This window comes from Chiloscyllium punctatum, unplaced genomic scaffold (genome assembly GCF_047496795.1).
Source record: "Chiloscyllium punctatum isolate Juve2018m unplaced genomic scaffold, sChiPun1.3 scaffold_175, whole genome shotgun sequence".
Lineage (NCBI taxonomy): Eukaryota > Metazoa > Chordata > Chondrichthyes > Orectolobiformes > Hemiscylliidae > Chiloscyllium > Chiloscyllium punctatum.
Genome location: NW_027309909.1, coordinates 501,265 through 573,353, shown reverse-complemented (window position 1 = coordinate 573,353; position 72,089 = coordinate 501,265). Strand labels below are relative to the sequence as shown.

At 47.1% G+C, this 72,089-nt stretch overlaps 1 long non-coding RNA gene across 1 annotated transcript; it reads left to right on the top strand.

The window, feature by feature from the left end:
- The first annotated feature begins 17,749 nt into the window (after window positions 1-17,749).
- LOC140471866 (uncharacterized) lies at window positions 17,750-42,721 on the top strand. Its single transcript, XR_011957234.1, has 3 exons — window positions 17,750-17,812; window positions 26,136-26,242; window positions 42,625-42,721. It is a non-coding gene; the product is annotated as an uncharacterized lncRNA (long non-coding RNA).
- The last annotated feature ends 29,368 nt before the right edge of the window (window positions 42,722-72,089 follow it).

Genomic DNA, 72,089 nt, shown 5'->3' with positions numbered 1-72,089 from the left:
AGGGGGCGAGAGAGATGTAGGGAGGGGGCGTGAGGGAGAGGGAGGGCATGGGCGAGTGAGACGGGGGTGAGAGAGAAAGAGAGAGAGATGAGGCGACAGACGGAGGGGGAGGGGTTGAGAGGGAAAAGAGGGAGGGGGCGAGAGAGAGAGTGGAGGTGAGAGGAAGGGGTGGAGACAGAGAGGGAGGGGTGTGAGAGAGAGATGGGGGCGAGAGAGAGGGAGGGGGACGAGTGAGAGAGGACGGGTTGCGAAAGAGAGAAAGGAAGGGGCGAGAGACAGAGGGAGGGGGGCGAGAGAGAGAGGGAGGTTGCAAGAGAGCGAGAGCGAGGGAGCGAGAGATGGAGGGGGAGGGGGCGAGAGAGAGAGAGGGAGGTGCCGAGAGAGAGAGGGAGGGGTTGAGAGAGAGAGGGATGGGGCGAGAGAGAGAAAGGGAGGGGGCGAGAGAGAGAGAGGGAGGGAGGCAAGAGAGAGAGAGAGGGTCGAGATAGAGAGTGGAGGTGAGAGAGAGAGAGGGAGAGTTGCGAGAGAGAGCGATAGGGAGGGGAATGAGAGAGGGGGCGAGAGAGAGATGGAGGGGGGCGAGACAGAGAGGGAGGGGGCAAGAGAGTGGGAGAGGGAGGGGGCGAGATAGACGGGGAGGGGCAGGCGAGAGAAAGGGAGGGGGCGAGAGAGAGAGGGAGGTGTGTGAGAGAGAGAGGGGGGTGAGCGAGAGAGGGAGGGAGGCGTGCGAGAGAGAGGGGGATGGGCGAGAGAGAGGGACGGGGCGAGAGTGAGAGAGAGTGAGGTGAGAGAGAGAGGGAGGGGGTCGAGAGAGAGAGGGAGGATGCGAGAGAGAGAGGGAGGGTGCGAGAAAGAGAGAGGGAGGGGTGAAAGAGAGAGAGGGTGAGGTGTTGAGAGAAAGAGAAAGGGGGCGAGGGAGAGTGAGTGGGTGGCGAGAGAGAGATGAGGGGTGGGGGGGCGAGAGAGAGACAGTGAGAGAGGGGTTAGAGAGAGAGGGAGGGGCGAGAGAGAGGGGGAGGGGATGAGGGAGAGAGGGAGGTGTTGAGAGAAAGAGAAAGGGGGCGACAGAGAGTGGGAGAGGGGCGAGAGAGAGATGGATATGGGCGAGAGACAGAGAAGGGAGGGGTTGAGGGAGAGAGGGAGGTGTTCAGAGAAAGAGAAAGGGGACGAGAGAGAGATGGAGAGGGGCGAGAGAGACAGGGAGAGGGTCGAGAGACAGAGAAGGGAGGGGTTGAGGGAGAGGGAGTGGGTGAGAGATAGAGGGGGAGGGGGCAAGAAAGAGAGGGAGAGGGCGAGAGAGAGAAGGGGAGGGGATGCGAGAGGGAGAGGGAGGGGCTGAGAGAGAGAGAGAGAGAGGGAGGGGGCGAGAGAGAGAGAGAGAGGGAGGGTGCGAGAGAGAGAGGGAGGGGGGCAAGAGAGAGAGGGAGGGAAGCGGGAGAGAGAGAGGGAGGGGACGAGAGAGGTGTGGGAGGGGTGAGAGAGAAAGGTGGGGTGAGAGAGAGAGAGTGGGGGCGAGAATGAGAGAGGGAGGGGGCGAGAGAGTGGGGGAGTGGGCGAGAGAGAGGGGGAGGTGTTGAGAGAAAGAGAAAGGGGGCGAGAGAGTGGGAGAGGGGCGAGAGAGAGAGGGAGATGGGCGAGTGACAGAGAAGGGAGGTGTTGAGAGAGAGAGGGAATATGTGAGAGAGAGAGGAGGAGGGGGCGAGAGAGAAAGAGGGAGGGGATGAGAGAGAGGGAGGGGTCAAGAAAGAGAGGGAGGGGGCGAGAGTGAGAGAGGGATGGGGTGCGTGAGGGAGAGGGAGGGGGCGAGAGAGGGAGAGAGGGAGGGGGCGAGAGAGTGGGAGAGGGGCGAGAGAGAGAGGGAGATGGGCGAGTGACAGAGAAGGGAGGTGTTGAGAGAGAGAGGGAATACGTGAGAGAGAGAGGAGGAGGGGGCGAGAGAGAAAGAGGGAGGGGATGAGAGAGAGGGAGGGGTCAAGAAAGAGAGGGAGGGGGCGAGAGTGAGAGAGGGATGGGGTGCGTGAGGGAGAGGGAGGGGGCGAGAGAGGGAGAGAGGGAGGGGGCGAGAGAGAGAGGGAGTGGGGCGAGAGAGAGGGAGGGGGCGAAAGAGAGAGGGAGGTGGGGCGAGAGAGAGAGGAGGGGAGAGAGAGGGGGTGGTGAGAGAGAGAGGGACGGGATGAGAGAGAGAGGGAGGGCTGCGAGAGAGAAAGGGAGGGGGGATGAGAGAGAGAGAGGGAGGGGGCGAGAGAGAGAGGGGGACGGGCGAGAGAGAAAGGTGGGGGTGAGAGAGAGAGTGGGGGCGCGAATCAGAGGGGGGTGAGGGAGAGAGGGAGGGGGCGAGGGAGAGAGGGAGGTGGCGAGTGAGAGAGGGAGCGGTGCGAGAGAGAGAGTGGAGGTGAGAGAGAGAGGGAGGGGTGAGAGAGAGAGGGAGGGGGCAAGAGAGAGAGATGGAGGGGGCGAGAGAGAGGAGGGTTGAGAAGGGCGTTGAGAGAGGGAGAGGGAGCGGTGAGAGAGAGAGGGGGGGCAAGACAGAGAGGGAGGGGGTGAGAGAGAGAGGTAGGGGTGCGAGAGAGAGTGGGGGGTGAGAGAGAGGGAGAGGGGCAAGAGGGAGATGGACGGGCCGAGAGACAGAGAAGGGAGGGGTTGAGAGAGAAAGGGAGAGGGTGAGAGAGAGAGGGGGAGGGTGGAGGGGGCGAGAGGGAGGGAGTGAGGGGGCGAGAGAGAGAGGAATGGGGTGAGAGAGGGACGGAGTGGGGCGACAGTCAGAGGGAGGGGGTGAGAGTGAGAGAGAGGGAGCGAGAGAGAGAGAGGCAGGGGGCGAGAGAGGGGCACGAGAGAGACACGGGGCGAGAATGACGGGAGGGAGCATGAGAGGGGGGGTGGAGGGGCGAGAGAGGGAGGGAGGGGCCTTAGAAATTGGGATGTGGTGAGAGTGAGAGGGAGGGGAGCGAGAGAGGGGGGGCGAGAGAGGGGGATGTGGTGAGAGAGAGGGGGAGGGTGCGAGAGAGAGAGTGACGGGGTAAGAGAGAGAGAGGGAGGGGGCGAGAGAGAGGGAGGGGGCGAGAGAGAGAGATGGAGGATGCGAGAGACAGAGAGGGAGGGGGTGAGAGAGAGAGGGAGGGGGCGAGAGCAAGGGAGGGGGGCAAGAGAGAGAGAGAAATGTGGCGAGAGAGAGAGGGTGTGGGTGAGAGAGAGGGAGGTGCGAGAGAGCGAGAGGGAGGGGATGCGAGGGAGAGGGAGGGGGCGAGAGAGAGAGGGAGGGCGCGAGAGAGAGGGAGGGGTCAAGAGAGAGAGAGAGAAATGTGGCGAGAGAGAGAGTGTTGGCGAGCAAGAGAGAGGGTGTGGGTGAGAGAGAGAGAGGGAGGTGCGAGAGAGCGAGAGGGAGGGTATGCGATGGAGAGGGAGGAGGGTGAGAGAGAGGGAGGGAGGGGTCGAAAGAAAGGGAGTGAGGGGGCAAGAGAGACAGGGATGGGGTGAGAGAGGGAGGGAGGGGACGAGAGAGAGAGGGAGGGGGGCGAGAGAGAGAGTGGAACGGTGGGTGAAAGAGAGGTGGGGTGAGAGAGAGGGAGGGGGTGAGAGAGAGCACGGGAGGGGGGCGAGAGAGAGAGAGGAGTGGGGCAAGAGAGAGAGGGAGAGGGCGAGAGTGAGAGAGAGGAGGGCGAGAGAGAGAAAGGGAGGGAGGTGAGAGAGTGGGGGAGTGGGCGAGAGAGAGGGGGAGGTGTTGAGAGAGAGAAATGGGGCGAGAGAGTGGGAGAGGGGTGAGAGAGAGAGGGAGAGGGGCGAGAGAGAGAGGGAGACGGGCGAGAGACAGAGAAGGGAGGGGTTGAGAGAGAGAGAGGGAATAGGTGAGAGAGAGAGAGGGGGAAGGGGCGAGAGAGAAAGAGGGAGGGGATGAGAGAGAGGGAGGGGGCAAGAAAGAGAGGGAGGGGGCGAGAAAGAGAGGGGGAGGGGGTGCGAGAGGGAGAGGGACGGGGCGAGAGAGAGAGAGAGAGAGAGGGAGGGGGCGAGAGAGAGAGAGAGAGGGAGGGGGCGAGAGAGAGAGAGAGGGAGGGAGGGGGTGAGAGAGAGAGGGAGGCGGGTGAGAGAGAGTTAGGGGGGTGAGAGAGAGAGAGGGAGGGGGGCTGAGAGAGAGAGGAGGGGAGAGAGGTGGGGTGGTGAGAGAGAGAGAGGGAGTGGACGAGAGAGAGAGAGAGGGAGGGCTGCGAGTGAAAAGGGAGGGAGGATGAGAGAGAGAAAGGTGGGGGTGAGAGAGAGAGTGGGGGCGCGAATCAGAGAGGGGGTGAGAGAGAGAGGGAGGGGGCGAGAGAGAGAGGGAGGTGGCGAGAGAGAGAGGGAGGGGTGCGAGAGAGAGAGTGGAGGTGAGAGAGAGGGAGGGGGCAAGTGAGAGAGATGGAGGGGGCGAGAGAGAGGAGGGTTGAGAGGGGGGTTGAGAGAGGGAGAGGGAGCGGTGAGAGAGAGAGGGAGGGGGCAAGACAGAGAGGGAGGGGGCGAGAGAGAGAGGTAGGGGTGCGAGAGAGAGTGGGGGGGAGAGAGAGAGAGGGAGAGGGGCGAGAGGGAGATGTACGGGCCAAGAGACAGAGAAGGGAGGGGTTGAGGGAGAAAGGGAGAGGGTGAGAGAGAGAGGGGGAGGGGTCGAGAGGGAGGGAGTGAGGGGGCGAGAGAGAGAGGAATGGCGTGAGAGAGGGAGGGAGCGGGACGAGAGAGAGGAATGGGGTGAGAGAGGGAGGGAGTGGGGCGACAGTCAGAAGGCGGGGGTGAGAGTGAGAGAGAGAGAGAGAGGCAGGGGGCGAGAGAGGGGCACGAGAGAGACAGGGGGCGAGAGAGAGGGGAGGGAGCATGAGAGAGGGGTGGAGGGGCGAGAGAGGGAGGGAGGGGCCTGAGAAATTGGGATGTGGAGAGAGAGAGAGGGAGGGGAGCGAGAGAGAGGGGGGGCAAGAGATGGGGATGTGGTGAGAGAGAGGGGGAGGGTGCGAGAGAGAGAGTGACGGGGCAAGAGAGAGAGAGGGAGGGGGAAGAGAGAGAGGGAGGGTGAGGGGGGCGAGAGAGAGAGATGGAGGATGCGAGAGACAGAGAGGGAAGGGGTGAGAGAGAGAGGGAGGGGGCGAGAGAGAAGGAGGGGGGCAAGAGAGAGAGAGAGAAATGTGGCGAGAGAGAGGGGCGGCAAGAGAGGGGGATGTGGTGAGAGAGAGGGGGAGGGTGCGAGAGAGAGAGTGACGGGGCAAGAGAGAGAGAGGGAGGGGGAAGAGAGAGAGGGAGGGGGAGGGGGGCGAGAGAGAGAGATGGAGGATGCGAGAGACAGAGAGGGAGGGGGTGAGAGAGAGAGGGAGGGGGTGAGAGAGAAGGAGGGGGGCAAGAGAGAGAGAGAGAAATGTGGCGAGAGAGAGAGGGTGTGGGCGAGAGAGAGACGGTGTGGGTGAGAGAGAGAGGGAGGTGCGAGAGAGTGAGAGGGAGGGGATGCGAGGGAGAGGGAGGGGCGAGAGAGAGAGAGGGGGGCGAGAGAGAGGGAGGGGGCAAGAGAGAGAGAGAGAAATCTGGCGAGAGAGAGAGGGTGTGGGTGAGAGAGAGAGGGAGGTGCGAGAGAGCGAGAGGGAGGGTATGCGAGGGAGAGGGAGGAGGGCGAGAGAGAGGGAGGGAGGGGTCGAGAGAAAGGGACTGAGGGGGTAAGAGAGACAGGGATGGGGTAAGAGAGACAGGGATGGGGACGAGAGAGAGAGGGAGGGGGGCGAGAGAGAGAGGGAGGGGGGCGAGAGAGAGATTGGGACGGTGGGTGAAAGAGAGGTGGGGGTGAGAGAGAGGGAGGGGGTGAGAGAGAGCGCGGGAGGGGGGCGAGAAAGAGAGAGAGGAGGGGGCGAGAGAGAGAGGGAGAGGGCGAGAGTGAGAGAGAGGAGGGCGAGAGAGAGAGAGGGAGGGGGGCGAGAGAGAGAGGGAGGGAGGCGGGCGAGACAGAGAGGGAGGGGGGCGAGAGAGAGAGAGGGAGGGGCGAGAGAGAGAGAGGGAGGGGGTTGAGAGAGAGAGAAAGTGAGGGTGCGAGAGAGACAGAAGGAGGGGGCAAGAGAGAGTGGGAGGGGGGGCGAGAGAGACAGAGAGAGAGGGACGTGAGGGAGAGAGAGGTGTTGCAAGAGAGCGAGAGGGAGTGGGGCGAGAGAGAGAGAGGGGCAGTGAGAGAGAGATAGGGATGGGAGGTGAGAGAGAGAGGGGGAGGGGGGCGAGAGAGAGAGAGGGAGAGGCCGTGAGAGAGGGGGGGCGAGAGAGTGAGGGGGGGCAAGAGAGAGAGAGGGAGGCAAGTGAGAAAGAGAGAGGGAGTGGGCGAGAGAGAGAGAGAGGGTGTGGGCGAGAGAGAAAGAGAAAGGGGGCGAGAAAGAGAGGGAGGAGGCCAGACAGCGTGGGAGGGGGCGAGAGAGAGAGAGAGGGAGGGGTTGGCGAAAGAGAGAGAGGGGGGTTGAGAGAGAGGAGGGTGAGTGAGAGGAGGGCGAATGAGGGTGCCAGCGAGAGAGAGCCAGACGAGAGCAAGAGACACAGAGAGATGAACAAAGGGGGCGAGCAAGAGAGAGAGCGAGCGCGAGAGAGACAGCGAGAGAACGAGGCGGCGAGAGAGAGAGAGGTGACAGAGAGACAGAGATAGGGGGCAAGAGAGAGAGTGAGAGACAGCGAGAGTGCGCGCGCGAGAGAGAGAGGATAGGTAGAGAGAGAGAGAGAAAGGGGCAGGATAGAGAGAGAGAGGGCTACAAAGAAAGAGGGGGGAGAGTGAGAGTGAGAGAGAGAGAGAGAAGCTGCGAGAGAGAGAGCAGGAACGAGAGAGAAGGGATAGCGAGATGGAGAGAAGGGACAAGCGAGAGGTAGAGCAAGGAAAGATGGACGAAAGAAAGAGAGAGGAGGCGAGAGACAGAGGGAAGGCGCAGAGAGGCAAAGACAGAGGGATGAGAGAGGAAGAGAGGATGCGAGAGCAATGAGGCAAGAGCGAATGAGGGAGAGAGGTGGCGAGACAGAGAGAGAGAGGTGCCAAAGAAAGAGAGGGGCAAGAGAGAGAGAGGGGCGGGAGAGAGAGGGATAGAGTGGGGAGAGAGAGAAAGGAGCGAGACGGAGAGGGGGAGAGAGAGAGAGAGAGAAAGATGGGGGACATGATATAGAGAGAGGGAGAGAGTGACCGAGAGTGAGTGAGACAGAGAGAATGAGCGAGAGAGATTGAGAGAAAGAGCGAGAGAGTTGCAAGAAAGAGTGAAAGAGGGGGCAAATATGAGATAGAGAGTGAGAGAGCGAGGGAAAGAGAGAGGGAGAGAGGGTGTGGGAGAGAGGGTGGGGGAGAGGGTGATCGAGAAAGGGCAAGGCAGGGGTTAGAGAGGGGCGACAGAGAGAGCGAGAGAGAGTGAAAGGAGCGAGACGGAGAGGTGATAGAGAGAAGGATAGAGAGAGCGACAGAGGTGAGCAATGGTGAAGGGGGAACAAAGAGAGAGATATAGAGAGAGACAGGGGCGAAAGTGGGTGTAAGAGAGAGAGGGTGACAGTGATGGGGTGAGAGAGGAGAGAAAGGGGGTGTGAGGGGGGAAAGGAGAGCGAGAGAGAGAAGGAGCGAGAGAGAGAGAGAAGGGGAGAGCGAGAGGGCAAGAGAAAGTGGGGGCGAGTGAGAGACAGAGGGATGAGAGACAGAGGGGTGTGAGAGAGGGAGGGAGGGAACGGTGGAACGTGGGGGCGGGGGGCGAAGGGAGAGGGGGTGAATGGGGGGAAGAGTGGCCCGGGGGGGCGAGAGGGGGTGTGAGGGAGGGTGCGGGGGGGTGCGAGAGGGGGGTGGGGGCGAGGGGGGCGAGAGGAGCGGGAGAGGGGTGGGGGTTAAGAGGGGTTTGCTAGGGGCGCGCGAGAGGGAGGGGGGAGGGGGTTGGGAGGGGAGGAGTGAGTGGGAGAGGGGGGAAGAGAGGGAAGGAGAGTGCTGGCTATGTCATTTCATCAGCTGTGAAACACATTAAGACCGGCGAAGTCCATCATGCTGATGATTTTCTGGTCAGGACTCCAGTCACTAACTTGCTGCCAGGTTCTGATAAATAACCAAAAACACAACAGGAGTTGCACTTGCAGACAACAAGAGTGCCATGGTTACATCAACATCAGAGCACGAGGAGGCTATTTAGCTCCGTGAGCCTATTCCACCATTAACCCAAATCATGGTAATCTTCCTCATCATGACAAATCCCTGTCTTTGTCCCATAATCCTTCAGCATTTTCATTCAAAATCTACCAATCTCAGATTTAAAATTTACAAATGATTTCCAATCAATCGCTGTTTGTGGAACTTCATCAAACTTTATCAATTTCTGTGTATAAATGTGTTCCCCGATATCACACCTCAATGTTCTGACTCATTGTTTATCTGTTTAATCTTCTTAAATTAAGCCTTGGAATCCAAGTATCACATCAGTAAATCTACACTGCACTTCCACTCAGAGTGATACTCTCCTTAAGCCATGGTGCCCAGCCCTGACAGCTTGGTCTAACTAGGTTCGGATTTGCTGAAGCATGACTTCTAATCCTTTGGTATCTCGTCTTCTGTCCAGATCAATGTCAACATTCCACCGGCCCCTTGGTCACGTTTCTGAACCTGTTTGTGACATTTTCATGAACTATACAGCTGGATCAATCCCACCAAGTTTCCTTGGAGTCCACTGTCTCTATTTTCACAATCAAGAAATATCCTATTTTGATCCAACCTCTCACTTGCCGACACAAACTCATCTGTCGTTTCTTTTTCATTTACTGAACCTATCAATATTACTTTCTAATGCTGTGCTTCCATTTACCTACACTTGGAATCGCAGTAATCTGCAGAGTGGCCTCAAATTTTGAATGTGGCTTTCCTTTCATTATGAATAGTGAATAATTAGGGCTCCAACATCGATCTGTGCAGGATATCACTAACCATATCCTTCCAATTAGAATATCTCTTATTATCTGCACAAATGTCTCTTGTTCAAATCAAGTTCCTCTGCAAGGACATCTTTTGCATCTTATTACCTTTAATGGAGAGTAGAAAGGTGTAAATTTAGGGCCATTCTTCGCAGTCAAATTTGCCTTGTGTTTATCTGATTGGGGGAGCAATGAATCCCATTAAATATTAATCTTTGTCTTCACGACATGGTAACTCAATCACAAAGATTAACAATGTTAAATATGTTTTCTCCTTCATGATTGATAAACTATGGGCACATTGTTACCGATTGGTACTCGCTTTTCTCTCTCAAAAACACAGGCCCCGCCCAACTGTTGGCTCACACTCGTTACACCATATGGTCCTCGTCCTCTCCATCTGAATCTCATGACAAGATACCTCGAACATGGAGAGGAGCAACTATTCCAAGCACTGAGATCCCAGTAATTGGTACCACCACTCACCCTAATCCATTGGAGGAGCCGATTGGTCCCGCACTATGTCCTCATCTGAATCATCCTGCTGGCTGCGTTCCTTCCCCATATTAAAGTGGTGATGGCTCTCTGATGGCAGAAGGGAATGGACGGATTTCTCTTCAATCTCATCTTTCGTCATTGACTCATCAAACTCATGGGAGTACTTAGTGGCAACAGAAGCAGAGTCTGGAGAGACAATAAATGATTGTCTTTGATATTTTCCATTGCTCAGTGAAAGGTTTAGAACTTGAACTTGAAGTTAAGGGCTGAGCTAGAATCCTTGGATTAGTTATCTGCTCAAGGAGCAGAGTTGGGTTACAATTATTGATTCAACACAACGTTGATATTGTTTCACACATTGTTTAAGTTTCCTTATGCACAACCACAAATCCAAGGGAAACACAAGGAAGTTGGATTGAATAGCTTAAGCACATGACTGAATAAAGGAATCTTGAAATAAATCAGTGCAGGACATGTGCCTATTTGACCCACATATCCTTTGGGTAGGGAAGGAGTGCTAACGTAGCAAAAGATTTGATTGATTCAAATCATCTAACTGAAGAGACACATTTCCCTGTTTAAGTCATGAGATCAGTGGAAGGACAAAACATCATTCCTGGTTAAAGAATTCACCTTTCTCACCAGGTAATGAAGGCACACTGTCTCTGTGGATCGAGACGTAGACCACTGTTTGAACCACCTCCTCAATAGAGCTATTTCCCTTTTGTGTGGCCAGAGGTTCTGCTTTTCTCCAAGAATGGTAAGGGTGAGCTGCCTTGTTTACTGCTGCCGCTGCTGCTCCAATAGAAATGTCACAGAACAACACAGATGTATAGTTTCAGGACACAAACACAGGTTCTCAGTATTTGTGATTTACACAGACTTCCTTCCCAACCTAAACCCATCAACATAGTTTTCTTCGATTTCTTGTATTCCAAGCTTCTCCTTGAATTCATCTGTTATTTGCTTCAATTATTCCTGATGAAGTAAGTTCTACAGTCAAACACCTTTTTGGTAAAGACTTTGTCGCCCTCTACAAATTCCCCATTAGATTTAATAGCGATTATATCCACAGATCCAGTGGATTCTGTCATTCGCAAGCAGAAACATCTTTTCCATGTCTACTCGAATCAAACGTAACTGGACCATGTCACTCTTTTACAATGAGACAAGACTGCCCAATCTTACTTGATGAATTTGGATATAATTCCAGTAACAATTCTTTACCTTCCCCGATCCGAACTGTGTGCAGTGCGCCAAGGGTGACCTGTCCATGGTCCTACACATATCGAACACATTTCCATTCTGTCACCCCAGAAATAAACCCATGACCTACTTCTCCATCTAACCTCACAAACCGGTGCCATTTGCTGCCAGTGACTCATTCCTATCTCCAGATCCCTCTGCCCTATTTAAGGACATATTTCCAAAGAGGAAGTGGTCTCTTTAGTCTTTTGACCACAGTGTACGACCTCACACATGGGTGGAGGTTAATCTTCCACAGCTTTGACTGCAATATTCCCTTAACCAAATCTTCCCAACAGTAAATCTTCCTAAAACCAAAACTCCAATATATTAATGTACTTAATCTCATCAACTGTTTCTTATTTGAAATGCACGAACTGTCCAGTTCAGTTTTGAACAAACATCCTCTGCCACAGTTATTAAAATATCACAAGCTGAACTCCAACCACTGTTTGCATTCATATTCATTGCAGCCCAAGAATGAGAGGTGGTATCATTGAGGGTCTATAAAATGGTCAAGGGATTGACCAAGTAGATGCAGAGAAGATGATTCAATCTACAATGAGTAGTCATAAGTTTACAATAAAAGGAAAGTTGGAGGAAATACTTCTCTCAGAGGATGGTGAATCTTGGGAATTCACTACCTCAGAACAATGTGGATTCTGGGACATGAAGTAAATTTAAATAAGAGACACACAGGTTTTTAATTAGTAATGGGTTGAAGAGTTAAGGAGAGCTGGCAGGAAAGTGGTGTTCAGGCCAAGATGAGATTCACCATGTCTGTATCAAATGGCAGAGCAGGTACAAGGGGCTGGATTAATAATCCTGCTCCTAATTCTGATGCTCTTATGTTCTTATTTCAAAAGGAGGAAGTAAGAGGAATGGACGAATACAAGGTGTTTAATGGGCATGGTATTGGAAAGACTATGGTGAGAGGCTGTTTGATTTGGTGAGGTGAGGCACAATATCTCGACTGTAGTGTCAGCAGACCAGCTGGGCCCAGCACAGAGAAAAGACCGTGATGTCTCCTTTGCAGCATCTTTCCCCACCTATCCGTTTCTAGCCTCTACCTTATTCCCCTCTCCCTAGCTTTCAGCCTGAAGCTCCTTCACCAAAAACCTTGCAGCCTCTTTCTTCAAACCCACCATCACCGAATCCCCCACCATCAACATTCTGGGGGTTTACTATTGACTAGAAATTGAAGTGGACTTTCCATATAACTACGGGAAGTAAACTACCCTCCAAATCTCTGAAGCCTGTCCACCATCTGCAAGAATCAACTCAGGAGTGCAATAGGATATTCACTACTTGGCTAGGTTTGTGTGCAGCTCCAAGGACACTCAAGAAGCTTGACAGTGTCAGGAAAAAGCAGACTGCTTGATTGGCACCACATTCACTCCCTCCTCCACTGATGCCCAGAGCAGCACTATGTACTATCTACAAGATACATTACATCAATTCATAACACTTCAATAGCATCTTCCAAACCTATGACCAATACCAAATAAAAGGAAAAGGGAAGCAGATTCATGGGAACATCACCTCCTGCAGGTTCCCTTCCAAGCCACTACAATCTGGAGTTGAAAATCTTTCAGCAGTCCTGAAGTGTCATTGAGCCAAAATTCTGGAATTCCCTCCCAACAGCACTACCAATAGGTCTGCAACCCACACGGACTGCAGTGATTCAAAAAGGGAGCTCACAACCACCTTCTCAAGGGCATTAGAATGAGGCAATAAATGTTCGCACAACCAGTGACACCCACATGCCATAAACTCATTAATTCCTTCATGCCTCCTCCTTCCTTCCACAACACCCCCACCCATAGACAGCTGCGCTGCACAAATACAAAGCCTTGAGCAGCATGTGGTAACCCAGAAGGAGGCCCAAGCTACATTCAAGCCGTGCTCAGACAGGGGTGGTCCTGAACGAACAATCATCCCCAGTGATTCACACACCGTAGTCAACAGTGAAACTATCAGTTGCCAGTGTTTTCACAAAGAGATTGGTTGCTACATGGGATGAGCGGCCAGAGGAAGTGGTAGATGCAAGTACAGTTACAACATTTAAAAGACATTTGGAGAGGTACATGAATAGGAAAGGTTGAGCAATATGAGCCAAATGCAGGCAAACTGCACTGGCATAGTTTGGGAAATTTGGTTGACATGGATGGGTTGGACCAAAGGGTTCATTTCCATGTTGGTGACTATGATTGTATTCTTTTCAGCCACAGTGGCATTTTGCAATTGTCCTAAACTATGGTCTAATTGAACAAGTTAATGGAGGCTTTTGACACCAGGGCCACAGTACTCTGTAGGTAAGGTGTTGAGTAGTAGCTGCAATTTAGTGGACATTTGATAAACAACATAATGAAGAAGTATAGACGGAAATTACTACAGATGGTGGAATCTGTACTGAAAACAGCAAATGGTGGAGCTGACAACAGATCAGAAAACATCCATGGAGACCAAGCAAGTTGACGATGTGTCTCAATGACTCGATCAGAGATCTGATGAAGGGTCATCCGGTCTCAAAATGTTAGCTTGGTCTCTCCATCGATTTTTTTTAAAAACAAGTTCATAGGATGAGGGTGTCATTGGATCAGCAGCATTCATTGTTCATCCCTAATTGCCCAATGGGCAGTTAAAAGTCAAGCTCATTGCTGTGTGTCTGGAGTCACATGTAGGACAAACTAGGTAAGGATGGTAGCTTCTTACTTCAAGCATGTTAGTGAACCAGATGGGTTTTCCGTAACCCGACAAAGGATTCATGGTCATGAGATTCTTAATTCCAGATATTCACTGAACTCAAATTCCACCATTTCTTGTGGCACGATTCGAACCTGGTTCTCCAGAATGCAACCTGGATCTTTAGATAAACAGTCTAGCAGTAATACCACTCAGCCACCGATTCCCTCCTGTGACCTTCAGTATTTGTTGTTTTCAGTTCTCAAAAAAATGTTATGCATTAATTTTGAACTCTGTAAAAGCATCCACAGTGAACACAAAAAGCCCACCTCCAGTTATGATGGTTGAGTCTGGATGACTCAGTCAGACTGGCTAATGAAGCAGAGTTACGCATTTTAACATCTGGCAGTTTCTCCGCAGTTTCGGCTGGCGTTGGGCTGCTCTCATTCCTTCTGCGATGAAACAAAGAAATGACAGTCGATACCCCCCACGAAGTGTCTAAATGCAATTGTACTTCAACCAAAGTAATTTATTTTAATTCAAAATGTTTCAGTGAAAGACATTTCAGCAAGCTCACCACCTCCTGTCTCAGTTTAATGGGAAATGGGATCAATTCTGCAGGGCCTACTGTCCCAATGGAAAAAGCCACTGGTTTAAGCCCTTGAACAGGCTATCAGCTGATCGGAGTTTTCAATCTTATTCTTTGACAGATTGCAACATGTTTTGCACAAGGGGGCATGCAGACAGGACAAACTTCAATTATATTCAACACAAGAAAAGGCAATTCCATTTAAATAAGGCAGATGAATTGAGATCAGGCCTCAGGTGAGGATACAAAACAGTCAAGTTTGGTATTCCCAGAGACCATCAAGACTGTCCATTCAATTACTGAAGTTTGTCTCATATTGCTTTCCCAATCAACCTATTTCAATGCATTATGACACCTCTGGAGCAGGTGGGACAGTTCCAGGCCTTCTGGCTCAAAGTTGGAGACACTACCACAGCATCACAAGAGCACTGTGTTTTAGGCTGAGTAACTGGTGGGTTAATTTGCCCAATTATCTTACGAATCTGGAAGATACTGTTACCACCCTAATGCTCGGAAATAAGCAAGTTATTAAATGGGAGCAAAGATGTTACAACAGTCTCTCTGACAAGGGACAAAATATCTTCTATTTGTTGTTTTGTTCATCCTTCGAGAGTTTGAAATTTTTAAACTTTCTAGTCTTCCAGTTTTGTACATCTTTTCTTTCAATTTGATGTCACTCATACTTCCCTCAGCTATGCACCGCTGTTCATCATGCATTTCACAAGTTAATATATATTGTTGAGAATTATAAAATAACTGAATATATTCTTCTGCTTTAACATTCTAACGAGAGTCCCATTCCAGTTGAGCGAACTACTACCTTATCCCCTTGTGACTGCCTTTAAGTTTAGATACTAGTTGAAGAACCAAATTCCTCACCCTAAAGCTAAATTCTATCATGCTGCATTGCATCTTACCAAAAGGGTCTTTTACATTGAGCTCATTAATCAATCATATTATCAGGTCTAAAATAGCTGTTCCATGATTGGTTCCAGAGCATCTGTTCTGTGAAATTGCACAGAGCAGTCTACCTCAAATTGTTTCAGAAGGTAACATAAGCTGAGTGCACAATACTATTTTAACTAACAGAGAACCCTCTGAATACCAGGATTCTATTAGATCCCCAAAATTACTCAGAGCATGGAATCCTTACGGTGTGGAAACAGGCCCTTCAGCCCAATAAATCCACACCAACCCTCCAAAGAGTATCCCAACCAAATCTATTCCTCAATGTTTACCCCTGATTAATGCACCGAAACTGTGCATCGCTGGACACTATGGCAATTTACCATGACCAATTCACCGAACCTGCAGTTCTTCGGATTGTGGGTTTGCAGCCCTGGTTCGCAGTTGCTTCGTGAAGTCTGAATGTTGTTGCCTCTATTAGTCCAACAACACTGTCACTGACACAGGAGCTCTTCCCCCAAATCAGTTTGTGGCAGTCAGAGATCCTGCTACAACCTGCGCACATGCCAACCCAGTCAACTCAATCAGAAAGAATTATTACAGCACAGATTAGAAGACAACTTGGATCACATTGTGCTTTTGAAATCAGAGGCTTTTGAAATGTTCTAACAGTCTTTGTTACAAGGGACAAAGTATTGACCAACTAATAGGACTGAAGGCAGACAGGACCTAATGGCCTGGATTAAACATTTTTAAGGCAACTGACTGCAGAGATATTCAAGGCATCGATTGGAATATTCCAGAATCAGGGGATACAGGAAGCATCCAGTGGATTGATGCACCTGTTCAAGAAGGGAAGGGAGACAGAAATCAGGAAACTACAGACTGGTTAGTTTAATATCTGTTTTTGTAATATGGCAGAGTCGAATATTAAAGTAATAAATAGCAGGACATTTAGAAAAGCTTATCATTAAACATGGTAGACTGGGTTTTGTGGAAGAGACACTATGACAAATTTGCGACAGTTCATTGAGGAGATAACAAGCGGGGCTGATAAAGGGCAATCCAATGATGTTCTGTATTTGGATTTTAGAAATGCAAATGAAAAGGTGCTACAGAAAAGTTAATTGCATAATACAGGAGCTCACTGTTTCAGGGGTGACGGACTTGCATGGAGTGAGGATTGGTTAACCACACTGGCTGTTGCTGAGACCTCACTTGGAGTACTGTATGCAATGTTAGCTCCCATATTTCATAAGGGATAAACCAGTATTGGAGACCATTCAAAAAAAGATTCAGCTAGCTGCTTCAAGGACAAAAAGGTTGACCTATCAAGAATAGCTAAACAGGTTAGGTCAATATACAACAGAATCTCAACAAACAGATTGCATACAGTGTGGAAACAGGCCCTTTGGCCCAACAAGTCCACACCGATCCGCCGAAGCACAACCCACCCAGACCCATTCCCCGACATTAACCCCTTCATCTAACACTACAGGCAATTTAGCATTGCTAATTCACCTAACCTGCACTTTTTTTTGGATTGTGGGAGGATACCGGAGCACCCGGAGGAAAGCCACGCAGACAACGTGCAAACTCCACACAGGGAGTCACGTGAGGCAGGAATTAAACCGAGGTCTCTGGCACTGTGAGACATCAGTGCTAACCACTGTGCCACCCACATAATATAAGGGGTGATCTTATGGAAACAAGATTCTGAGGAGCTTGGGAGGGTAGATGTTGACTAGATCTTCTAGCACCATTAAAGTCTCAAACCAGGGGAGAGTACATAAGGGAGCACTCATTTTGTAAAAACTGTAAAGAATTTTTTTCTCTCAGTGAATGGCTAGAATTTTCTAGCCCAAACAATTGTGAAAGTTAAATGTGGTAGGGGAATGGATCTGGTTGGGTTACTCTTCAGAGGGTTGTGTGGCTTGTTGGGCTGAAGGGCCTGTTTCCACACAGTAGGGAATTTATGATTCTATCTCAAATTATTCTAAAAGAGGGCAGATAGATTTTTGAAATATTGAGCAGTTGAGGGCTATGCAGATCAAGCATAAAAGTGGTGTTGAGATCTGGGTTGACCCAGCAATGATCTGATAGAATGGGGGGAACAAGCTGGAGGGGATGAATGCCCTACTCCTGCTCCGATTCCTTGAGGCTCCATTTCATGCTTTTTTTATCTCCAAAGAAGAGTGTGATACAATGTGCTGAAGATGTCAGATATTGTGAAAATGGGGTGTTTATGTACTGGTTCATTTGGCATTGTTTCATCAATCACAGCTATCCAGTCGTGAGTAGGAAGGCAATTCCCTCCATTAATACAGGAAATCTACTGCAGAGCTCACACAAAGGTATCCTTCCCCTCAGTAAATCGCTGCCTGAACTGCTGTGCTCTTCCAGCACCACTAATCCAGTGTTTGGTTTTCAGCATCTGCAGGTATTGTTTTTACCTTGTTGATTTTAACTCTACTGCGAAACCTCTTGCAAGGATGTCTGCCTTGAAGAAGTTTTCCTCCTCTCTCTACAAAAATACTCTATGCTACTCTCTCCCCACCCCCAGCCTCCTCTAGCTTATCTCTCCACGCTTCAGGCTCACTGAAATATTCCTGATGAAGGGCTTTTGCCCGAAACTTCGATTTCGCTGCTCGTTGGATGCTGCCTGAACTGTTGTGCTCTTCCAGCACCACTAATCCAGTATTTGGAATTCAGCATCTGCAGTCATTGTTTTTACATCTCAGTAAACTCTCCCATCACATTACCAAACATATCAGCAAAAGCAGGACGCACTGCGCATGCTCTAGCCAACAAAGGGACCCCGGGTGATTGATGTTAGCACCGGACCAATGAAAGGACGGTGGGCGGAGCTGGAGGACCTGGCGGGAGGTTGGTCCTCCAACGAATCAAAGTGAACAAGTGGCAGAACCACGTGATCACCCTCGCGCGTGGAGGAGAGTCGCTGTGATGAATTCTCAGGAAGTAATGGAGCGAAAGGATACGGTAAGGAAATAAATAAATAAACAGAGGGAAACGGGAGAAAAACTGTGTTGCTATGAGCGGAGAGGTTTTACAAACATGTTGTGCACGCCGGAAAACACAAATTTGAACATCCCATCCTGTGTTTGTAGTAAACGGGGCTGCAGGCCTGAGTGAGTGCTGGCATCTTTATTTGGGGCAACGATTCAGTGGACACGTGCGCGGCCGCCATCTTTGTAGGGGGCAAGGTGCAGCCTTTCTCTGGTACAGAGTCATTGGGCAGGATTTACACAGAGCACGTTCAAACTCGGAGAAATGGATGTTTATTTCTGGATTTGTTTCGTCATTCATTTAAATGACTTGCTATTGTAACTGAGTTTGCAGGTCATTCAAAATTGGAGGTATTGTGCATCGTGAAGAAGGTCACCTCAGGTTCCAGTGAGATATTGATCAGATACAGATTAATTTAGATAAATGTGAGGTGCTGCATTTTGGAAAAGCAAGTCAGGGCAGGACTTATACACTAGGGGAAAGTGAAGACTGCAGATGCTGGAGATCAGAGCTGAAAACTGTTGCTGGAAAATCACAGCAGGTCAAGCAGCATCCTAAGATCAGGAGAATCGACATTTCAGGCATAAGCCCTTCTTCAGGATTCCTGAAGAAGGCTCATTCCCGAAACGTCGATTCTCCTGATCTTTGGATGCTGCCTGACCTGCTGTGCTTTTCCAGCTACACGTTTTTCAGCCCAGGACTTATACACTGAATGGCAAGGCCCTGGAGACGCTTGTGGAACAAAGAGACCTTGGACTGCAGATTCATAGTCCTTGCAAGTCAAGTTGCAGGTAGATAGGATGATGAAGAAGGTGTTCAGTGTATTTCCCTTTGTTGGTTAGAGCATTGAGTATAGGATGTGGGAGGTCATGTTGCTGTACAGGACATTCGTTAGGCCACTTTTGGAATATTGTGTGCAATTCTGGCCTGCCTCCTATCAGAAGGGTGCTGTGAAACATGAAAGGTTTCAAAAAAGACTTACAAGGATGTTGTTCGAGTTGGAGGATTTGAGCTACAGGATGAGGCATAATAGGCTGGGGCTGTTTTCCCTGGAGTGCCATAGGCTGAGTGGTGATGTTATGGAGGTTTATAAAATCATGAGGAGCATGAACAGAGTAAATGAACAAGATGTTTTCCCTGGAGTAGTGGTGTTCAAAAGTAGAGGACATTGCTTTCGGGTGAACGGGGCAAAAATTCAAAGGGGCCTAAAGGAAAACTCTTTCATGCAGTTTGTGGAATGAGCTGCCAGAGAAGGTGGTGGAGGCTAGTACAATTAAAACTCATTGAAGGCATCTAAATAGACACATGATCTGATTAGGAAGCATTTACAGGGATATGGGCCAAGTGTTGGCAAATGGGAATAGATTAGGTTCGGATACCTGGCTGGCATGGATGAGTTAAACCGAAGGGTCTGTGTCGGTGCTATACATCTCTATGACTGTGGGATCATAACAGCTTATACAACTCTGCTTCATCTCTGGGCTGCCTTATGACCACTTTGTCAATATCTAGCTTGCTCAGTATCGAACAATGGGTGTATTTTTGGTCTGTTTAGTATTTTACGATTACTTTTACAGACATGTTTGTAAGTTAATTTTTCACTGCTACCCAGCCCCTGACCATGTGCTACTTATTAATTTTTTTCTGAAAAATCTTTGACATTCAAGAATTATTTCTTCCAATAAGCAAGTGTATTTTCCTTCCATTTCTGACTATCAAATTCTGCACCATTTTCATTCCCTGTAATCCGTTTTGCACTCCCTGAAACATCAGCTGTGTTTCTCCTTCCACAGATACCAGTGATTAATGCCAAAGCCCTGTTGCCTGGGGAGAGGGTGATGTTTGACTTTTGTGTACAGCTGCAGTTTGTGTGGAGAAGGTGCTCCCACAATGTGGTTGGGTAAGAGACATTACAGAGTATTCATTACAGCAATAGTGATGATTTGAAGGTAATGTCCAAATCAAGAACAGTTTGTAGTTTTATTATCCTGCTTATAATTTCACCAAAATATTATTGGGAACTTTAGACATAAGGTCAGAGACTGATGATATTAGGTCAGGTGACCAAAAGCATTGCCAAATAAGCAGGCTTTGAGGAATGTCTTAAAGGAGGAAAGCAGACCTGAGAAGTTTTGGCTGCGAATTTCAGAAAATGTTGCTTTGGCAACTATAAAAGCAGCCACACAGGTGAAGTAATGAATTAACAGATCATTGGGAGTCTCGAACAGAATGGGTTGTTGAGGTCTTCAAGGATGTGTGATGCGGCGAGCTAGGGATGATCACAACCAGAAATTAAATCAAGGGTGAGAATTTTAAATTGAGGGATGTGGGCCGGATGCTGGCAGGTGAGACTAGATTTGGTTGGGATATCTGGTCGGTATGGATGGGTTGGATTGAAGGGTCTGTTTCCATAATGTACATCTCTGTGGCTCTATGTTGTTGATGATGAATAGGAGTCTTTTGATGGATCAACAAGTTTTGGTACGAGGGAGTACTTGGGCAGCAGAAATTTAGATTTTCTTAAGATTACAGGGAGGTTGAATGTGGGAAGCTGGCCAGGAGTGTGTTTGGATACTGAAGTCTGGAGATAACACAAGGTGGATGAGAGTATGTGAGCTGAGACAAGGGTAGAATCAGCTAGAAATAGTGATCTTGGAGTGACACTGGGCTGTCACACTCGCCTCACCTCTGGGATTCAGTTAGTTGTCAGATTGTGAATCAGGGCGGTAACACAATCGGGAGCTGAGTGGCCCTGGTGGAGCCTAAAATGAGTGTCATTCAGCTGGCTGTTGCTGAGCAGCTGCTGCTTGATAGCCATGTTTATAACATCTTCCATCACTTTACTGCTGATCGAGTGTGGACTGATAGATGGAATTTGCCTGGGTTGGATTGCCCTGTGTTTTTGTGTTGAACATCCCGGGGCAATGTTCCACATTGTCGGTAGATGCCAGTGCTGGAGCGGTACTTGGCTCGGTGGGTGGCAAGTTCTGGAGCACAAACCATCAGTATGATTGCCAGAATATTGGCAGAGCCCATAGCCTTTGCACTACTTAACCATTTCTTAATGTTATTCAAACTGAATGAAACTGGCTTCAACCACTGGAGAAGGCTCAGATGGATCATCCCACTTTGCACTTCTGGCTGAAGATTGCAGCAAATGCTGTTGTCTTATCTGGTGCATGGGTGTGTGAGACCCCTCCATCAGTAAGGGTGAGGATATCTGTGATACTTCCTCCAGTAAGTTGTTTAAATGTCCATCACCGTTCACAACTGGGTGTGGCAGAACTGCAGAGCTCCGATCTGTTCCATTGGATGTAGGATCACTTAGCTCTGTTGCTTGCTGCTGATGCTGTTTTACATGAAATAGCTTCAGGAAATGGTTTAAGTAGAATCCAAAGAGTTTAAACAAATATATCACAGACAAAAGATGAACTGGACCAGAGAATAGGACCCCTTAAAGATTAACGAGGCTGTCTATGGAACCACTGGGGGGTTGGAAAGATATGCAAATATTTCACGTCATTTTTACTGGAGAAAGATATGGAAGCTCGAGAGTTTGGAGAAATAAACAGAGAGAACTTCAAAAGTATCCATGTTAGAGTGGAGTGTACTGGATGTCTTGAATCGCATCAAGGTGGATAAAGCCCTGGGACATGATCAGATGTAACCCGGAACTGTCTCGAAATCGAGGGAAGTGATTGCTGGGCCTCTTCTGAGGTATTTGTATCATTGATAGTGACAGGTGAGGTGCCATTATTTTAAAAAAGGTGGTAAGGAGAGGCCATGGAACAAGAGAATAGTGAGCCTGAAGTCAGTGGCAGGCAAGTTGTTGGAAGGGATTCTGAGGGACAGGATATCCATCTGTTTGGAAAAAGTAAGGAATAATCATTGACTGTTGTCAATGTGGAGCTGAAAACGTGTTGCTGGAAAGGCGCAGCAGGTCTGGCAGCATCCAAAGAACAGGAGAGTCGGCGTTTCGGGTATCAGCCCTTCTCAAAACATCGATTCTCCTGTTCCTTGGATGCTGCGTGACCTGCTGCGCTTTTCCAGCAACACGTTTTCAGCTCTGATCTCCAGTGTCTGCAGTCCTCACTTTCTCCTGTTGTCAATGTGGCTTTGTACGTGCACAATCGTGTCTCACTAACTTGACTGAATGTTTTGAAGTGACAAAGAAAATTGATTAAACCAGGCTGTGAACGTTGTTTATATGGACATTCGACAAGGTTCCACAAAGCAGACTGGTTAGCAAGGTTACATAACATGGAATGAAGGGAGAACAAGCCATTTGGGTACAAAACTGGCTTGATGGTAGGAGACAGAGAGTGATGATGGAGATTTGCTTTGTGGACTGGAGGACTGTGAGCAGCAGTGAGCTACAAGGATCGATTATTGGGTCCTTAAATAAATGACTTGGGTGTGAATATGAGGTATGGTTAGTAGCTGTACACAAGGCACCAAAATTGGAGGTGTAGTGGACAGCGAAGAAGGTTAGTTCAGAATACAACAGGATCTTGATCAGATGGGCCAGTGGAGCAAGGAATGGCAGATAGAGTTCAATTTAGATAAATGTTAGCTGTTGGATTTTGTAAAGGCAAATCAGGGCAGGACTTATACACTTACTGGTAAGGTCCTGGGGAATGTTGCTGAGCAAACAGATCTTGGAGTGCAGGTTCATCGTTCCTTGAAAGTAGAGTCACAGGTAGGCAAGGGAGTGAATGGAGCGTTTGTTATGCTCTCCGTCATGTTGTGGTTGTACAGGACATTGATTAAGGCTCTTCTGGAATTCTTTTTTCAGTTCCAATCTCCCTGTTCCAGGAATGATGTTGTGAAACTTGAAACATTTCAGAAATTGTTTGCAAGGACTTTGCCAGAATTGGACAGTTTGAGGACAGTGCATGTTTGGAGTGAGCTGCAAAGGGAAGGGGTGGAGGCTAGTACAATTACAACATTTAAAAGACATTGATGAAGCCATTTCTCGTATTCTGTTTTCAATTTGAATTTCCCTGTTCTGGGAAGGATGTTGTGAAACGTGAAAAGGTTCGGACAAGATTTACAAAAACGTTGCCAGGTTTGGAGGATTTGGGCTACAGGGAGAGGCTGAATAGGCTGGGGTTAATTTCCCTGGAGAGTCCAAGACTGAGAGGTGATTTCATGGAGATTTATAAAATCACGAGGGGCATGGATAAGGTGAGCAGCCGGGGTTCTTTTTCCTCAGGTTAGGTGGGTCCAAAACTAGAGCACATGGTTGAGAGGGCAACGATTTAAAAGGAATCTAAGGACAACGTTTTCAAGCTGAGTGTGGTGTGTGTATGGAATGAGCTGCCAGATGAAGTAGTAGAGGCTGATAAAATCACAACATTTAAAAGGCATCCGATTGGGTACGTGAACAGTAAGGGTTTTGATGGATACAGGCCAATAGCTGGAAAATGGGACTCCAGTAGTTTAGGATTCCTAGTTGGCATGGACGAATTGGACCGAAGATCTGTTTCTGTGCTGTACATGTCTATGACGTTAATAAACTAAGATGTGTTCCTCTTTTGAGGAGAGCAAGCTGCAGCACAGATAATTGTCCTTGGAGCTGAGAAGGTGAAGCAGTGATTTTGACCTGGTGCAGATTTGGTTCCAATATATTGAATTTGCGGAGAGAGAGGAATTGTTCACACTGTCACAACTTTTAGTAACTACTTTCAAGTAATTGGCAAATAATACAAAGTGAAAATGAGAACATTATTTTACTCAATAAGTTCTGAGCATCTGGAACAGTCTTAACGACAGATTCAGCAGGTATTCTGAAATAGACTTGGAATTTTAATTTTGAAGGAAAGATTTGGGGGCTGTGGGCAAATAGGAGGGGAATTCGGACAGATTTGCAGCATCTCCAGCGGGAGAGAGTACAGCCCCAATGGGCTGAATAGCCCCCAGGCCCTGTGCTCTGTGATACTGCCCCATTCTCTGTGAATGATGAAGCTCATCTCAGGGCAGAGAGAGGGAGGAGCCCTCCACTCTCATCACAATGGGGCCCAGCTGATTGACAGCAGCTCCACACCAATGGGAGGAGAGTCTGTGTGGTCCTGCAGCCAATGGGAGTGAATTAGGGGTGTGGCCAGCAAGATGACACACGTCCATGAGCTGTGCAGGTGCAGTGTCACTGTTTGGGGTTGGGAGAGACAGCAGAGACTGGGACAGAGGCTGTGGGACCTGAATTACAAACTCCCAGTAAATTAGAACCAAAGTAACTGCGGGAGATGTAAATCAGAAACAACAACCAGGAGGTTCTGGAAAAGCTCAGCAGGTCTGGCAGCATCTGTGAAGAGAAATCAGAGTTAACATTTCAGATCCGGTGTCCCTTCCTCAGAACTGATACTGAGAGAAAAAATGTTGGTTTACATGCAGAAGGTAGGGTTTAGGGGAGGATGTAAGGAGTAAAGGATAGGTGGGGATAGAGCGAGAAGAAGAGCTGGATAAAGGAATCGATAACGATCTGGCTGGGGGAGGGCGACTAGCTGTTAATGGAGACTGTTAGTGGCTAACCTTAGGTAGTGTGTAATGGCAGGCTGTGAGAACAAGGACTGGTGTGTGGGGTCGGGGGCTAGGAAATGGGGTTGCTAAATTATGGTTAGCCACTATCTGCCTCCGTTGTAAGCTGTTCCCCACAGACGTCACTCCATGATTGGAGGTGCAGAGGACAGCTGCAGATGGGCGGCACGGTGGCACAGTGGTTAACACTGCCGCCTCTCAGCGCCAGAGACCCGGGTTATATTCCCACCTCAGGCAACTGTCTGTGTGGAGTTTGCGCATTCTCCCCGTATCTGCGTGGGTTTCCTCTGGGTGCTCCGGTTTCCTCGCACAGTCCAAAAATGTGCGGGTTAGGTGAATTGGCCATGCTAAATTGCCGTAGTGTTAGATGTAGGGGAATAGGTCTGGGTGGGTTGCTCTTTAGACGGTTTGTCTAAATAATCTAATCTAAAAAATAAACTCTTCAATATCCTTCCTAACCCCCTCTGTACTCCTCAAAGATGTATGTTAAAGTTGTTCTCTTTAATCAACGTTTCTATCATTCGTGAATCACTTTAGGAGATTTGTCAGTGTAAAAGGCTCCACACAATGCAAGTCGTTGTTGTTAATGTCTGACATTAGGAGAAACAGGGCTGAGCCCTCTCTCTTTTATACCTGATGAACAGCAGCAAAAGCAGGAAGTACTGAGCATGCTCCAGCCCACAATGGGCCTCTGGTGATTGATCTCAGTGCAAGACCAAGAAGATGATGGGGATGGGACTGGAGGACCAGGCAGTGCCGGTAGGTCCTCCAACTAATCTGAGTGAATGAGGGGCGTGGCTGTACTCAACCACGTGATAAGCTTCACTGGCAGCACAGTGTTGTTGGGACCAAGCCATTGGGAAATGTGTGAAGGTGCAGGGCACGGTTATGGAAAGACCTATTGACCAGGAAGGGAAGGAAATTTTAATGGAATGGGCTGAAACGTTTTACAGAACTTAGTGCACATCGGAGAACACAAATTTGAAAATCCCAGGCCTATGTTTGTAGCAAACTGGAAAATGGTGAAAGGTGTGAGTGATTGCCGCCATCTTTATTGGGGGCAGTGATCCACGGGACACGTGTGTGGCCGTCGACTTTGTGAGGGGCAAGCTGTAGGGGGACGCATGCGCAGTCTTCCTTGGCAGGGAGTGATAGGGCAGGATTTACACAGTCTCAGAGTCAGTATATTTTCAATGTCAAAGAGTGTGATGCTGGAAAAGCACAGCAGGTCAGGCAGCAGCTGATCGGTGAGAAGGAAGATGGACATGTAGGGTAGGTCAAGAGGGCGGTGCTGAATTGGAAGGCTGGTTCTGGGATAAGGTGGGGGGAGTGGAAATGAGGAAACTGGTGAAATCCACATTGATCCCATGTGGTTGGAGGATCTGAACACAGAAGAGGCGTTCTTCAGATGCCTGGCATTTGGCAGTTGAGGTGGCCCAGGACCTGCATGTTCTTGGTGGAGCGGGAAGGGGAGTTCAAGTCTTTGGGCACAGGCTGTTTGGTTTGTTTATTATTATTTACTGTTACTTTCACAGACGTTTTGTAAGTTAATTTTCCTCTGCTGCCCAACCCCTGACAATGTGCTGCTCTCTAAATGGACTAAACTTTCCACAGTATCTTTGCCAGTGAATAATTCTTTTCTTTTCAACAAAAGAGTGCATTTTCCTTCCATTTCTGACCATCAAATTCTGCAACATTCTCACTTCCTGTAATGCATTTAGCACTCCCTGAAATATCAACTGTGTTTTTCTCTCCACAGACACCAGTGATTAATGGCAAAGTCCCATTGCCTGTGGAGAGGGTGATGTTTGACTTCCTTGTCCAGCTGCAGTTCGTGTGGTGAAGGTTATCCCACAATGTTCTTGGGTAAGAGATCTTACAGATTATTCACTCAGCGCCAGTGAAGAGTTGACAATATGTGTGCAAATCAACAACAGTTTGTATTTTTATAATTTTTGTAATTTCACAGAAATTGAGAATTTCTGACATAAGGCCACAGATGGGGATATTGGGTCAGGTGATCAAAAGTATTGCCAAATGAGCAGGTTTTCAGGAATACCTTAAAGGAGGAAAGCAAGTCTGAGAGGGTCAGGGTGCGAATTCCAGACTGTGTTGCCTTGACCGTGTCGAAACAGCCAGACAGGTGAAGCAATGAATAAATGCATCTTTGGGAGTCTGAAAGAAAATGAGTTGTCGGGATCTCACAGGTTGTGTGGTGCAGGGAGACAGGGATGTTCACAGCCAGGAATTGCATCAAGGGTGAGGATTTAAAATTGTTGCTTGTTAATAGGAGCCTTTTGATGGATCAACAAGTTTTGGTACAAGTGAGCACTTGGGCAGTAGGGTTTTAGATACAGTGGAGGTGGCCCAGGACCTGCATGTTCTTGGTGGAGCGGGAGCGGGAGCGGGAGCATGTAAGTTGAATGTGGGAAGCTGGCCAGGAGTGTGTTTGGATAATGAAGTCTGGAGATAACACAAGGATGGATGAGTATTTCAGTAAATGAGCTGAGACTAGGGTGGAGTTGGGTGATGTCACAGATGTAGAAATAGCAGTTTTGGAGTCGGGCTCCCCCTCACCCATTCACAAATATTGTTCCTTGTTCTGTCTGTCTTTTCTGGTTATGCCCTTCTCTCCAATTCTGCTAAGAACTAATATTTGACCTCACGGTTGTTGGAAAATCCTGCTCCATCTCCACTCTCCCTTTCCTTTCTAAATTCCTCATATGTGGTGTCCATCCAGGATCTATCTTTGTCCCCTCCTGTATCTCACCTACACACTGCCAGGAGGTGACATCGTATTGGTTTCACATGTACACTGACGATGCCCAGCTCTCTCTCCCTATCATCCCTCTCCATTGCTCCACTGTCACTCATTCATCAAACTGCTTACCACTCGATTGGCTGCAATTTCCTCCAATGAAACACTGCAATGGTTAAACCCATTGCCTTCAGTTGCTATTACACATTCCTTTGCCTTACTGCTGAGCCCCTCCCTCTCACTGGGAAATGCCTGAGGCAGAACTACACCCTTCACAATATTGCTCTCATATTCTGACCCCAAGGTGACCTTCTGATCAGACATCTACATAATCGCAAACACCAGGAACTCCAATCTCTAAAATGTTGCTTTTCTCCAGGTCCACTGCTATTGAAACCCCTTACCCATATCTGTGTTGCATTAAAGTTGACAAATCTAAAACAGAACCCTTGATTCTGCAACTGACCAGATTCTGGTTCCAGGTTCCCTCATGATGGGACACATCCTCTCAGTATTTACCCTGTCATACCCCTTAATAAGCCTATATGTTTCAATAAGATCCCCTCTCATTCTCCCCCAAATCCAGTGAGTCGAGTCCCAACTTCTTCAGCCTTTTCTTAAAAGAGAGTCCCTGCAAACCAGGGATCATCCCAGTCAATCTTCTCAAAATGCCTCCGATGAAGTGATGTCTTTCCTTAAATAAAGGGACCAAAACGTGTCTCATTACTCCATTTGTGGTCTCACTCGCACTTTATAAAGTTGCTCTCAGGTATATACTCCAAACTCTTATACTGCAATCCCTTCAAACAAGGAACGACGTTTCATCTCCCTTCCTGATGACCTGTTGTAACTGTGTGCTGGCTTTCTGTGTTTCCTGCACAATTACCCCCTGGTCCCTTTTGTGTTGCAGCTTTCTACAGTTCCCACCATATAAATAGTCCTCTGTTCTTTTCTTACCTCCTGCAAAATGAACAACTTCACATTATCCAGAGATGGCCATTCGTACAGTGATGTGCACTTCCTGGAGGAGAGTAGGGGGAGTTTGAGTGATCCTGATGATAGCATGCAGGAAGTGATGCAAATCCTCTTGGATCACATGGATCAGATGGAGTGGTGCTTAATGGTAATGAAGAATTTACAAGAGTCAGGATGTGTGATAGGTGGCAGTTTCAGGCTGAAAAACTGCAGATACAGTCAGGTAGATGGGTTACCTCTCGGAAAGGTAGGAGAGGGAGGTGGGTAGAGCATGAGTCTCCTGTGGAGAAAGTGAGGACTGCAGATGCTGGAGATCAGAGCTGAAAAATGTGTTGCTAGAAAAGCGCAGCAGGTCAGGCAGCATCAAAGGAGCAGGAGAATCGACGTTTCGGGCATAAGAAGGGCTTATGCTCGAAAAGTCGATTCTCCTGTTCCTTTCGTGCTACCTGACCTGCTGTGCTTTTCCAGCAACACATTTTTTTTCAGCCATGAGTCTCCTGTGGCTATCCCCATCTCAAACAAGTTTACTGTTTTGGATAATGTAGGTTGTCATAGACTTTCAGGGAATGTTGCACTGACAGCCAAGTTACTGGTACTGAGATTGGCTCCACTACAATGAGAGGTCTATCAGATTCCAAACGCTCAAGGATGATAAGGGACTTTCTAGTCGGTCACAGACTGCTGCTTCTGCAGCTGACAGTGAGACATCAGAATGGGGTAGTACCTCCCTGGTGCCAGGGTCAAGGATGTTTCGGACAGGTAGCAGAATATTCTCAAAGGAAAGAATGACCAGTGGGAGGTCATTGTATATTGGTGCCAATGACATAGGAAGGGGAAAAGATAAAGTCCTGATTAGAGAATGTAGCAAATTAGCCTGGAATATAATAAAGCAGGTCCTCGGTCATAATATGTGGATTACTCCAGGTGCTACATGCTCGTGAGACTAGGAATAGCAGGATGGAGGAGATGAATGATTGGGTAAGGAGCTGGTGTAGGGCAGAAGGATTCACATCTTTTAAATCTCCTCTTGAGTAGAGTTGATGTGCATAAGAAGGATGGATTGAACCTGAATTGGAAGGTGTCTGATATCCAGGCAGGGAGATTTGCTCGTGCTACTCAGGAGTCATTACACCAGTGAGGGAGTGTGGGTAAACTCAAAGAGATAGTGAGAAAAGAGGTAAGTCTGAGGCTGGTACAGTTCAGAAGTCAGACAGTCAAGGCAGGCAAGGGCAAGGCACAGAACCAGGTAGAACTGACAAGTTACACTGCATTTACTTCAATGCAAGAGGCCTGACAGGGAAGGCAGATGGGCTCAGGGTTTGGTTTTGAATGTGGCACTGGGATATCATGAGTATTACAGAAACGTTACTCAGAGATGGGTAGGACTGGCAGCGTAATGTTCCAGGGTATCGATGCAAGAGGAAGGATAGAAAGGGGGACATGAGAGGGGGCGGAGTGGCCTTTTTGATTAGGGGTAGCATTCCAGTTGTGCTGAGGGAGGATATTCTGAGATTACGTCCAGCGAAGTTATTTAGGTTGACCTGGGAAATAAGAAAGGGATGATCACCTTATTGTTATTACCTGCGTGGGTTTCGTCTGTTTGCTGTGGTTTCCTCCCACTATCTAAAGATATGCAGGTTGGGGGGATATTCCAGGCTGAATTGCCCAGATTGTTCAGGGATGCGCAGGCTAGGTGGATTAGCCGTGGGAAATGCAGCGTTACAGGTTTAAGGTAGGAGGCTTTGAGGGTCAGTGTGGATGTGATGGGCCGAATAGCCTGCTTCCACGCTGTCAGGATTCTCTGATAATTCTACTAGTTTTGAAATAGTTACAGAAAATAATAAACCAGATCTAAACGGTGTTCTAAATTGGACAAAGGCGAATTTTGACGGTACAAGGCGAGAACTTTCAGTATTTCTTTGCTATTCCCAGGTAAAGGGATGGCTGGAAAGTGGGAACATAAGAGGAGCAGGAGTAGGCTACCTGACCCCTCAAGCCCGCTCTGCCTTTCAATAAGGTCAGGGCTGATCTTTTCATGGCCTCAGCTCCACTTTCCTGTTCTCTCACCATAACCCTTAATTCCTTTCCTGTTCACAAATCTACCTTTTGACCTCACGATAGTCAAGTTGATAACGTCATCTGCTGCACGGAGCAGAAAATTCCACAGATTCACAGATTTATCTGAAGAAGTCCATCCTGAACTCAGTCCTAAATCCCCTTATTTTGACTCTCTGCTCCCGAGTTTGCTCCGTCCCCAGTGGAAATCACCTCCCTGCTTCTAGTTTATCTACTCCCTTCATAATTGCAATTTTTTTCCTATCCAAACCCCCATACTCCGAAATTCCAATGAGTATAGAACTAGTTTTCTCAATCTCTCCGCATACGCCAACCGTCTGAAATCCTGACTCAAACTAGTGATCCTCCACTGCACCCTCTCCAGTGCCAGTACATCCTTCCTGAAGTAAGGAGACCAAACCTGTACACAGTACTCCAGGTGTGGCCTCTCCAGCACCCTGTACAGCTGCAGCATAACCATCCCTCTAGCAATGAAGGACAATATTCCCTTCACTGCCTTACTTACCTGCTGCACCTGCAAACCAACTTCCTCTGATTCATGTACAAGGAAACTCAGCTCCCTCTGTACAGCAGCCTGCTGCAAGTTTTCACCATTTGATCAGTTAGCTGTTCGTCCGACCAAAATGGATGACCTCACATTTCCCAACATTGTCCTCCATCTGTTCGACCCTTACCCACTCACTTAACCTATCCGTATCCCTCTGCAGACTTACATTGGCCTCTGCACACATTGCTCTACCACTCAGCTTAGTGTTGTCTACCTTTCATGAATCGATGCTGTGTCTGCTCTGAGACAATTTCTATCCAGATCGCTCACTATTTCTTTCCTGAGAGATCGAGCATTTCCCCCACTACAGAAGTTATGCTAACAGGTCCATTTTAAAATATTGACATCACATTTGCAGCTATCTAATCTATCACAACCGTCCCAGAGTCCAGCATATTTTAGTGAATTATCAGGAGTGCGTTTGCTATTTAGCATCTGACATCTGTTCTAGTCCCCTGGGATGCACTCCATCACAGCCAGACGACCCATCTACCTTTAGGCTGTTATCTTTCCCAACACCACCTCTTGACTGAGAATGATTACTTCTCTGTCCTCATCTGCCATTGCGTCCATAGGCCTGCAACAAAGAGAGTACACAGACAGTATGTTCCTGTTAAGGCCAAGGCTGGTAGGTGTAGGGAATGCTGCCTGTCGAGAGAAATTGAGGGCCTGTTCAAGAAAATGAAGGAGGGATATGGCAGGTACAGACAGCTGGGTTTGCGTGAATCCCTCCAGGAGTAAAAGGGCAGTAGTCTGGGGAAACCATGAGAGCTAAAAAGGGACATGAAATAGCTTTGGGAAATAGGTTTAAGGGAGAACCCAAAGAGATTCGACAAATACACCTAGGACAAAAGAGTAACCAGGCAGAGATTAGGGACCCTCAAAGATCAGCAAGGCTGTCTGTGGAACCATCGGAGGTGGGAGGATTTCATGTCAGCTTTTACTTAAAGAGGATGTGGAAGTGAGACAGTTTGCAAAAATAAGTAGTGATAACTTGACAAGTGTCCATATTACAGAGAATGAGGTACTGGATATCTTATAATACATAAAGCTGAATAAATCCCTGGGACCTGATCAGGTGTGTCCCAGAACTTTGTGGGAAGTTAGGGTAGTGATTGCCGGGCCCCTCGCTGAGATATTTGTATCACCAATAGCCACAGGTGAGGTGCTGTAAGACAGGCGCCATTATTTGAGAAAGGTGATGAGGAAAGTCCCGGGAACAATACACCGGTGAGCCTGAAGTCAGGCAAGTTGTTGGAAGGGCTTCTCAGGGACAGGATTTGGATGGAATTGGAAAGGCAAGAAATAATTAGGGATAGTCAGCATGGCTTTGTGCATGGAAATCACTAACTTGGTCTTCAGATAGATGTTCAACAGGTTCAACATAACAGACTGGTTAACAAATTATACAAATTTGGCTGGAAAATTGGAGACAGAGGATAGTGGTGGAGGTTTGCTTTTCGGACTGGAGGCCTGTGATGAGCAATATGGTGTAAGATTTGGTGTTGGGTCCACTGCTTTTCATCATTTATATAAGTGATTTCTATGTGAATATAGGAGCTATGATTAGTGACTTTACATAGACATCAAAATTGGAGATGCAGTGGACAGGGAAGAAAGTTACCTCCGAGTACAATGAGACTTCAATCAACTGGGCGGAGGAGTGTCAGATGGAGTGGAATTCAGATAAATGTGAGGTGCTGCATTTTGGAAAAACAAATCAGGACAGGACTTATACATTTAATGGGAAGGGCCTGGGGAGTGTTGCTGAACAAAGAGATGTTGAGGTGCAGGTTCATAGTTCTTTGAAAGTGGAATAGGCAGGGTGGTGAAGAAGGCGTTTGGTTAACTTGCCTTTATTGGTCTGTGCATTATGTATAGGAGTTGCGACATTATTTTGCAGCTGTACAGGACATTGATTCAGCCATTTCTGGAATTCTGCTTTCAGTCCTGGTCACCCTGCTATCGGAATGATATTATAAAACTTGAAAGGATTCAGAAAAGATGTGCAAAGATGTTTCCAGGGTTGAGGGTTTGACCCATAAAGAGAGGCTGAATAGGCTCGGGCTGTTTTCACTGGAGCATCGGATGCTGAGAGGTGACCTTCGAGATTGATAAATCGTGAAGGACATGGTTAGGGTGAACAGCCAGGGTCTTATTCCCAGGTTAGGGGAGTCCAAAACCAGAGAGCACAGACGTGAGATGTGAGGGAAAAGATAGAAAGGCGATCTAAAGAGCAATGTTCTCAAGCTGATTATGGTACGTGTATGGAATGAGCTGCCAGAGGAAGTGTGGAGGCTGGTACGATTACATTTAAAAGGCATCTGATTGGGTACGTGTTTAGGAAACTTTTAGAAGGATATGGGCCAAGTGTTGGCAAATGGGACAAGATTAATTTAGGATATCTGGGCGGCATTGTCGAGTTGGACCGAAGTGTCTGTTTCTGTGCTGTGCATCTCTATGACACAAATAAATTCAAATTAAGATAGATTTCTCTTTTATGGAGAGTTAGCAAAGGCCTGACAATTCTCCTTGGAGCTAAGGTTAGGCAGTGATTTCAACCAGAAACAGATTTGTTTCCAGGATATTTAATTTACAGAGACACTGAGAGAAATTATTGTCACAATTTTTAGTAACTACTTTCAAGTAATTGGCAAATAATGCAGGTTAAAATGTGAAGGCTATTTTATTCAGTAGGTTCTGAGCATCTGGAACAGTTTGAACCACAGCTGGATGCTGCTTTTGTTATTGTCAAAACAGTTTTGGAATTTAACTATTTGAGGATAAATGTGGAGGGCTACTGGTAAATAGGAGTGGAGTAAGGGCAGATTGGCAGCATCTCCAGAGGAAGAAATAACAGCCCCAATGGGCTGAATAGCCCCCAGCCCCTGTGCTCTGTGATACTGCCCCATTCACTGAATGATGAAGCTCATCCCAGGGCAGAGCCACAATCATGTACAGCAAAGAAACAAACCCTTTAGTCAAACTAGTCCACACCAACCAGATATCCCAAACTAATCTAGACCTATATGAGAGCAGTTGGCCCATATCACACTCCGCCCTTCCTATTCATATACCCATCCAGCTGCCTTTCAAATGGTGGAACTATACCAGCTGTCACCACTTCCCTGACAGTAGATTCCATACACACACATGAAAGAAGTTGCCCCTTGTGTCTCTTTTATATCATTCTCCTCTCACCTTAAACTTATGCCCCCTCGTTCTGGAAATCCTAACCCCAGGGAAAAGGCCTTGTCTCTGTATCCCGTTCATGATTTTATAAAACTCTGAGGTCACCCCTCAGCCTCCTACCACTCAAGTCACAATGGGATCTGGCTGATTGATGGCAGCTTCAGACCAATAGGGGAGTCGGTGTAATCCTCCCGCCAATGGGAGTGAATGAGGGGTGTGGCCAGCAGGCCAACACGTGACCATGAGCTGTGCAGGTGCAATGTCACTGTGAGGGGGGGACCCAGTGAGTGTGAAGGGAGTGGGAGAGACGGGAGAGACTGGGAGAGAAATTGAGTTTGTGTACTGGGTGGGTTGATAAACACACGATGTCGGCTGCTAGACCTGAATTACAAACTCCCAGTAAATGAAAACCAAAGGAATTGCGGATGCTGTAAATCAGAAACAACAACCAGAAGATCCTGAAAATGCTCAGCAGGTCTGGCAGCATCTGTGAAGAGAAGTCAAAGTGAACATTTCTGACCCAATGACCCTTCGTCAGAACTGATGTTTCTGAGAAACAGTGTTGGTTTATATGCAGAAGGTAGGGGTTAAGGAGTAAATGATAGGTGGTGATAGATTCCAAAGAACGCGATGGGAGCAGTTGGACAAAGGAGTGGATAACGATCTGGCTGGGGGAGGGTGAATAGCTGTTTATGTAGACTGTTAGTGACTAACCATAGGTAGTTGTAATTGCAGGCGATGTAATAACAGGGCCTGGTCTATGGGATGGGGGCTAGGACACTAGTATGTAGGAGACTTAGGACTTAAAACTATGGAATCCAGTATTGAGGCCAGAGGGCTGAAGGGTCCCCAGGTACAAGATGAGGTGATGTTCTTCCAATTTGCGTTAAAGTATGGGCTGGATGTGCACAGCAGGTCAGGCAGTATGCAAGGAGCAGGTGAATTGACATATTGGGCCGAAGCACCTCTTCAGGAATGTGAGGGTGGGGAAGAGGACAGATAATAGGATGGGTGTATAGGGCTGGTGGGAAGGTAGTTGGGAAGGTGACAGGAAAATGCAGGTGGGGGTAATGGTGAGAGGGTGGAGTGGATAATTGGGAAGGAAGATGGACAAGTGGGGCAGTTTGAGGGCGGTGCTGAGTTGGAGGGTTGGATCTGAGATAAGGTCAGGGAGAGGAGATGAGTAAATGTTGCCATGTTGTTGAAGGGTCGCTCCATCCCACCTATTATTTACTCTTTTACCCCTATCTCCTGCAGTCCAAAGATGTGAAGGTTAGGTGAACTGGCCAAGCTAAATTTCCCGTCGTGTTCAGGGATGTGAAGGTGAGGTGCGTTGTTCAGGAGAAATTTAGAATAATAGAGTAGCGGAATGGGTCTAGGTGGGATACTCTTCGGAGGGTCAGTGTGGATTTGTTGGACCGAATGGCCTGTTTCCACACTGTCGGGGGTCTAATTTTCCCAGCTGCCATCGGTTCTGAGGAAGGGTCACTGGACCCGGAATGGCCCTTGGTGTGTGCAGGAGCCGGAAACTGGGAAGGGGGAGTGGCAGCGGAAACCGGGAGAAAATGATTCAGTTTAGACTGGGAGGTTTTATTTACACGTCTGTACAGGGTGTTAGTCCTGAATTAGAAACTCTTGGTGACATGTTTATAGCAAATGCGATAACGGCTGTGGGCCTCAGTCAGTGATAGGTCCTGGGTTATGGCCACCATTTTTATTGGGGGCACGGTACAGCAAGGTGCATGGACATGTCCTCTTCCTGGGTGGGGGAGGGTTGCTTTGAAAGAGGAGCATTTCGACACCAGACACATACCAGAGAAATATTTGTCTTTCCAATTCATCCTGCACTGGCTGAGATTTGTTTTGTGAATTCTTTTTATGGGATATTAATTGAGAATAATTGAGGACGGCATCTCAAAAAAACAGATTTCTGCACTCAGCGGAGTCATCATGATCTGAATATCATTAGCATTTTACTGTGGAAGGAGAAAGGGTTGTCTGTTCTGTCTCTGGGAAAATATCTCCAATGCTTTTGGAAAGAAAAATGCAGAAAGATGTTCAAATTTGTTGTTGAATCCCCCATGGGCGATTTGGCCTGAGTGGGGGCACAGGTGTATCCAAATTATACCTAGACGTTTTGCAGGAACTGTCAGATTTAGTCCCAATCACTCACTTCATGATGTTAACCTATAAACTCCTCATTTTCAACTTCCTGCAAAATTCTCATTATAATTCTTTGTGAACTCAAATTCCAGCACATTTTCAGGTGGAATGTTCCAGGTTCTGACAACTGTCTGTTCATCCAGAAACTGCTGAGGTCCATGTTGACTCTGGGGTTACAAAGGGCTGAGCTGAAAGATGAGATGCAGTTCCTGAGCTCCCATTGTGATGCATTGGAACAGGACAGGAGGCTGAGGGCAGTGTAGGTTTGACCAGACAATGAAAATGACAGGGCTGCACTGAGTGTTGCTTGACTCAATGAGTGCGTTTTGGAGTTGGGTGAAAACAGAGGGAGGTGAGACAGGGAGAAGTTGAGGCTGAAAATCTAGTTTAGTTCAGGCCATTGAGAAATTCACATGGTCCCAACGGGAACAGCCAATTTGGAAGTGATATCTGCAGAGTATTTGTTAAGTTTTTAAAATATAACGTATCAGCTTAAGTAAAGATTGGGGCTTTTGATATATAATGGAAATGTTTGAAGTGAAGGAAGGTTGAAAGCTCTTTTAAATTCTCTTAATGGGAGTATTTAGCTGAATGTAGAGAGACGTAGACGTTGTGACAGGAGACCTCAGACCCGTGGTGTGCTCCTCTTGTACAATGTGGGAAATAAGGGATACTTTCAGTGTCCCTGACGGCTATGTGTGCAGGAAGTGGGCCCACCTACAGCTTCTGGGAAACTGCTTTTCAGACCTGGAGTTATGAGTGGGCTCACTGTGGAGCATCGGAGAATGTCATGGACAGCACGTTTACTGAGTTCGTCACACTGCAGGTGAGGGTTACACAGGCAGAAAGGGAATGGGGGACCATCAAACCAAATAAAAGGCTCAGGAAGGCAGTGCAGGAATCCCCAGTGATCATCCACTTCTCAAAAAGATACTGAATCCTGCTTGGGATTCTGTTGGGGGTGAATGCGTGGAGTGGCTTCTCGGGAAATCAGCAACAGCCAGGTTCATGATACCACAGATAGCTCTGCTGTACAGAACCGGAGGAAAGACAGTGGCAGGGCTATAGTGACAGGGGATTCAAAGGTCAGGGGTACAGGCAGGCACTTCTGTGGCCACAGACATGAATCCAAGATGGTATGTTACCTCCCTGGTGCCAGGATCCGCGATTATCATGGAGCAGCTGCAGGATATTCTGGAGCTGGAGGGTAAAGTCAGTGATTGTGGAACACAACGATACCAATGACATCACTAAACAAAGGGATGAGGTCCTGAAAGCTGGATATAGGGAGATCAGGGATACAGTAAAATGTAGCTCCTGAAATAAAATAATGTCAGACTTACTCAGTGCCATGTGCTAGTGAGAGCAGGACTAAGAGGATAGATCAGCTGGACGTGTGACTGGCGAAATGGTGGACCAGAGAAGGGTTCAGATTCTTCAGGCACTGTGACCGTTTCTGGGTGAGTCCTGTACCAGTCTGACCGGTTACCCCTGGGCAGAGCTGGGAGAAATCTCCTGGTGGAGGCTTTTGCCAGTCCCATTGGTGCGGTTTTAACTCGTCTATCAGGGGGATGGGAACAAAAGTGTAGTCTTAGATGGGTCAGATTCAGGACAGGGAATGGGAGGTAGAATATTAATGATGTAGTCAGCAGCTCAGAAAGCCAAAGGGAAGGAGGATTCAATGAGGATTGAATCCCTCTTCATCCATCAGTCCTGCCATCCCAGGAATTATAGTCAGCAAAATATGGAGCTGTACAGCTCTCTGAGTCTAAGTGCTTGAGCAAAATGGGGGAAATCCACAATAAAAACAAAAAGTGCTGGAGATCCTCAGCAGGTCGGGCAGCATCTGAAATGGTGACAGATGCAGGAAACATTACAGCCTTGAAGAAGTGTTGAGATGATCACACCAGGTACTACAATATCGGTTACACGCTGAGTGCCAGAACGGGGGACTAGAATTAATAGGTGCTTGATGACCAGCATGAATACGATGGGACTGGAAAGTTGATGTTTCGGGTCAGGACTATTCATCAGGGCTGACAATGGGTTCAGACCCAAAACAGCAACGTTCCTGCTCCTGTGATGCAGCCTGACCTGCTGCACTTCCCCAGATTCACATTGTATAAACTCTGATTTCCAGTAGCTGCAGCCCTTAACTATCTCCACATCCCAGGACTCAGGCTGGTGACCCTCCTTTACTCTCTCAATAACCAGGAGAGCCTCCCTTGGGAAAGGGGAACAAAGGTATACACAGTACTTCAGGTGTGGTATCACCAAGGTCCTTCCAGAAAGGGATCTCTGCTACTGTACACGAATCCTCTCACTAGGAAGGTCACCCATCATTAACATTCTCCACTGCTTCCCACTCCTGCCTACTTCCGAAAAAGAGGGAAGCACAGAGAAACATGGAATCAAATGAGGTCAGAGTCTCTGGTATGAAACTGTTGAACACAATGCCCCCATCTTCTACATACTGGCCATCAAGCGCACGTGCCTGGTGTGATAATCTAACCACTTCTTCAAGGCTGCAATGTTTCCTGCATCTGTCAGCATTTCAGACGCTGCCAGACCTGCTGAGGATTTCCAGCACTTTCTGTTTTCTCTGTTGTGCAGGACTGAAAGGGGGGATTTGCAGTTGAGAATTTCAAATTGAACTTCATGTTCAGTTTGGATAGTTACTTGGTCAGTGCTGACCTGAATATCATTGGCCTTTTCATTTGGATGGAAAGGTGTGCATTCTGCCCGTGGACGAATATTTCAAACGTCTGTGTGATTGGGAAAAAAGTACTGAGACAGTGAAGTCCATGTTAGCGTGGGGACTGTGGAGAGAGATTTCATTGGTTTTTGAAAGTCTAAAAAATCATGGCACATTTCCCAGGAACAGTTAAGCCACTGGTTTTGTATGAGGACAATTAACCATGAAACCAGAAAGACAAAAGGATTCCTGCATCATGGAAAAAGCTATGAAAATGGGATTGTTGTTACGGGGTAAATTATTGATCATTGATTGTAATCCATTGGCGTTGTCAGGTCTGTTCCAACTCCGTGGGGAAACACTGGAAATGTGATGAATGCAGTGTAGGTTTCAGTTATTAAACTGGAAAAGGTGCAGAAGAAATTTCCAAGGATGATGCCAGGGCTCAGGGGTCCGAGTTACAGGGAGAGGTTGGACAAGCGAGGGCTTTTTTGTTTAGAGCAGAGGAAACCGAGGGGGGATATTTTATAGAAGTGTATAAGATCATGAGAGGCGTGGGTAAGGTGAATGCACTCAGTCTTTTTCCCAGGGAACCAAGGACTGGAGGGCATCAGTTTAAGATTAGAGGAGAAAGAATAAAAGGGAAGCTGAGGGGCAACTGTTTTACACAGAGGGTGGTACGCATATGGAATGAGCTGCCAGTGGAAGTGGTTGAGGCGGGTGCACTAACAACATGTAAAAGGCATTTGGACAAATACATGGATAGGAAAGGGTCAGAAGCAGATGGGCCAAGTGCAGGGAAATGGGGTTAGTGTGGATGGACATTCTGGTTGGCATGGGCCATTTTGGGCCAAAGGGCCTGTCTCTGCTGTAGGATGCTGTAACGAAGTGCATTTGCTATTTCTCCCACGAACTCTGTTGGTACCCTGGGATGTATTCCATCAGGGCAATGAGACTTGTCTACCTTTAGCGCCATGAGCTTGCCCAGCTCTAACTCTTTCAGATTAATGGTTATTATCTAGGTCCCCACCTTCCTCAGTCTCCTGATCAATTACTGGCATGTTCTTCGTATCCTCCACTGTGGAGACTGACTGCTGTGTACTCATATTCTTGAACCCTGCTGGATAGGAATAACCAGGCACAGAACTCTGAGAGGTCTTCTTTGAGTCTTTATTGATGAGACATGGCAGTTACCTGGGTATTTTACGTGCAAAACGCCTTTAGGCAGCATCAGGTCCGATGTACGGCTCCCATTCTTCTACCTTTGTGATTTGTGACTGTCATAGAGACTGTCTGTCAGGATTATCTCCATGTCAACAACAGTTTAAAAAGTCTAGTTCAGTTCAACTCTGTGGTTAAACCACACACCACTGTCACCACCCCTCCCCCCACACCCCTGTAGCTCCCTCAAGTATCTGACAGGCGCTTCAGTTTCAGTGGGGCTCTCTATCGGGATGCTGATGTGGAGGAGCCGGAGTTGGGGTGGGGTGGACAAAGTTAAAAACCACACATCACCAGGTTATAGTCGGACAGGTTTATTTGGAAGTACAAGCTTTTGGAGTGTGCTGTGATTTTTAACTTGATCAGGATTATCTCTCTGGTAACTGTTAAATGCTTCAACAATTACAGAGGCCATACGTTCACCAAACAATAGGTTTCCCCCTAGCAGGGTAAACTGTCCCTGGGCATAGCTACTCATCTCTTTTTGTACCCAATCCCATCAAGCTTTCAGTTGACCTTTGAAGTTTTTCTAATCTCCTAATTTCTCCTTGGTCATTGCCAATTTGTATGCCTTCTATTTCAATTTGATAGACTCCCTTATTTCCTTAGACACCCATAGCAGCTTACCCCTTTTCCGACAGTCCTTCCTTTTCACTGATATATACTTTTGCTGAGCACTTCGAAAAATTGCTTTGATATTCCTCCACTGTCTGTCAACTGTCCCATCGAAAAGTCTTTGCTCCCAGTCTACATTACCAACTCCTGTCTCATCCTATTGTAGTCTTCTTTGATTAAGCACAGGATCTTCGGACTGGATTTAATCTACCCGCTTTCCATCTGTGTTCTAAATTCAACCAGATTAATCACGCGTCTTTTGTCAGATTACAAAATGAGGCGATGTTTCCTGGGTGTTTTGGTTTTCGTTATCAGTGACCTTGGCTTTGTAATAAATTACAGACTAGATATTCACAACAGAGTTTTCTGGACAGTGTGAATGTACCACACAGTCTATAACCATAAATCACTGTCTCCCCTCAGTTTAAAATTGCAAAATCATTATCTTCTACACACTTCCTCACTATCTCAGTTTTGAATACTATTCCACTTGACTATCCTACATTTTCCGAAAATCTCGTTTGGTGAAGGTGGTGAGTTTTGGATTCCGCTTTCCAGTTATTACCGTAAGAAGATAAGCACTGGTCACAGGAGAGGCAATGCAGCCCTTCGAACCAGCTCCACCATTTAATACGGTGATGATTGAGCTCACGCCGGTCTCAGCTGGATTTTCCCACCTGCGCTCTCTCTCTCTCTCTCTCTCTCTCTCTCTAACTCTCTCTCTCTCTCTCTCTCTAACTCTCTCTCTCTCTCACCCTTCAGCTTGGCATCCACTGCGTTTTGAATAGGGAATTCCACAGATTCACAACACATCGAGATAGGTACATTCTTCTTCATGAGAATAGAATAGAATCCCTGCAGTGCAGAAGCAGGGTATTCATCCATCGAGTCCACACCAATCCTATAATTCAGACTCACCCATTCCCAGTAATTCCCATGGTTAATGGCTTAACCTGCACATGCATGGAACTGTGGTTTAGCATGGCGAATCCACCTAATCTGCACATCTTTGGACTTTGGGAAGAAACTGGAACACCGAACAAAACCATGCAGCCACTGGGAGAACGTGTAAACTCCACACGGTCACCTAAGGCTTGAATCAAATCAGGGTCTCTGAAGCTGTGAGGCAGAGGTGCTAGCCACTGAGCCACCTCTGCCTAAAACTGCTTCCCCTTATTGACCCCTCCACCCCGCAATTGACTGAATCTATATTCCTTACGTCAGAAATTGGGTTGTCTAACCAGATATCTCAGTAAAACCCAGTGACAAGCCATATGTCCTTTCTGTCTGAATGGGGATCCTATACACAACACCCTTCCACCCCACACGTTTCATTCACTTTCCAGAGACAGGGCTCCAGTGACTTCATGGGGACTGCAACTCCCATAATTCCTGAGGCAGAAACCACAGGTGTGTGGGGAAACCCGGCACTGTATATGTACAGAATGTAGGCGGGTTTTGGAGCACGTGTTTTGGGATAATTAGGGGACAGTATTTCACAATGTGATTGGCTAGAGGAGGGACGTATCTGCTTGTCGTATTGATCAGTTGGGGGGTCAAAGTGTCACTACACCCTCGTGGGACCACTCTCCATCCCCAGTTCATTGTAATGCTGGGAATAAACTAATGAGAAACAAGGAAGAATCTGACCCATTCTCCCAGACTGAAGATTCCTCTTCTGTCCAGGATCTGCCACCTCCCTTTCTGTTTCCGTCTGTTTCATTCTGCTCTTACATTATTGACTTGCAGCAACTGAAGGGAAAGGGAGTAAACCCAGAAAGGGTGCAGAGTCTAACCAGGGACGGGAAGTGGTGGCATGGATCTGTTTATCAGTAACTCCATGAGAATGGGGAGGGTGTACATTAGGGGCAGCAGAGTCAGAATGGTGGGAGAGAGTAAGTGGACTGGAGGGTTACAGCTTTGGGGGAAGAAAGGGGAAAAGATATTCCAGAGAAACTAGAATAGTCTGTTCTGAATTTCTAATCTGTGCATATTCCTTTATACAGGGTGCTAGATGGTGAAGATTTGCAGACTGAAATCTCGACATCATGTGCAGATTGTGATTAAGTTGACCAGTATTTGAAGAACCAAAGATGGAGAATCACTCAGACAAAACCCTGCAACACTCCCCCTCCCAGCATTGTCGGTCTATCTGTGCCAAATGGACTGCGAGTTGTTCAAGATGGCAGCTCACGACCATCTTCTCAATGGTACCTAGTGATGGGGTATAAATGCTGGCTGAGCCAGTGATGCCCATATCCTGGAAACGGTTTCTATCTTTATTTGCTGAAACCCAGTTGATGTTACTGCAGGATGATGAGGGACGCTGAGTGTGTCCTCCAGGAAGAGCACCATCACATTACCCCTGCCTACACCCAGCAATAACACGGCAACATCACTGGTATAAAAGGCAGTGAAGCCCAAGGAGGACTGAAATATAGTTCATCGTGGTAAAGTCATGAAAGCGGATTGGAACAGAGCAGGAACAGGAGACTGAGCTGGATGGTCAGCTGTTTCCCATTGAATGGTGGAGCCAGATTCAAAGGTCGAATGGCCTTCTCCTGCTGCTATCTCCCAGGTATGTATATAGTCATGCAGCACGGGTAGGAAGAAGTCGTCAGGGCAGGGATCCTGCAGGAGATTGCACTTCCTCCTCTGTTTTCAGTGAGGGATGGTTTGATGGATTTTATTTAACATTTGTCTTTAACGCAAAGTTTGTGAATTTGTTTTTTTGTAAAAGGTACAAGTTTATTCCACAATAAATAAAACTTAAATAATCGAAACTATCTGCAGGTAACAGTTTTTAAAATTTCAAATGCCCTTTAAACAAAATCCTGTCTACTCCCAGACCCCATCACTCTTCAGTTACTCAACTCCAGGGAAATATTCCTTCCCTCTCTGAACCTTTGGTTTGATTTACCTACTTTCAGTTCTCGTTCTGTGAGCTGTGAAGCATTTTTCTCCCATTTCTCCTACCCAGAAGTGTTATCTCACACAGCTGAGCAACCTTCCCACCATCAACATCATTATTCCATTATTTTGCTTTTTGTTAACGTATAATCACCAGCAGTAGCACACCAGTGTCATCAGTTGAATATTTCCAAACAAAGCCCATTATGGGCAAAGCAAACCATCACAAGTGACAGAGTGGGAAGGGGCTAAATCAAAGTAGAGTTGGGGGTGAGGGGGTGGCAGTGGCGGTGGAGATAATGCACTGTGTCCCCTGCGGTGCCCACCTCTATCTAATGGCATAGAGAGGATTGATACACCTCACATGCCCCTCTTCCAAGGAGACCCTGAGAATATTCTTTATCCTCAATCATAGAATATAATCCCTACAGTGTGGAAGGAGAGCATTGGTCCATCAAATCCCACCAACCATCCCTGTAACACTGCATTTCCCATGGCTGATCCACTTAGTCTGCAAATTCTGAAGACTGTGGACAATTTATGACGACCGATCCAACTAACCTGCATATCTTTGAATTGTGGGAGAAAACCAGCGCACATGGAAGGGACCCACACTATTATGGGGAGAATGTGGATACCCCACATAGGCCGTTGACCAAGGCTGGACTCCAACCTTTTACCTGGTGCTGTGAGACAGCAGTGCTATGATCACAATTTAAATCAACACAGATGAACCCTGCTCCTTGTAACATTGCTGTTTGTGGTGACCTACTGCCTAGAGAGGCATCCTGAGGTTCAGAAAGTAGCAATATAAATTCAGTCAACTCCAGCCCAGTTAAGGTTGTTAACAACAACAACATCAATACTCCAGCAGTGTCATCATGTACAAGGTCCACTCCTGACTCTGATGGACAGTAACTGCAGAATCAGAGTCCTGCAGTGATGTGTGAACTCTACACCATACGGAGCAGGGGGATGACCACTTCCCTGTGTGCACTCACTGGTCTCTCAGTCGTGTTGAGTCTCAGCAAATCCCTTGTCACGCAGAGAGGGAAACAACTCCTACCCATTGTGAACCCGCTGGTGTCTCGGGTCAGGATGAATCACTGAATCCCCTCTCACAGACTGACCATCTGAATGGCCTCTCCCCTGTGTGGGCTCACTGGTGTCTCAGGGAGTCAGGATGAATCACTGAATCCCCTCTCCCACACTGACCATCTGAATTGCCTCTCCCCTGTGTGGGCTCACTGGGGTCTCAGGGGGGCAGGATGAATCACTGAATCCCCTCTCCCACCCTGACAATCTGAATGTCCTCTCCCCCTGTGTGGACTCACTGGGGTCTCAGGGGGCAGGATGAATCACTGAATCCTCTCTCCCACACTGACCATCTGAATGTCCTCTCCCCCTGTGTGGGCTCACTGGGGTCTCAGCAGGTGGTGCATTTGAGTGAATCTCCCCCCACATTGGGAGCAAGTGAATGGTCATTCTCCAGAGTGAGCTCGCTGGTGTTTCAGCAGATCAGAGGACTGAGTGAATCCTTTCCCACACATGGAGCAGGTGAAGGATCTAAATCCATTGTACCCCCTCTGGTGTCTCAGCAGATTGTAAGATTGAGTAAATCCCTTCCCATACGTGAGGCAGGTGAACAGCCTCTCCCCAGTGTGACTGTGTCAGTGAGTGCCCCACTGGGAGGGGTAAGTAAATTTCTTCCCACAGTCCCCACATTTACACAGCTTCGCCCTGGTCCCGTTACATTGGTGTTTTCGCAGATCACATGACCGGTTAAATATTCGACAACCTGCCTAACATGAGAATGATTTCTCTGAGCTAGGAATGCTGCTTTCCCCCTTTCATATTACTGATAAGGATCAGGACCTGCAGAATTGGACGACTCTGCAGTTGATGTGATGTTAAAACTGAGTTTTCCATCTATGAACTCTCTCTCTCTGTGAAACAAGTTTTTCCCTATTATTACTACAACTGCCAACACCAGCTCTCCCTTCAGCTCTCCTGAATTTCTAAATTTGGACTAATGCAAAGACCTCAGTAATGTGCTTTTCTCTCACTTGTTTCTGAAAGTAAATTGGAGCATTTTTGAATAAATTTATACACTTTACCAGCAGAACTCATGCCTACTCTGTCATTTACGATTTGTAACCTCTGGGAAATTTGTTCCCACCTTCGATGACCGTTATAACGCTCTGCCCACTTCTCTGGAGCTAGGATAAGTCAATTCTAACAATTACCAATAGATTGGATCTGAACAGAATGTCCCCACAACAGTAGGCACTCTGACACTCAGTGCCCATCATTTAAGTTCTTTTTCTTAAAACCCCTCATGTGTCTGGCAATCTGGCAATACAATTGAAGATATTTTATACAGTAGCCTTTCAGTCTCAATTGCCAGTTCCAGTCCTTGAAGCAGCCAGTAACACGCCATAGTGACTTGAATTCTAACAGTAGCATTGCCTTGGCAGAAGAGATTAAGGAGAATGAAGCTGTCTTCTCTGGACTATCTAAACATGGAAAACTTCAAATGAACAAACATCTTAAAGAGATCAATATGCTAGATACAGCAAGGGTGTGTGCCCTGGCTGGTGTGTCTGGAATGAAATAAGCACTAACTGTGGTATCTTTACCCAGCATCCCCTTTAGCTGCACAAATGTTTAACATTTATTTGCTGCTCTAATTCCACTCTCTTGATCACTCCCCTTTGTAACTTTTGTAATGTTGTCAGCCGTGCAAATTGGTAACATGTGATTCAATCCATCCCAAAACCTCTCTGTATCTGTGTCTCATTTTTGTTCACTGAGACCCTCATTCAATCTGACCTCTTTACAAACCCTGCCCTGATATTTCCTTAGAGGGCTCAGAATGAAATGTTCACAGAATTGTTAATGCAGAAAGGAGGCTGCTTCACTCATCAGCTCTCCAAAGGTAAGAGGGCTGAGAGGTAAATAAGAGGGGTGTGTGGGGTTGGTGGGATGGGAACTCGGAAGGCAATAGGTAGATGTAGAGGGGAGGTAATGATGAGAGGTTGGAGTGGATAATTGGGAAGGAAGATAGACAGGTGGGACAGTTAAAGAGGCCAGTGTCGAGTTGGAGGGTTGGATCTGAGATAAGGTGGGGGGAGGGGAGATGAGCAAACCTTGATGCTGTGTGGTTGAAGGGTTAATGTGGAAGATAAGGTGTTATTCTTCCAGGCGTCGGGTGGCTGGGATTTGGCGATGGAGGCTGCCCAGAACCTGCATGTCCTTGGTGGAGTGGGGGAGGGCGTTGAAGTGGTCGTTGAGAGGGTGGTGGAGTTGTTTGGTGCATGTGTTCCAGAAATGTTCTCTGAATCAAGTTGGCATCCTGATTCCCCAATGTAGAGGAGACCACATCGAGAGCAAAGGATAAAATAGGTGAGGTATCTGGACGTGCAGGGAAATCTCTGCTGGATGTGGGAAGATCCTTTGGTGCCGTGATTTGCCGTGAAGGGAAGGTGTGGGCACAGGTTTTACACCTCTTGAACTGGCAAGCAAAGGTTCTGGGAGTGGAGGGTGGGTTGGTGGGGAGCATGGATCCAATGAGGGAGTCGCAGAGGAAATGGTCTTTGTGGAATGCTGAAAGGGGTGGGAAGGGAAATATATCTCTGGTGCGGTCTGATCGAAGGTGGTGGAACTGGCAGAGGATGATATGGGTGGAAGGTGAGGACTGGGGGGTTCTATCCTTGTTGCGTTGGAGGTTTGGGGTTCAAGAGTAGAGGTGCAGGAAGAGGAGGAAATACACTGGAGAGCATTGTTGACCACATGGCAGGAGAAATTGTGAATCCTTGAAAGAGGAGGCAATTTGGTATGTTCTGGAGTGTTCTGCCAGCTTGCATCAAGTTTCACTGGAACACTGCAGTAAGCTTGAGACAGAGATTTTGGCCAGGGAACAGTCTTGTGTGTTAAAGAGCTGGTAACTGGAAGCTCAGGGTCTTTTTTGCAGCAGGACTTAGATCAGCAGCCACCATTTCCACCACCGCCACTGAGATGCTGCCAGACACAGGTTCCTGTGCCCTCCATTAACAGCTATGCACCCTCCCAGCAAGATCATAATCCACTCCTTTGTCTTTCCAAATGTTCTGGTCTCCCTTTGCACTCCATCTCAACCTATTATTTACTCTTTATCCCCTATCTCCTGCAGTCCAAAGATATGCCAGTTCGGTAAATTGGCCAAGCTACATTTCCCGTAGCATTCTGGGGTGCATAGTTTAGGTGCATTAGTCAGGGGAAATGTAGAATAACAGGGTCGGGGAATGGGTTTGGGTGGGATAATCATCGGAGGGTGGGTGTGAGCGTGTTGGGCCGATGGCCCTGTTTCCACACGGTGGCTGGGAAAATTTAGAATTCCTACAATCGGATCTAAGGAAGGGTCACAGGTACCGGAATGACCCTTGGTGTGTGAAGGAGATGGAAACGGGAAAGGGGAAGTGGCAGCGGAAACCGAATGAAATGTACCAGTTTAGACTGGGAGGGGTTTAATTACACTGTACAGGTCGCTAGTCCTGAATTAGAAACTCCTGCTCCCACGTTTGCAGCAAATGGGAAAATGTCTGCAGCCCTCAGGCAATGATAGGTCCTGGGTTATAGCCGCTATCTTTATTGGGGGCAAGGTACAGCGAGGCGCATGGACATGTCCTCTTCCTGGGTGGGGGCAGGCGATTTCAAGAGGAGCATTTACACATCAGACACATACCAAGGAAATATTTGTCTTTAATATTCATCTTGCACTGACTTTGAGCTTTGTCTTGTGAAATTTTTTTTATCAGATATTAATTGAGAATAATTGAGACCGGGATCTCAAAAGCATGTTTCTACAGTCAGCGGAGTCATCAGGATCAGAATATCATTGGCATTTTACTGTGGAACGAGAAAGGTTTGTCTGTTCTGTCTGTCGAAAAGTAGCTCATACTTTTAGGTAAAAACAATGTCCTATGGCCCAACATTTCAACTCCCCTCCCACTCAGCAATGACATGGAGGTCCTTGGCCTCCTTTACCGCCGCTCCCTCACTTCCCGATGCCTGGAGGAAGAACGCCTCATCTTCCGCCTTTGAACACTTAAACCACAGGGCATCAATGTAGACTTCACCAGTTTCCTCATTTCGCCTTCTCCTACCTCACCCCAGTTCCAAACTTCCAGCTCAGCACTGTCCCCATGACGTGTCCTACCTGCTTATCATCCTTTCCACCTATCCACTCCACCCTCCTCTCTGACCCATTACCTTCAGCATCACCCCACTCACCTATTGTACTCTTTCCTACGTTCTCCCCACCCCCACCCTCCTCTAATTTATCTGTCCACACTGCAGGCACCCTGTCTCTATTCCTGATGAAGGGCTTTTGCCCGAAACGTCGATTTTACTGCTCCTCGGATGCTGCCTGAACTGCTGTGCTTTTCCAGAACCACCCTATTCCAGACTCTAATTTTTGTCAAACAAATAGCAGGAAGATGTACAAATTCATGGTTGGATCACCTTTGGGGTATGTGCTCTGTTCTGGGCTGTGCAGCCCGGGAAGGAGATATTGGTCTGAGAGGGAACATAGATTTATCCAAACTCCACCTCGACTCTTTGCAGGAACTGTCATGTTTAGACCCAGTCAACCACTTCATGATTTTAACCTGTGAACTCCTTATTTTCAATTCCCTGTAAATTTCCCATTAAAATTTCTTATGGACTCAAATTCCAGTAACCTTTTCACGTGGAAGTTTCCAGATTCTGACAATTATCTGTTCATCCAGAAATTGCTGAAGGCCATGTTGACGCTGAGTGCTGCTTGGCTCAATGAGAATGTTTTGGATTTGGGTGAAAACAGAGGGAGATGAGACAGGGAGAAGGTGACGCTGAAACTCAGTTTTAGTTCAGGCCATTCAGAATTTCACATGGTCCCATTGGGAACAGCCTATTTGTAAGCGATACTGCGGAGTATTTGTTAACAGTTTTAAAGTATAATATATCAGCTTAAGTAAAGATTGGGGCTATTGATTATAATGGACACGTTTGAAGTGAAGGAAGGTTGAAAGCTCTTTAAAATTCTCTTAATGGGAGTAACTAGCTGAATCTAGAGAGACATTGAGACAGGAACCTTCAGACCCATGGCGGGCTCCTCTTGTACAATGTGGGAAATAAGGGACGCTTCCAGTGTCCCTGACGGCTATGTGTGTAGGAAGTGTGTCCATCTGCGCTACTGGGAAACTGCTTTTCAGACCTGGAGCTGTGAGTGGACTCACTGTGGACCATCTATGATACTGAGAATATTATGGAGAGCACGTTTAGTGAGTTCGTCACACTGCAGGTGAGGGTTACACAGGCACAAAGGGAATGGGTGACCATCACATCAAGTTAAAGGCTCAGCAAGGGAGTGCAGCAGTCCCCATTGATCATCCCCTTCTCAAACAGATACTGTGTCCCGGTTGGAATTCTGTTGGGGGTGAATGGGTGGGGTGGCCTCAAGGGGAAATCAGCAACAGCCAGGGTCATGACACCACAGATAGCTCTGCTGCACCGAACAGGAGGAAAAACAGTTGCAGGGTTATATGACATGGGATCAATCGTCAGAGTAAGGGCAGGTACTTCTGTGGCCACAGACATGAATCAAGGATGGCATGTTACCTCCCTGGTGCTCGGATCTGTAATAGCATTGAGTGGCTACAGTGAGTTCTGTAGCTGGAGGGTAAATAACCAATGGTTGTGGAACACAGAGATACCAACGACATCGCGAAACAAAGGGATGAGGGCCTGAAATATGTATAAAGGAAAATCAGAGGTATATTAAAATGAAAAGTAATAATGTCAGACTTATACCCAGTGCCATGTGCTCGTGAGAGCAGGAACAAGAGGATAGATCAGCTGGATGTGTGGCTGGAGAAATGGTGTACCACAGAAGGGTTTAGATTTTCCAGGCACTGCGACAGTTTCTGGGCTAGGTGAGACTTGTACCAGCGTGACTAGTTACCCCTGGGCAGGGCTGGGAGAAATCTCCTGGTGGGGTGATTGCCAGTTCCATTGGTGAGATTGTAACTAGTCTGGCAGGGGGTTGGGAGCTAAACAGTGGCTTAGATGGGCCAGATTCAGGTCAGGGAATGGGAGAAAGAGTCTTCGTGATGCAGGCAACAGCTCAGAAAGACAAAGGAAAGGAGAATTAAACGAAGATTGAGTCCTCTTCATCCATCAGTCCTGCCATTCCAGCGGTGAGACACAACAAAATATGAAGCCTTTTAAATGTCTATGACTCTAAGTGCCTCAGCAAAATCGTGGAAATCTGAAATAAAAACAAACAAAAAAAATTGCTGGAGATCTTCCGCAGGTCTGGCAGCATCTGAAATGGTGACAGTTGCAGGAAACATTGCAGTTTAGAAGACATTGTATAATGCCATCCCACAACGTCCACTACTCCAGGCAAAATGTCCTCAGCCCCTCCTTATGGTTCACATGTTTCAATACTGGCAGCACCCTTATAAATCTTTTCTGGACTTTTTCAGGTTTCCCAACATCTTTCCTATAGCAGGGATACTAGAATGTAAAGCAGTCTGGGCATGCCAGAAGTGGCTGAGCCGATAAACTGTACAACCGAACCATGATCTCCCAACTCCTATACTCAATGCATTGCCCAATAACAGCTAGCATACCAAACACCACCTTCACCGACCTGTCTACCTTCAGTCCCACTTTCAAGGAACTATCAAACCACTCTGCACAGTGTATTTGTTCGTCAACACTTCCCAGGAACTTGTTATTATGGCGCTGAGTCCTATCTTCCTGAAATCAAGGAGACTAGATTTGAATGTAGTATTCTAAAACTGGCCTCACCAATGCCCTGTACAGCCACACCGTGACCTCCTAACTCTTATACTCAGTGACAGAATCCATACAGTGTGGAAGCAGCCCATTCAGCCCATGAGACCTTAACAACCATCGGAATACCATCCCACCTGAACCATGTGACCCAGCATTCCCCACAGTTAATCCACCTAACCTGCACGTTTTTGGATTTTTTGAGGAAACCAGAGCGCCCAGAGGATGCCCGTGCAAACACACAGAGGGAGAATGTGCAAACACGACAGAGTGGAATCGAACCCAGGTCCCTTTATTGATGAGTGCACAGACCAATAAAGGTCAGCGTCCCAAAATGCAGTCTTCAGCACCCAGTCTCCCTGAAACTGGACTTTCCAGGAACTATGCAGTTCTGAGCTCTTCAGAGGGATTGAAAGTGAGGAGGAGAAAACAGGAACAGGGTTGAGTTGTAGATCTGTAAAATAACTCTCTGTTCCCCCCTCTCTGTTTCCCTCCCCCTCTGTTCCACTCCCCGTTCTCTGATTCTCCCCTGCCTCTGCCTGTCCTCCCCTGCCCCTATCTCTGTCCTCACCTGTGCGACCACTCTCAATCCCCACATTCTCTCTTTCCCCCCACCCTCTCTGCCTACTCTCCCCTCCCTCTCACCTAGTTCTGTATACCCCAACCACAGGTCAAGGATCTTGACTATTTGCCCTCCCCATGACCGGCTGATTTTATAAATCTCTATCAGGTCACCCCTCAGCCTCCGACCTGCAGGGAAAACACCCTATCCAACGCTGGCAACATCCTTGTAATTCTTTTCTGACCCCTTTCAAGTTTGAGAACATCCTTCCGATAAGAAGGAGACCAGAATTGCTGGAATATTTCAAAAGTTGCCTAATCAATGTCCTGTACAGCCACAGTATGACATCCCAACACCTATACTACATTCTCTGACCAATAAAGGAAAGCATACCAACTGCCGCCTTCACTATCCTATCCACCTGTGACTACTTTCGAGGAACTATGAACCTGCATTCCAAGGTCTCTTTGTTTCGCAACACTCCCTAGGAAGTTACTATTAACTGCAAAAGTCCTGCTCAGGTTTGCTTTCCTAAAATGCAGCATCTCACATTTTTGTAAACTGAACGCCTCAGCCCATTCGCCCATGTGATCCAGATCCCATTGTACTCTGAGGTAATCTTTTTCACTGTCCACTACACTGTCAATTTTGGTGTCATCTGCAAACATGCTAACAATACCTCTTATGTTCTCATCCAAATCATTGATATAAATGGCAAACAGTAGTGGATTCAGCACCGATCTTTGTGACATTCCATTGGTCACAGGCCTCCAGCCTGAAAAGTATCACTCTACCACCACTCTCTGTCTTCGACCTTTGAACCAGTTCTGTATTCAAATGGCTAGTTCTCCCAGTATCCCATGAGATCTAACCTTGCGAACCAATCTCCCATGAGGACCCTTGTCGAATGCCTTACTGAAGTCCATGAAGATCATGTTCACCGCTCTGCCCTCATCAATCCGCTTTGTTACTTCTTCAGTAAACTCAGTCCAGTTCATGAGACATGATTTCCCACGCACAAGGCTGTTATTGATATCCAGGACTTAACTCTGTACATTGGGGTCTGCGTCACCCAGTTAGAGGAGTTAATATTCTGGATAACGTTCACGTACACCAGCTTTGTGTTTGTGACTGCGTATTGAGTCTTGTTAATAACACCAACACAGGTGAGTTCCTTTTGAAAGGCAGTCCCTATATCCCTACTCCCTCCCACCTACTCTGTCTTCTCCATCCCCACCGTAGACAGTAAGTACGAGGAGCTCATGGAGTTTCCATGTGAGTGAGATTGAGAAAATCTTCCTTTCTTTCCACTAGCCCACCATGAAATGGTGGTAGTGTCCTTACCTCTGGACCCAGAGAATCGGGTTCAGAGTTTGGTAACAGCGGCTTTGAAGAGGCTGATTGGAAAACATGCCCAAGCCACCAGGCCATACTGTCTCCCAGCTGTCCCTGCCTGAGTCTCCAAACAGAACCTTCTGTAGTTTATCTCCTGTCAGACTCTCCCATTGCTCAGTTTGTCCAGGATCCCCTCCTGCTGCTGCACTGATCCTGTCCCTCACTGACCTGTCCATCCTCCAGTGTCCTCCACATTCATTCATTGTTTCCAATCTCATTGTCCCAGTCCTCCAGCCCCGCCCCCTCCACTCTATTGAGCAGCAGCTGATAACAATCCTCCAGGCTCCTGTGTGATCGAGAGCATGTTCCGTAGGAAGGGAGATCAGTGCACGGGCGCAGTGCTGGCCAGTTGTTGGCATATGTGCAGAGCGGGTCAGTGCCAGGGAGGGAGGCTGAGGATGTGTGGGATTAATCTGTCATTGCCAGCTCCCTTCCTTCTTTCCTCTGAGTACCCGACCCAGGTGAATAGCTCTTTGCCTGGTGTCCTGACAAGTGGTCAAAAAATCAATGGGGGAGCATTTTGCAGCAAGTTGTCAGAACTCTTCTGAATAGTCAGGATTGTTATGGAAAATGACAAGGATGGGCCTCCAATTAGAGTTCTAATTTGGTTAATTTTAGTTCAACCAGATATGGTTTGGCCAGTGTGTGCAGAATGGTTCTCATCAGAGAATGGGGGTTCTGGGAGATGGGGGGAGGATTCACCAACACCATGGAGGCTCCAAGTCAAACTCATTGATTTGGTTCTTAGTCTGCAGACAGCAGCTCGGAAACTGAATTCAAGGCGAGGAGAGAGATTGTGAGAACTGAGTGTGGAGGAAAGGAGGGATGAGATTGGTTTGGATTTCAGTTAACAAGAGAGAGAAATTGTGAGACTGAGATTTAAAGCTTTGGGGGAACAAGGAAACTACAATTTAATACTATCATTGTCCTATAAAGTTCCATCCTGTATTAACAATGGTGACTTGTTTTTTTCTGTTGAAGGTTCGGAAAGGGTGGATTTGCAGATGAGAAATTCAAATTGAACTTCATATTCAGATCTGATAGTTACTTGATCCGTGCCGATCTGAATATCATTGGCCTTTTCATCTGGAAGGAAAGGTGTGCATTCTGTCCGTGGGAGAATATTTCAAATGTCAGTGTGACTGGAAAAAGTACTGAGACACAGCCAAGTCCATGTTAACGTGCTTTGAGGCTTTGAATAGAGGCTGGTTGTCAGTATTATCTCCATGGCAACAGCAGTTTAAAAAGTCTAGTTCAATTCAGCACTTTATATTTAAACAACACACCCCTCCCCAACACCTCCGTGGCTCAGTCAAGTACTTGACAGGTGTTTCAGTTTCGGTGGGGTTGTCTGTCAGGATTCTCATGTGGAGGAGCCGGTCTTGGAATGGGGTGGACAAAGTTAACAATCACACGACACTAGGTTATAGTCCAACAGGTTTATTAGGAAGCACTAGCTTTCCAAGCACAATGTAATTTTTAACTTTATCAGGTTCATCACTATGCTGACAGACTTCTTCAGATACGTACTCCAACAATTAAATAGGCCATATGTTCCCCACGCAATAGGTTCCCTCGAGCAGTGTAAACTGCTATTCTTGCCCTGGGGATAGCTGCTCATTTGTAGACCCTGTCAAAATCCCATCAAGCTTTTTGTTGTTCTTTAAAGTTGTTCTAATCTCCTAGTTTCTCCTTGGTCTTTGCCAATTTGTATCCCTTCTGTTTCAATTTGGTAGACTCCCTTATTTCCTTAGACACAAATGGCAGATTACTCCTTTTCCTACAGTCCTTCCTTTTCACTAATATATAAATTTGCTGAGCACTTTGAAAAATTACTGCCTCATCCTGTTGTCGTCTACTTTGTTTAAGCACAGGATCTTGGGATTGGATTTAATCTTCCAGCTTGCCATCTGTGTTATAACTTCAACCAGACTTCTCACAAGTCTTTTATCAGATTACGAGGGGAGGCGATGTTACCTGGGTGTTTTGGGTTTCATTGTCAGAGACCTTGGCTTTGTAATAAAGTACAGGATAGATATTCACAACAGAGTATTCTGGACGGTGTGAATGTACTACGCAGTCTAAAACCATAAATCACTGTCTCCCCTCAGTTTAAAATTGCAAAATCATTATCTTCTACACACTTCCTCACTATCTAAGTTTGGAACGCTAATCCACCTGACTATTCTGCATTTTCCGAAAATCTCCTTTGGTGAAGGTGGTGAGTTTTGGATTCATCTTTCCGGTTATTACCGTAAGAAGATAAGTCCTGGGCACAGGAGAGGCAATGCAGCCCTTCGAACCAGCTCCACCATTTAATACGGTGATGATTGAGCTCAGCTCGGTCTCAGCTGGATTTTCCCGCCTGCTCTCTCTCACCCTTCAACTCATCGCGAATTAAACATCTGTATCTCTTCATTAAATTTGCGCATTTCCCTGGCATCCACCGCATTTTGAATAGGGAATTCCACAGACTCACAGCACATTGAGACAAGTACGTTCTTCCTCATGAGAATAGAATAGAGTCCCTATAGTGCAGAAACAAGGTATTCGTTCATCCAGTCCACACCAACCCTATGATGAGCATCCCATTCTGACCCACTCGTTCCTGTAACCCTGCTTTTGCAATGGCTAATGGTTTAACCTGCAAATGTATAGCAAATAAGTATGGCCAATTCACCTATCCTGCACATCTTTGGACTGTGGGAGGAAACTGGAGCACCCAGAAGAAACCCACTCAGATATGGGGAGAGCGTGTAAACTCCACCCATTTGCCTATGGCTGGAATCAAACCCAGGTCCCTGAAGCTCTGAGGCAGCAGTGCTATCCACTGAGCCACCTCTGCTACAAATCTACTTTGCCTCATTAACCTCCGCACCCCCACAATTGGTTGAATCTATGTTGCTTATGTCAGAAATCAGGTTATGGAAGCAGATGTCTCAGTAAAACCCAATGACAGCCCATATGTCCTGCGTGTCTGAATGGGGATTCTATACACAACAACATCCAGCCCACACTTTCCAGAGATAGGGCTCCAGTGGCTTCATGTAGACTACAACTCACACAATCCCTGAGGCAGGGACTACACGTGTGAGGGGAAACCCGGCACTGCACATGTACACATTGTGGGCCGATTTTGGAGCATGTGCTTTGGGGTTACTAGCGGAAAGTATTTCACACTGTGATTGGCTGGAGGAGGAATGCATCTGCTTGTAGTATTGATCTGTCGGTGCGTTAAAGTGTCATCACACCCATGTGGGATCAGGTTTCTTCCCCAACTCATTGTAATGCTTGGAATCGACCAAGGGGAAACACAGAAGGATCGGACCCATTCTCCCAGACTGAAGGTTCCTCTTCTGTCCATGATCTGCCACCTCCCTTTCTATTTCCGTCTGTTGCATTCTACTGTTACATTATTGACTTGCAGCAACTAAAGGGAAAGGAAGTTAACCCAGAAAAGGAGCAGAGTCTAACCAGGGAGGGAATTGGTGGCATGGATCTGTTTATCAGTAACTCCATGAGAATAGGGAGGGTGTACATTAGGGGGTAGTAGAGTCAGAATGGTGGGAGAGAGTAAGTGGGCTGGAGGGTTACAACTTTGGGGGGTTGAAAGGGTAAAAAAGTATTCTAGAGAAACTAGAATAGTCTGTTCTGAATTTCTATTCTGTGCATATTCCTTTTACACAGGGTGCTAGATGGTGAAGATTTGCAGGCTGAAATCTCAAAATCATGTGCAGATTGTGATTAAGTTAACCAGCATTTGAAGAACCAAAGATGGAGAATCACTCAGACAAAACCCTACAACACTCTCCCTCCCAGCATTGTCGGTCTATCTGTGCCAAATGGACTGCGAGTGGTTCAAGATGGCAGTTCATGACCATCTTTTCAAGGGGAAGGAGAGATGGGGAATAAATGCTGGCTGAGCCAGTGATGCCCGTATCCTGGAAATGGGTTCTATATCTATTTACTGAAACCCAGTTGATGTTCCTGCAGGATGATGAGGGACGCTGAGTGCATCCTCTAGGAGCAGCACCATCACATTACCCCTGCCTACACCCACACAGTAACACCGCAACATCACTGGAAAAAAAGGCAGAGAAGCCCAAGGAGGACTGAGATATAGTTCTTCGAGGTAAAGTCATCAAAGGGGATTGGAATACAGCATGAACAGGAGACTGAGCTGGATGGTCAGCTGTTTCCCATTGAATGATGGAGCAGGAACGAAAGGCCGAATGGTCTTCTCCTGCTGCTGTCTCCCAGGTATGTATATAGTCATGGAGCACGGGAAGGAAGGAGTGGGCAGGGCAGGGATTCTCCAGGAGATTACACTTCCACAACAGTTTTCAGTGAGGGATGGTTTGATGGATTTTATTTAACATTTATCTTTAACACAAGGTTTGTGAATTTGTTTTTTTAAAGCAAATGTACAAGTTTATTCCATAATAAATAAAACTAAAAGAATCGAAACTATCTGCATATAACAGCTTTTAAATTTTCAAATTCACTTGAGAAGAAAATCCTGTCTACTCCTGGACACCATCACTTTCCAGTTACTCAAACTCCAGGGAAATATTCCCTCCCTGTCTGAGCCTTTGGTTTGATTTAACTCTTTTTCATTTCTCATTCTGTGAGCTGTGAAGCATTTTTCTCCCATTTCTCTTACCCAGAAGTGTTATCACACACAGCTGAGCAACCTTCCCACCATCAACATCATTATTCCATTATTTTGCTTTTTGTTAACATATAATCACCAGCAGTAGCACAGCAGTGTCATCAGTTGAATATTTACAAACAAAGCCCATTATGGGCAAAGCAAACCATTACAAGTGACAGAGTGGGAAGGGACTAAATCAAAGTAGAGTTGAAGGTGAGGGGGCAGCGGTGGTGATGAAGCACTGTATCCCCTGCGGTGCCCACTTCTATCTCAAGGCATCGAGAGCATTGATACACACCACATGCTCCTTCTCCAACGACACCGTGCTGCATCGCCTTTATCCTCAATCGTAGAATAGAATCCCTACAGTGCGGAAGGAGAGCATTGGCCCATCAAACCCCACCGATCATCTGAAGAACATCGCGCCCAGAGCACTCCATCCCTGTAACACTGCATGTCCCATGGCTGATCCACCTAGTCTGCACATTCCTGGACACTATGGACAATTCAGCATAAGTGGTCCACCTAACCTGCACAGCTTTGGACTGTGTGAGGAAACCAGAGCACCTGGAGTGGACCCACACTATCCTGGGGAGAATGTGGGAACTCCACACAGTGTGTTGACCAAGGCTGGACTCCAACCTTGTACCTGGTGCTGTGAAGCAGCCGTGCTACGATCATAATTTAAATCAAAACAGATGATCATTGCTCATTGTCACATTGCTGTTTGTGGAGACTTACTGCCCAGAGAGACACCCTGAGGTTCAGAAAGTGGCAATAGAAATTCAGTCAACTCCAGCCCAATTCGTGTGATTAACAACAACATCAATACTCCAACATTGTCATCATGTACATGGTCCAGTCCTGACTCTGATGAACAGTAACTCCAGAATCAGTGTCCTGCAGTGACGTGTGAACTCTATCCCACATGGAGCAGGTAGATGACCACTTCCCTGTGTGCACTTACTAGTCTCTCAGTCGTGTTGAAGACTGTGCAAATCCCTTGTCACACAGAGAGGTAAACAATTCCTACCCAGTGTTAGGGGGCAGGATGAGTCACTGACTCCATTCTCACGCACACAACATCTGAATGGCCTCTCCCCTGTGTGGGCTCACTGGGGTCTCAGGGGGGCAGGATGAATCACTGAATCCCCTCTCACACACTGACCATCTGAATGGCCTCTCCTCTGTGTGGGCTCACTGGGGTCTCAGGGGGGCAGGATGAATCACTGAATCCCTTCCCACACACTGACCATCTGAATGGCCTCTCCCCTGTGTGGGCTCACTGGGGTCTCAGCAGGTGCTACATTTGAGTGAATCTCTCCCCACACTGGGAGCAAGTGAATGACCTTTCCCCAGAATGAGATTGCTGGTGTTTCAGCAGGTCACTGAGTGAATCCCTTCCTACACACTGAGCAGGTGAATGGCCTCTCCCCGGTGGGAATGCACTAATGTCTCCGCTAGTAAGAGATTTGAATGAATCCTTTCTCATACATGGAGCAGGTGAAGAATCGAAATCCACTGGGCCCTCTCTGGTGCCTCAGCAGATTGCAAGATCGAGTAAATCCCTTCCCATATGTGAGGCAGGTGAACCGCCTCTCCCCAGTGTGACTGTGTCATTGAATGTCCCACTGGGAGGGGTAAGTGAATTCCTAATTATAATTGAGCCCAATCTCATTCTGGTCGGACCAGAACCTGTTCCAGAGTGTGTTGCAGAAAAGGCAGAATGCTCAGCTGCAGCTGGTCACCTGATCAGACATCAGACCCAAAAGGTTCACTCGACACAGATGCTGCCAGACCTGCTGAATCTTTCCAGCAATTTCTGTTTTTGCTTCTGATTTTCCAGCATTTTCAGATGTTTAGTTTTCCAGTACTCATCTTGTCTGTTGCAGAGGAGTTTATTGATGAAGTTAGAGGGTTTTGAAAATCGTACGTCAGGACACAAATCAGCGATGATGATCATGAATGGCAGAGCAGGGTTAAGGGGCTAAATGGCCTCTTCCTGTTCCGATGGAAGTTATCCATCGTCAGCTTGTGGTAACATTTCCCCTCACTGTTCACTTCACCTCCATGTCTAACACACTGTTACTGACTGAACAAACCTCCTGTGTTTGAACTAAACCTGCTCATGTTCAGTGGCTCCCTCTCCTACCACCCGGGTTTAACTCTCACCATGGAATGCTGTCTCGTATTACTGCGGGAATGCCCACAAGGACTAATCCTGGAGTCTGTATCCCCTGGGATCCACAAAGCCCATTTATTTCCTTCTTCCTCTCTTATTCTGGCTTTTGAACTCTTGGTTGCAATCCATTCTCCTGTCATGCTCTTCAACATGCCCATGTGGGTGCACTAGAGGCAGCTGGGATTTAATAAAGGGAAGTGGGGATTAGGCGGGTACAAGGAGCGGTGACAGCAGAGACAGTTCTCATTGTAACGGCAGAGTTTCTCCGTGACCCAGTGAGTGGTGAGGCACCTGAGTTTGTGGGGGAGGCAGATTCAATCAGGGATTTGGGAAAACGCTCAGAGACTGATCTATCCATCTGATTGTTAACTCAGTTAGATATTCATAAAGCAGAATACACATTTAGATAGCACCTTTGATGACCTGGGGTAAGATAACATGTTTCCAGCCAATGATTTCAACCTCAAATCTCTGAAAACGCAGGCACAAAGCTTCCTATTTGTACTAGGCTGTCTCTCAACCTCCTCTTTTCTTGGGAAAATTGTTTTAGGTTTGTCTAGCCTTTCCTTGTGCTCATAACCTCTATGTTCCTGTAGAATTTGTGACTGAAACTTTATTTTCCTGATCCTTGTGAGTGATGCCAGCAGCAGAAACAATTCCTGATCTGTGAGGAATTTCGGTTGGAGTATTTGTATTTACAAATTCATTCTCACCCTCACGTACAGTGTGAAATTGCTGTCAAACAAAAGAAATGGAATGAGTGAGAACCCACAGAAACACAAAGGCAGTGTGTGTACCTGAGCTGAATGAACCTGGCATGAGGAAAACGTGACGACAATCAAAGCTAGTTAGAGTCACACAATCCCTTAGGCACACAAACAGGCTATTCGGTCCATCGAGTAGGCAATGACCTGCTGTCTCACTCTACCCCCATAACCCCACATTAACCATGGCTAACCCAACCCACCTAAATTGTACACTGCAGACCATGTTAGCATGGCTACTAGAGCAAACCTGCACATCTGTGGGAGGGTCACAGATTACATCCAAATGCTTGGAATTGTGGATGAAGGCTCACAAATACTTTTGTCTAATGCAAATGCTGTATTTTTCAAAATAAAATCTTGGGGGCACTGCAACCAGAAAGATTTCCAATTATCTCTAGAGGAAGAGAATTCAAAACTCGAGCCAATAATCCAGGGGGTGCAGTGTAAGTTACAGAGATCTGGGAACCATCAGAAATGTAACAGGTTGTGAGTAAGGTGGGGGTGAGACAAGGACAAAAGGACAGTCTGTCACACGGGGGAAGGCAGGAGAGATTGAACAGCAGAAATGGTAGTCCCTCAAGGCCACGGGGGATAGAATTAGGGCTGGGAAAGAAACAAGGAAACAAGGTGTGCAGCTGTCAAAGATATACATTGAGAAAATAGATTATAACAACAGAGAGGGCAGAGTTCACAGTCTGAAATTTTTGCTCTCATTGATGAGTACAGAACGCCGTAAAGCTGGGGTAGTTCTCTGATATCCAACACATACAGGATAGGCCAAGTGGCCTCGATTTGTGCTATAACTCTCTGATAATTTTATTGTGACATTTGGAATTCAGGTCAGATGATGTTTAACTTCTCAAATTGGACTGGAGTTTAATATTCTGGAGAAATGTCAAATAAATCGCATTGATCCCATTCTGCAGACTTTAGTCCATAGCCCTGCACATTCCAGCATCTCAGTTACATCCATATCCTTTTATTCTAATGTGATGCATGTTACTGCCTCTATCAGCCCATCAGTGAGTTCCTGCTCCCCACCATCTCCGAGGGAAATGAATTCTCCCTTCCTCTTTTTTTCTGAGAATTATGTTCAATCTAAAACCTTCAGTTCCTGACAGCTGTGTTAATGAATGACTGCTTTCTTTCCACTTTACCTGGATTCCTCAGCATTTTATTACTTCAATTAAATCTCAGCACATCTTTCTTGGATACACTCCCCACCCCCAGCCTATCCAATCTTTTGGCAGAGCAGAATTTGTCCAATCTGAGTAACATTCTGATCAATCTCGTCTGTACCCTCTCTGGTCAGAACACAACAACCCTGGAATGTGGGGACGAGGAGTGTGTGCAGGACTTTAGCCGTGGTCAGACTAGTGTTCCTGACATTTCCAGTGTCACCTCCATGTTCTTGTGGTTGTCGCTGACACAAGAAGTATCCTGGTTTTCCTGCATGGAAATGGATGTGCACTCCATGGGACTGGGATTCCCTATCATGTGTTTATTGTTAACTAATCCTAAATTAACTTCAGATTTAAACAAGATTATCAGCTACCCACCAATCAACTTCTTTCATTATACTCAAGTCACCTGACTTCTTAAAATCTCTTTAAAATTATTGCTATCTAAACACAACAGGGTTTAATTTGATGAACAATTATTCAGGTGTATTCACTGTTACAATCACTTGAAGATTATCTTCACCTTCAGCTACATCTGGTGAATTGAACACTTATTGTAATTGTATGAATATCAAATGGACTTGGGTTTTATGCTAATTAATCCAGTCTGACATTCTTGTTGATTAATATCTTGCAGAGAACTGTCCTCAGAACTCCAGCTGTGCTTTGACTTCAATCACAACTGGATGTGGATGGACAGAGATCTTAGATCTGTTCTGTTCTTTCCCGAATTGCTTTGCTCTGTCTATCACTTGCTGCTTGTGCTGTTTGGAATACAAGTAATCCTCTTTGGTAACTTCATCAGGTTAACAGCTCATTTTTAGGTATTCATGCTGCTGTTACTAGCATGCCCTCCTGAATTCTCACAGTTGATTGAGGATTGATCCTCTGGTTTGATGATAAGAGGTAAGTTGGGGGATATGCTGGGCCGTGATTCTGCAAATTTTGTTGGCGTACAATTCTACTGCTATTAATGGAAGTAAAGAGCGAAACCCTTACACTGTAGGGCCTACATACAAGAAGCTACATGCAGTATCATGAACACTGATAGGCCAAGAAATGAAATGAAGGACCATCACTGTACAATGATACAGGATCACAACTGCAGCAAGGGGAGATTAAGAGCCAACTTGACATCGGAGTAGGGAAAGAAGCAGCTGATCAGATTGTCTCCTTCATAGTCACAAAGGGACTCTGTGAGATTATTGTATTGTTGGAGGTGATAATGGAGGAGGTTGGGGAGATAAAGAGCCCTTCAAAAGAAACTAATCTGCCTGAGAGTTATGGGATCGACTTGATTGCCATGCATTTAACAGAAAGCTAATTGAAACTGTTTTTACTCACAAAAGATAACAAAACTGACAGTGTTTCCAATCATCATCAGAAACAAACCCGAGAATACACGGTTCCGAGATGGATGTTAATAGCCCATCAACATTCAAACTCCTGTAATCATTCAGCAAACTTATGCATGATTAATGAGTCCTGATGAACCAGAAAATCATTGTTCACTCTGTGCAGATAAACAGCGATGTGGGAAATATTGGTCGAGTGGTATTGTCGTGAGACAGTTAATCGAAAGTCCCAGGTAAAGTTCTGATGACCTGGGTTCAAAGCCTGCTGCAGCAGATGGGGGAATTTGAATTCAATAAAAAACCTCTGGAATTTCAGAATCTAATGGTGGCCATTAATCGGTTGCCAGAAAAACCCATCTGGTTCAGTAATGCCCTTTCAGGAAGGAAGCTGCCATCCTTACCTGGTCTGGCCCACATTGTGACCTCAGACCTACAGCAATGTGGTTGACTCTTACCTGCGCTCTGGGCAATTAGGGATGGGCAGTAAATGCTGCCGGGCCAGCAACATCCTCATCCTGTGAATGAATAAAGGAAAATAAAACTCTCTACCCAGTGTGAATCTGTACATGTTCAACATTGTTGTGAACATTTCCAAAACTTAGTTCTCTCTATATAAAACTTTATGAACATTACAACTGCCAAAATTATTGTTCACTCCTTGGTATGAACAAGAGAAAAAATGTCCTTCTCCTGTGGTTATGAGTAAATTCCCTGATGTTTCAGCAGGATGGATGCCTGAGGGAATCCCTCCACCCCACACACGGAGCAGGTGAATAGCTTCTCCCCAGTCTGACTGGTTTGTCCAGTTTCCCGGTGGGATAGGTAAAGAGTTCCATTCTGGCATTCCCCACATTTCCAGTCTCTCCCTGGTGTGGCTGCACTGCTGTTTTGCCATTTCAGATAAATGCTGGCAGACTCTTACACACACCGTGTAGGTGTGATACTTCCCAGTCTGAATGCTGCTGTTTCCTGTTGAAAACCTTTTGATAATTTGGTTCCAATGATCTGTTCGCGGCTGTGGAAACCCCGTCCCCCCCCCCCCCCATTCCTGAGGAAGGGTTTACGCCTGAAACATCGAATCTCCTGCTCCTCACATGCTGCCTGACCGGCTGTGCTTTTCCAGCACTACTCTTTTTGACACTGACAAACAGAATGACTGTCAGAGCTGGATGTGGTTTTGCCTGAATCCTTTGACCCAGCCCTTCACAGGATTGGGACAGTTCAAGGCACGTCTCTATGAAATGGGATGGATTTGCAGATTCGAAACAGGTATTATGTAGTAACTCCTTGCACCAGGATATAGATATCATCGCCCTGATGACTGTGGAAGGAATCATTGTTCATTTCCTCAATCTGTCAGAAAGCATTTCAGGTATTGGTGTGGCTGTAGATGTTCTGAGATATTTACAATCCTGGGTAGACCATCCTGGAGCAGGTGTTCAGTTCAGTGTACCCGAACTGCCCGCCCCCTCCAACCAACAACTCAGCATAAAGCAGTAAACATTATCTCCTGCTGTGGAAGGACAGCCTGTATTGGTCTGAGAAGGAACACTGAGCAGATTTACCTCAATGATAATTTAACCCCATGAAGGCAAGAGACCAGAGCAGGTTAAGCAAGTCCAAATAAAATGTATTATACCACAAAAAGAGGCCCATCAAATCCAAGCTGGCTCTCTGTAGCAGAATCCCAAATTCTCATGCCCCATATGTCCCCTACACTCAGTAAGTTCATTTCCCTCAGACCTCTTATCATTGCTTTTATCAATCATTGATCTTCTCTACTTACATCACTCTAACAGGCAGCATGTTCTGAATATTTCCAACCAATGCAGTCAGCAGACACACTTGCTCATCTCCCGCTGTCTCAAAACCTTACATCTAATCTTAATTCTTGTGCCATCTGAATATCATTGACTTTTTCTTGTGGAAGGAAAGGTGTGCATTCTGTCTGTGGTTGATTATTACAAATGTCGGTGTGACTGGAAAAAGTACTCTGTGGTTTATGGCTTTGAATGGAGGCTGTCTATCAGGATTATCTCCAAGACAATAGCACCTCACGTTTATTCCCCTCCATCCACGCATCAATGAATTTAATATACGCTGTGATGTCAAACACTTCTTCTGCCACGTCCGTGCTCAGTTTTACAATCAGGACTCCCGCCCACCTTCCCAGGACCTCTTTGCCAGCCTCCAATGCACTCCATCCACCTGTACACCCCATGCTGGCCTATTCACTGGCCTAGATGTCTACATTTCCAACTGCCGCTGAGACATTAACTACCTCAACCTGTCTACCCCCTCCCCCAATCCAAACTCTCACCATCGTGACGCACAGCACTCCACTCCCTCTGCTCCAATTCAAACCTCACCATCAAACCAGCAGATAAAGGGGATGCAGTGGTAGTTTGGCGCACTGACCGCTATGCTGCTGAAGTCAGATGCCAACTTGAAGACACCTCCTTCTGCTCCCTTGACCATGACCCCACCCCTATCACCAAACCGTCATCTCCCAGACCATACAGAGCCTCATCACCTCAGGAGATCTGCCAACCACAGCTTCCAACCTCATAGTCCGGGAACCCTGCACCGCCCGATTCTTACTCCTTCCCAAGATCCAGAAGCCTGACCACTCCAGCCGACCCATTGTCTCATCTCCACCTACCTTGACACTGTCCTATCCCCCCTATCCAGGAACTCCCCACGTATGTTCAAGACACCACCCACGACCTCCACCTCCTCCAAGATTTCTGTTTGCCCGGCCCCCAACACCTCATCTTCACCATGGATATCCAATCCCTCTACACTTCCATCCGCCATGACCAGGGCCTCCAAGCCCTCCGTTTCTTCCTCTCCCGATGTCCCCAACAGTACCCTTCCACTGGCACTCTCATTCGTTTGGCCGAACTGGTCCTCAACCTTAACACTTTCTCCTTCAAATCCTCCCACTCCCTCTAGACCAAAGGAGTAGCCATGGGCACACGTATGGGCCCCAGCCTTTGGTTGGCTACGTAGAACAGTCGATCTTCCGTATTTACAACAGCACCACTCCCCACCTCTTCCTCCGCTACATTGATGACTACATTGGCACCACCTCATGCTGCCGTGAGGAGGTTGAGCAATTCATCAACTTCACCAACACATTCCACCCCGATCTTAAATTTACCTGGAACATCTCTGATACCTCCCTCCCCTTCCTGGACCTCTCCATCTCCATTAATGACGATCGACTTGGCCCTGACATTTTTGACAAACCCACCGACTCCCACAGCTACCTGGATTACAACTCTTCCCACACTACCTCCTGCAAAAATGCCATCCCATATTCCCAATTCCTCCCCTGTATCTGCTCCCAGGAGGACCAGTTCCACCACAGAACACACCAGATGGCATCCCTCTTTAGAGACCGCAATTTCCCTTCCTACGTGTTTAAAGATGCCCTCCAATGCATCTCGTCCTCATCCCGCACCTCCGCCCTCAGAGCCCACCCCTCCAACCGTAACAAGGACAGAAGACCCCGGGGCTCACATTCTACCCTCCTGACCTTCGCATAAACCAAATTATCTACCGACATTTCCGCCACCTCCAAACAGACCCCACCACCAGGGATATATTTCCCTCCCCACCCCTTTTGCCTTCCGGAAAGACCGTTTCCTCTGTGACTACCTGGTCAGGTCCACGCCCCCCTACAACCCACCCTCCCATCCTGGCACCTTCCCCTGCCACTGCAGGAATAGCAAAACCTGCGACCACACCACCTCCCTCACCTCCATCCAAGGCCCTAAAGGAGCCTTCCACATCCATCAAAGTTTTACCTGCACATCTACCAATATCATTTATTGTATGCGTTGCTCCCGATACGTTCTCCTCTACATTGGGGAGACTGGACGCCTCCTAACAGAGTGCTTTAAGGAACATCTCAGGGGCCTCCAGCACCAATCAACCACACCGCCCTGTGGCCCAACATTTCAACTCCCCTTCCCACTCTGCCCAGGACATGGAGGTCCTGGGCCTCCTTCACTGCCGCTCCCTCACCACCAGACGCCTGGAGGAAGAACGCCTCATTTTCCACCTCTGAACACTTCAACCCCAGGACATCAATGTGGACTTCAACAGTTTCCTCATTTCCCCTTCCCCCACCTCACCCTAGTTCCAAACTTCCAGCTCAGCTTTGTCCCCATGTCTTGTCCTAATTGCCGATCTTCTTTTCCACCTATCCACTCCACACCCCGACCTATCACCTTCATCCCCTCCCCCACTCACCCATTGTACTCTATGCTACTTTCTCCCCACCCCCACCCTCCTCTCACTTATCTCTCCACCCTTCAGTCTCTGTGCCTGTATTCCTGATGAAGGGCTTTTGCCCGAAACGTCGATTTTACCGCTCCTCGGATGCTGCCTGAACTGCTCTGCTCTTCCAGCACTGCTAATCCAGAATCCCCCCCCCCCCGCAGGCCTTCCCCATCTGGCACCATTCCACGAAATCTCAGAATGTGTAATGCTGCTCTCTTACGATGCCTCTCTTCATTGTGTAAGGTTCCAATGATTTATGTGCTCATCGCTCAATTTAGTAAACTGCATTTCCTGCTCACAATCTGATCTCATCTAGACTGGGGAGAGAAAAACAGCACAGGTGACAAAAGTGAATATACCTACATTCTGTCTGCAAGCAAAAAAAGACCCTGAGCTTCCAGGTTCCTGTCACTGCAACATCCCACTGTGTCCCAATGCCTTCATTTCAGTTTGATCTGCTGCACAGCTCCCGCATATCACAGAGCAAGTGGGAAGAGTGGTAAGTCATTTCCTGCTGAGAGACCGTGCAATCTTCAATACCCAGTATCGAGTTCAATCATTTTAGGCCCTGTCCACCTTCTTTCACGTTCCTGCCCCACCTATACATACCATTCGTTCCAAAGGCAGATCGTTTGGCTTGAAAATCTATCCCAGGATGCACTAGACCAGCTGATTTTGTTCAGATATTTCTGCTTTTCCTTTGGATAACTTTATTCAGTTCTGATCGCCAGCCTTCAGGAAACGTGTGTTTGCACGGGATGGTGGTCAGAGGAGATTTACCAAGGTGGTATCTGAGCTCGACCATTCCCCCTGCAAAGATAAGCGAAAGTGATGGCTGCAGGTGCTGGAGCTCAGAGTCGAGAAGGTAGAGCTGGAAAAGCACAGCACGTCAGACATAATCTGAGGAACCGATGCTTCGGGTGCAAGCCACCGCCATTCCATTACCAGCCGATGCCTGGACGAAGAACGTCTCATATTCCACCTTAGGACTCTGCAACTACACGGGGTAAATGTGTATTTCAACAGCTTCGTAATTTCACCTACCCCTACATTATCCCAGTGCAAAGCCTCCAACTAGGCGATGCTCTCTGGACCCGGCCATCAATCCTACCCGCCCCCCACCCCGAACTATCACATTCTCCATCACCTTCATCCATCTGTCGCTTTCCCAGCTACATGACAACCAATCCCATTCCCCTCCCTCAACCCCGACTCAAAAGTCTCATTCCTGATGAAGGGGTGATGCCCGTAACATCGATTCTCTTGCGCCTCGGATGCTGCCTGACTTGTTGTGCTTTGAAAGCACTACACTCTCGCCAATGCAAAGAGAGATGAGCTAAACTGGGGCTCATCATCTGAGAGTGGAGAAAGCTGAGACAGAAATTGATTAACGTGCACATAAAGGGATAGATATGTGTGACAGGAACAAACTTCTTATGGGAAGGGTTAATAACCAGGGATAGAAAATGAAACGCAAGAGAAAGGATGTTCATGGAATATTTAGGAAGAATGTTTACATCCTGAGAGAGTTGTTTTTGTCTGGAAGTCACTTTTGAACGTGTGGTAAAGCGAAGAGTCATCAAAACACTTCAGGCGTATTGAGCCGAACACCTGAGGAGCTAGAGCATGCATGGATCAGGACCAGCTACTGGAAACTGGGGCGAGGATAAACAGATGTTTGATGAAATACTTGAACACCATAACTCTGGGTGCAGTAAAATGGAGGCTAGTACAGCTCTGTGGCACAGTGAAAGACGTGTTGGACTTCTACTGCATTTTTAAGATTGGGATTCAAAGTTTGTGGGTTTGAGTCCCACCAGAATCGGAGTTTAGTTCAGATTTCTGCTGAATCAATGATTGTTCTGCTGATTCATCATCAGTTCCCATCGTCTGGACTTCTCCTCCCTGCTACTGACCAGAGAAGATTCCTCACTTTCTGGATGGTGAGCTTTGAGGGAATCATATCACTTGAAACATGATCAGCCCAGAATCGGCTTCGCATTCACAATACCCACTGCAGAAGCCCACTGTCTCTAAACACATTTCCCTCCCACAGTTGCAGAGTTTCTCGGTGTTTTCAGTGTCTTTTTTCCCTTTAGGCGACAGGTTGATGTGGATGGGCTGGTAAAAGACATTGACGTGTTCGGTCAGCCATGATGATAACAAATGCCAGGGTAGCGCTGGCGATCGAAATGGCCCCCTCCTGTTCCTCTGTGTCTGTGCTGTTTCTGACAGAGGGTTTTAAACAATAACATGATGAGGACCCTGTGAATCTACACCATCGAATACCAAGGTCTTCCCCTTTAACCCACTGCTCTCACAGCTGGAATACACAGCTCTTGTTGTAGCTTTAGATCAGACAGTGGAGGATTCTCCCAGGCGATCTGTGAGACTGCATGGTCCTTCACACAGGTTTCCAACTGGGCACATGGAGCAAACGGCCGTGCAGGTATTGGGGATTCAGGGACAGATTTCCCCTTTGCCTGGCTAGAGTTCTGGCCATGGTAATAATCATGAATTTGGGATATTCAGTATCTTACTCTGGATTCTTATCATTTTATAATTTAAACTGAAATTCAATTTAATCTTGCATGACATTCTTATATCTTCAGTATTGATGAAAACTGTGCATCATGTCCTTGGATGTAGCCATGGTGAAGATTGATGATGAGCGCAGTACGTTTCATGTTGTCTGTAGGACCTTGCAGAAGGAAGTTAGTGAAGTGTCGTTGAATCGAATCCTGCGCCAAATTGAAGCCGACCGAATGAGAAGCCCTGTGACAGCGACAATATAACATTGTCTGTAAACAACGCAGCGATAGACAGAAATACAGTTTTCAATCGAGTCTATTTTGTGCATCATTTTTCTGTGTCCCATTTCTGAACCTGATGCTCGAAACGTCACAGGTCCATATCAGTTCCTCCTCTTCTGCCTAAACTTCAACTTCAGAACCACAGCAAAATTAGAACATGCGGGTCGAAGGTCCCAGAGGTACGAGTAGGGCATGTTATCGGCTTGTTGCCGACGGCTCCAGTGGAACAACTGATCAGCGCTTGGTACTAAACAGCGTGTTAAAATGCCGCAGTTGTAATTTCAATCCTTATCTAACGCTGGTTTTACTGACGTTGATCAGGAATTATTGGAGCATCAGACTGAAGCGTAGTTGAAGAATAATGTCGAATAAAGCAGCATCTAATCTAAAACTCCAGTTTCTGATTTGTGGGATTGTTCTGTCTTTGGGAAAGGTATCAATTATTAACTGTAAAACTGCACATATTCCCCAGGTAACTATCCATCTGTGGATCGAGAAACAGAGGTGATATTTTAGCTTGATGACCTTTTTCAAATCTCTGACACTGCACTGAATTACATTCTTGAAAAGGCTGTTCAACTCGTTTCCTATCATCCTGTTTGCTGCAAACTCACACAGCTCATTAAACCGTTCGAAAGGAATTAGATTTATCTCTTTGGGTAGACTGAATGTTGTCAGTGATACTGGTAACGTCATGACAAATATTTTTGCTGCTGTGCCGAACAGAGAGTTCGAACAGGAATAAGGACGAGTCTTGTCGCCGGATTTTTCATGAGGAGATCAGTGAGTATTAAATGGACTCAGTCCCGTTCCTGGTCATTGTGACCAAATGTTCAAGGCAACAGATGGTTTGACATCGACAGGTCCATTCCTACTCACTAGAGTAATAACTGTATTACAGATCACATGAGAGGTGGAGATGATGATGCTTATGGCAACCTGAGAGAGTGCGGCAATTAATCCCACGTTGTTGGTCTCACTCTATACCATAAACCAGTTAGCCAGCGGACTGAGCTAACCGGCTTCCATTTAATGCAAAGCTAAAACAAGCAGCTCAGTACATTCACACTTTGTAATAGTTCACGTCGAACCAGCTGCTGAACCTTTCAACACCACCAGCTCTTCTTATACTTAACATGTTCAGTTGCAGGTGTTATGCAATTTCTTTCCGATGAACGCTAAACAATTCGTGAGTGTGTCACTTTTGCCTCCCCATCCAGGCAGCCAAGAATCCCTGCCCCGGTTAAATTCGCGCCTTGTGTGTCTGCATGTGGCCTTTCAAATATGCTGGAATCATCTTCTAAAATGTTTTTTTTTCCTTTCTGAAAAATCATCACCGATTTCAAAAACTCAGGATAAAAAGTACCTGCTGCAAACATCTTCGTCGTTCCTCGCTGGTTATGAAGCTCTAACCTCTAGTTATACACTGACCTGAACGAGGTAATTTCCCTCTTATTTGCCCTTACCAACCTCACATCCGCAAGAAAACCTCCATTAACACAACTCAGTCATTCCTGATTTATGTCGCATGAATCTTCATC